Source organism: Amblyomma mixtum, chromosome 3 (genome assembly GCF_055824585.1).
Source record: "Amblyomma mixtum isolate Tamu chromosome 3, ASM5582458v1, whole genome shotgun sequence".
Classification (NCBI taxonomy): Eukaryota; Metazoa; Arthropoda; class Arachnida; order Ixodida; family Ixodidae; genus Amblyomma; species Amblyomma mixtum.
Genome location: NC_143014.1, coordinates 204,998,119 through 205,069,850, shown reverse-complemented (window position 1 = coordinate 205,069,850; position 71,732 = coordinate 204,998,119). Strand labels below are relative to the sequence as shown.

Here is a 71,732-nt window from a genome sequence, read left to right as displayed (position 1 = left end):
TGTACTTGAAGTGTTAATGAAGCATGCATTCTTTTGTAGGCTTTGTCGGTTAAAATGTGCCACTGGGTTATTAATGTGAAAGCATTATATCGTCATGTTGACGCTGGAAGTTGGTCCCCTGTGATGTCACTAGGTATGTGGCGTCATTGGTCATATGGCATCATGAGACATAGTATGTGGTGATGAAGAATGATGCCGCCACATTGTTATACTGCTAATTAACATAATTAGCACTAATTGATGTTAAATTACTGCTCACTAACATAATTAGTGCTAATTGATGTCACACCAAAATCATGTGAGAGGATGGCGCAAAATTTAGACAGTGTTGACAACACACCCGAGCTGAGTCACAATCGCTGCCACGTGCAGACAGCAGAAATCATGGAAAGATACGCGCGGCGCTAAACCGCATCAGCTGAAGCGATGACGCTGGTTTGAGCGACAGATATTGCATGTGCAGACGAAATCCTAGTGATGTCATCACTGGTTCCTAGAACTGAAACTAACATTCCTTGACGATGGCCATTTATGCTGGATGTTTTTGCCTAGAAGCAAGAAAGCTTTGTTACCTTTCGGTTCTGCACACTCTAAGATTGTGAAGAGAGGGATTGTGATGAACTGTTTCCACAATGCACTCTAAAAAAGCTCTCACCACGCTATCAAAAGCAGCTTCGACAATCAATGCAAAGGTTTGGAAGCCGCGGGGTTCCCTAAACCCCTTTTGAAGGCAGTGGCTGAATCGCTGCTTCAGAACCTTAAGAAAGGACGCACGAAGCGGGCTGACGTTGGGGCAACTGAAGGCAAGAAATTCGAGGTCATGCCCTACGTGCATAAAGTGAGCCATAACATCAAAAAAGTTGCGGCCGAGCAGGGAGTGAGTGTGGTGTTTTCTGCTCCTTGCAAGCTGTCGGGACTGTGCTCGTGCATTTCTTGAGGCAGGGAAAGGAGCCACGTTTGCACAGGTGGTGTACAAGTTCCCCCTCACATGCGAGAGAGTATACATAAGCCAAACTGGTCGGTGTATTAATGACCGGCTGCGTGAGCACCACTCCTCCCTGGGGTCCGATGGCGGTGCAAACTTGCCTCGCCATTGCAATGAATGTGGCTGTTATCCTTTGTTCAGCAATGTCACGATTCTTGGTAGAGGCAAGGGAAAACAAGAGCGAGAAATCTTGGAAGCGTATCATATGGGCTTGTCAGGCCATGGTTGTATTAGCACAAGCTCAGTGCGCTTACTCTAAAAAGAATTTGCTTTTTTAGGTCGATCACGTTAGATGAGATTTCTTGTCTCTTTCGCTCTGTGATTTGTGATGCTGCTTTTGCGCATGCTCTGCTGCCCAAGCTGGGACTATGTATTTTCTTATAAACTTCAGTTGTTAGTCCAGTCATTGTGGCGTGTACACTCCTCTTGTCCCTCGTCTTTTGTGACTGGTTTTTCTTTTAGAGCGCAGCTCTTTGGCGTCCATTCCTGGGTTTCGCGTCGTCGTCGGCGTCGGCCTCGTAACCAGCTCCGCCCCCAATGTCGCACTTTTCAATTGGTCGAAATGCTCGTGACGTCACAGTGCGCGAATTTCAAATGGGGCCAATTGTACTTTGGCTAGTAACCATGCAACCAATCAAAGGGATCGTATAGTGATGCTGCAACTAAGTTGGACTGAGTTTAGTTAATTGCTTAATTAATCAATTAGCCTAATTAATATAGAGGAGAATGAAGAGGTCAGAAGAAAAGAAAAGAAAGAAAGACGCGCGCCGCAGCGACAACAGCGTCCGCGGAAGGAGACGCTGCTGAAAAAAACAGATAAGTACGAGGCCGCGTTCCCTCCACCACCACGCACTTCCCCACTCAGTAAGACGTTGCTCGTTTCATATACGTTGTGTCGAACATCCTAGACAGTTCCAACAATTGACAGGTTAATGACAGAACACGATGGATAGAAATACAATAATATAAATATGAAATAGTCTAATTAACCTTTCTAGTTAGACCGCATAAATCAATAAAACCGAGAACGAAATTGGTCGAGTTGGGGAATCGAACCAGGGTCTCCGGAGTGCGATACGAGCACGCTAGCCACTCCGTAATGCCAGCTGAATGGTTTGGAATGAACAAAGGCGCGTCTAGCTAATACGGCGTCTTCGTTCACTCCCATCTTCCCCCTTTCCCTTACGGCGAGGTGCAGGTGTCCACCCAGATATGCGAGAGAGATACATTTCCTTTCCTCAAAAAATAAATTTACCGTCCAGCAAGGCGTACAGCCGAATTGGCGATGGCGTTCTGTGGACTCCCTGGCAGCGTTGCAAGACGCTGTCGCGTTCCACTCTTACAGGCGAAGCTTAACATGTTAACCACACATCAGTAACACACGCAGACAGCCAATGGACGCGTCATTCGCTGGCAGCACTTGATTCATCATTCACAACCACATTCGTGACAGAATGCTGTACTAAGGCTTTCGCCTTGCACCACTTTAGTCGCCAAAGTGACTCCTAATTTTAGAGCGCAGCTCTTTGGCGTCCGTTCCTGGGTTTCGCGTCGTTGTCGGCGTCGGCCTCGTAACCAGCTCCGCCCCCCTTTCATCCCCCCAGCGCTAGCAGCGACCGACTGATAACGACCGACTGATACCGCTGGATGCCGCTGACGCCGCTAGAGAGTCAAGATAACGTGACTGCATAGAACACCGTCGCCGCCATGCAGAAAGAGGAGGAAAGGGTCCCCCCCCCCCCTGTTCTTGTGTGGCGGATAGGGTGCTCTTCAGTTGCCGACGCGCCGGTTATTTCACGTAGGCCCCGGCACGTCGACGAATACGTGACCACCTTCCCACGGCTAGACCTGGTTCTTAGCGCTGCGGAAGCGAGGGTATCATATTGTTTGTGTCGGCATCGGCGGCGTTGTCCCTGAAACCAACTCCGCAGCTGGGGTTGACTCACTATCGAAAAGGTGAAACAGCTTATTTGCTACGCTCAAATTTCGCATTAGGAAGTAACGTAATCGTCGGTAATTTTTTCTTTCATTTACAACAGGAGCTGGGATGTCCCCTCTTTCGTTCGCTTCACGTTTGCGATGTGCTTGTTGGTAGTGATGTGTTGCGTTACATGGCATCGCTTCTCACTTGATACTGAAGTTTCGCACGCTCTGCAGAAAAGCACAGTTCTGTCAGTTGAAAAAACATCTCCAAACTGTGAAACCCACTGCCTGCAATGAGCACCTCTCGATGCCTTTTCTTTCGGCATGTCAATACGAAATGAAATGGAAAGCGCTGACGAAGATTGCGAGCCCGCTCAAGTCGCGTGTTCTGGAAGCGGCAGGCAAAGAAGTGGCCATTCTCTGCGGAGGGGTAGGCTGCCGAGAGTAGACTGAGCGAGCAGTGAGCGCGCGAGTGTGCGAGTCTTGCGCAGATTGAAGCGACGGTCCCCGGCTAGACTGAGCGCGTTGAGGCGATGGTCCCCGTCTGGACGGTGCCGGTGCGGGTATCAGGTTACACTTGAGGAGGTTGTATAACCTCATTGGTTGCGCCAGTTACACTTGGAGAAGAACGCTTGGTGAGACCCGCGCGTATTGTGAGTGCATCGGCGCACGCCTTTCACCTTACTTAGATGTCTCAACTTTGAAAAATGGCTCCGAGGACCGAAATGCCGGCTTCAGGCATTTATAGGCAACAGTTGCGGTTAAATAGGTAGTATTTCCTGAAAAACGACAGAAAGGCAGGCAAGTGCAAAATTCCCCCGTTTAGGCATTTATATCCAGCCCCTAGTCATGAGGCATAGTACGTGATGATGAAGAATGATGACGTCATGTCGATATAATGCTAAGTAACATAATTAGTACTAATTAATGTTAAATTACTGCTCACTAACATAATTAGTGCTAATTGATGTCACACCAAAATCATGTGAGAGGATGGCGCAAAATTTAGACAGTGTTGACAACACACCCGAGCTGAGTCACAATCGCTGCCACGTGCAGACAGCAGAAATCATGGAAAGAGACGCGCAGCGCAAAACCGCATCAGCTGAAGCGATGTCGCTGGTTTGAGCGACAGATATTGCATGTGCAGACGAAATCCCAGTGATGTCATCACTGGTTGACCGCAATGTGGTGGCAGTATTCCCGAATCCATTCACCAAAATTTTGAGCAACCGTTTGTCGTACAGCATTCCGAGTGGTGTCATAGCATTTCTCTTTGCATATAGCTTATACGTTTTAGTCCAGTTGGAGGCTAGCTTGTGACAGGGGTTCGGACCGATAGCATATGTACCTTCAGTTGCATGCTTTAAGGCGTGGTGTATGTGTCCACTGAGATGTGAAGGTTTGAGAGCTACTGAGCCCTTTCCTTTCCTCAAGAACCTTTCCTGTCCTCAAAACACATGCTTTCGCATTTCCCGACGTTAGCAGACTTAAGTTCCCTCAGAATTTTTCTAGTACAGCTGAAGTAATCCTAGTGGCACATTTAAACAAGCTGCCAGTAGTGTGATGTGGTTTGTAACCAGATTCAAAGGTAAATGCGGAATGTCTCACGTCATCACTGCCCGTTTATTGATGCATGCAGGATATGGTTAAATGTCGCATGTAAACATAGTGTACTGGCTGTGACCGTAATTATTATGTCAAGAAGTTTGCCTTCTGGCACATTTGCCTGGGATATAGCATCTGCAATCATGCCTGCAAAAATGGTGCTTGTTCCACACAAATTAGTTATGTATGCAAATGACAGAACATTTAATTTGCTGCTTCATGGCATTTTCTAAAAGTATTTGGGCCTTTATGCAGAAAGGCAGCATCTTAGTTTTGCTGTCACTTTAGAAGTAGAACTTACATCTGCCATGTCATCATAAGTGTGCACAAGAAAAAGGAAATTTGGCTTCTAGCCAATATGGCAGTGAGCTTCAAATTTACCAACTACGATGTGCTTACAGTGTGATTTATTGATGTACTTTTTATCCTGTTGTACCCTTTCAAGTATTCTATTATGAATTCATAATATTAAAGGGGCCACGACAGGGTCGTTTTCATATTGCAGTTTTGTACTTCAGCCATGAATACAAGAACCTCTGATTCAGTTTCCAAATTTGGGTGCACAGGGCGCACCGTATGTTCGAAAAATTACGATCGAAATTGAGACCAGGAAACTCCTCCTACTGGCAGCGACCGCCATATTGAATGCTCTCGTGACGTCACTAGGGCATACACGGAGCAATGTCGTCTGCTATCGTTGCTGCTATGCGCGTAGCGAGCTCTCTTGTCCCGTGTACTTTTGCGGGCAATTGCAGTAGCAGCCATCCCTCATATATGAGTGACTAGTGCCGCAAAAGCGATGACAGTAATGTAGTTTTCCGGTAAAGTCCAGTCACACTAGGCCGATGTGACGTCGATCGACGGTTGCTGGGCTTGTCGGTATGCAGATGCTGTCGCTGACGCACCGGTATGTCATGCTGGAACCGACAACGACGCCAGCACAACCAACGGCTGCGTATCGTATTAGTGTAAACAGTGAGCTTCGGTGAACTTGTGCCAGGTTCTTAAATTTCGATGGATGGCAGACCGCCAGCCCCTTGCCCCTTTTGTGACGAGGCCTAGCGAGTCCGCAGGATTCGTGTGCGATTTCAGCGATTGCGGAGAGTGAATTCACAGCTCTTAGCGCATACAAATATAGCCTTCGAGCGTATTTTTGGCTACAGTGACTTCAAAGCGACGATTGCCCACAGCGCAGGACGCCCGTATACAGTAAGGGTGAAGTGCCAATGTGACCCGGTCTGCAGAGCATGTGTGTTGAAGGTCGGCAGCAGGCAGCAGTCGTCGGCGTTGACTGTGGACAACAAATTTGGCTGTTTTCATTAATGCCAGTGATGCCCAAACGTATTTTCAGGTAAAGCGATTTAAAATCAAGTATTGGTGACATCGGAGGAAGCAGATACAATTAGCAAGAGGCGCTGTACGTGCGCGAAGCGTTTTCCAAGCAGGCGATAGCAGCATCGGGTCTTAATGCAGTGTTATCATAGTGCGTAAACGAGTCAAACTACATTTTCTAAGCAAGAGCCGATAATATTTAAGATATGGAGAGCCCACCTTGCGTCATGCCAAGCAAACGATCAGTACTGCTTGAGCACAGCTATGTAAGCAACCTCAGCGCGGGGCTGCAGATAGTAGTAATCGTCGCATTCCTGGCGGACTTAGTGCACACAGAGTAAAAGCTGAATTATGCACTATTATCTTGAAGCACTCATTTAGTGGCGGCGACTATTCGTCGGTGCGGGCAATGAAACATTAGAGTCGTGTTGGCTTCTGCTATCGGCTTGGTTCTGCAAAAGAGTTCTACGAGCAGAAATAAATGTATGTTCGACTTAAACACACACACATGCAGCGGGGAGGCAGTTTCATTCGGCACTTTTCTCGGCTCCTTTCGTGCCGCAAGCTTACTCTAGTGCCACCTTATGATAATTTGAATTTATTTATCGAGCCAACTAACTGCGGGCAAGAACAGCCAGCAACAGATCGCTACGCCGTGCACGGCGCACATTGGTGAAGGCATGCATGGCACGTGCCGTTTTTCACATACGGGAGCACTTCACTGCTTCTAAGTGTAAATAATAAAGCAGGGGTGCACCGATTTGTTTCCTCAGTAATCAGAAAACAGGCTCCACGAGCAAGCTTCCGCTTTCCCAAGGATCACTAAGCTTGCGTACTAGCTGAAGGCTTCCGAAAAGAAAATACGGAGAATGCATTTTATTTCGCTAAGCTAAAAGAAAAAAAAAATTGCCGGGGGCTTAGCTTTGGTTAAGCCTGGTAGGTTGCAAAAGCAAAAGCGCAGCACCTCCAACTGAAGGAACGCAGTGCGCCGCGTCTATAGGTCACGCGTGGCTACTGGCCACCGCTGCGCGACGACTCAACGCGTCTTCGGTGATTTTTTAAGCATGAAATGCTTTTAGCCCCCGTTGTCGACAGTGTGGTGACGTCACGCCGAGACCGAGAGCCATCATCCGGGCACTGAAATCCACTCATCCGGGCACTGAAATCCACTCATCCGGGCACTGAAATCCACTCATCCGGGCACTGAATTCCAGTCATCCGGGCACTGAATTCCAGTCATCCGGGCTCTGAAACGAGAACATCCGGGCACCGTACGAGACTTAACGAGATTTAACGAGACTCTCTAAGCCGTCCTACGCGACCGGCATGCAAGCGCCGGTTGGTCTCCAAAGGAGTCACAAAAAATAACTGCTGCCAGTGCCTTCTCAATGTTTATCAAGATATCAGTCGCTGTGCGTTTGATAATGCACGGAATTATAATTTCCGATTTCTAATAACGCGTGCAAAAAGCACATAAATGCCACGATACACTTCGTTGTCATACGTGATCTCTTATGGGCTTCGCGCATCGAAGCAAAGCCGCTCAGGCGCACAGGGGCCCGGGGGAGAAGCGCTGCGTTCAAAGGGCAAGGCATCGCGCCGAACGGGTGGTGGCGTTCCTTCCTTCCTGTAAGGTGCGGTTCGGGTGTCCACCGAGATGACATTAGGCCCGTAAACATTTCATGCTTACTCTACTCTCGGTTACGGGAGAGGCAGAGAATTTTTATATTGTTTTTTATGTTGTTGTGACTAAGAGAAAGAAAACATAATCTACAGCTGGTATGACGTCACAGCGACAGTAGCGCCACAGGTGCGCAGCGCGCCAAACACACACCGTAACTGCAGCCGGGCTCTCTGAAGGAGCGAGTTGGTCGCCCATAATCTACAGCTGGTATGACGTCACAGTGGCAGTAGCGCCACAGGTGCGCGGTGCAGTGTAACTGCAGCCGGGCTATCTGAAGGAGCGAGTTGGTCACCCATATTCACTCCGCTAAAGGTAAAATGCAACTGCGGCCGGGTCACGCGAAGGCTTGAAAGTGCAAGTAGTATTGCTTTCGCAATAAAAACTTTTTGAGCAACCGCCATCCACGGTGTGCGAGCAAGCACCTTAACGCAGCGAACAGCGCGCAGCAGACGACGCGCGGCGGGTATGCCCTTGTGACATCAGCAATCAGAGGCTGCCAGACCAGCGAGGAGCTCGCAAGAGAAACGAAAAAAAATTCGTTTTAAAAATATCTACCGCACAGAATCAACTGACACTTCGGATAATTGTAGTTTAACGCGTTGGGAATTATATGCAATAAGCAGGGTATGTGCTTAAATAGACTGTTGTGGCCCCTTTAAGGTGCTCCAGGCAAAAAAAAAAAAAAATGGACGAAAGAAGGCTGTAGTGGACAGTGCCACGTCAATAAATTTCAAGCTGTAATGAATTTTATTCATCAGCCTTTGGGAGCCAAATGTCATTTTTATATTTGAGATGTTATCTTAAAACTAATTTTGCACCCCCAACATGTATCTGTGGAAGTCTACATGTGTGACCACTGAAATTTTATAAATGCAAATTTGTTCCAGCTATGATAACTATGGTAAAATTCCAGCCCTTCAACAAATACTTGATATGTACTAACAAAATAACCTGATCTGTTTTTTATATGGCTTTGTGAAGTCATGTGACCAGTTGCCCTACATTTGATCTGAAGAAAAACAAAGGTTGTTGAATTGTCTGTGTTGCTCATTGCAGCTGTGAGACTTGTGATTTCGGTGCAAGGAATAAGACCATTTGTACCATTTTCATGTAGATGCTCTGAATGCAGCAATAAAAATGGGTTTTTCTGGGATCCACACTGTTGTGATGCAGTTTCCACTACCTGGGCATGTTCAGTGGTGCACTAATTGTTCAGGTGCACAACTAGAAAGCCTGACACCCTTAGATATGCAACTTAAATGTACGTGTGATGTGGTAAAAGTTTAGATATTGAGTGTAAAACAGAGCTGGGATGTAACAATTGAACTCTATTCTACAAAGTCTGCGCACAGATGTGTAACTCTTGTAGCCAGCTGAGGCAAAGCTTTCTCTGCTCCTTCTAGAGTCCCGGCAAGTAGCCTTGTGAGGTCATCCTCAACTTCATTAGCTGTCAGCTAACAATCTGTGGCAGAGTCCGTATCATCTTACACTGCTCCTAGTCGAGAACAAACATGGGAAGGTTTCGATCGTCGAAAAGGCAGTTCCCCTGATGTTTTCAGCAGAATGTGCAGTTACAAAGGCATTGAAGTTCATGCCTGACAGTACCATGCCAAAGCTAGCCGAGCTGTTTTACTGGCATCTAATGCAAGTTTGTACAGTTCCCTTGAAAACATTCTGCCAAGGTTTCTGATTATTTGGGGCAGTCATTCGGAGGTAGTCAACCTCAAGAAAATCTTGGGGCACCTGCGCTCGTTTTGGCAAACAATGTGAACCCGTGGGTATAGCAGTATTTCTAACCAGCTAGAAACATGGAATGGCTGGAACATCGTGAAATGATGCACAGCTTAGCATAAAATCTGCAGTGCGTAAGTAGCTTTGCAATCATATTCTAATACTTGTGCTATAATGTTGCTGAGGCTGTAATAATGCACCAAGTATATGCAGAAAATATTTTTAGGTCTGTAATCTTTTTTGTCTTCAGATATAATTTTCTTCAAGCTGCAGACTTTCATTAAAATGCTGCGAGTGCAGCGCACTCATGTTTCAGCTTAGTTTTTGCAGCTGGACCTTGCCAGCAGATTCCGCCCTTTTCACACCGCTGCTCCGTGCATGCGTGCTGCTTCAGTTCTTGCAGTGCATGCACAGTTCGTTTTAGGGACAGGTGCATGCGACAGATGGCGGCACCTGTCAAGCACACACACTTGCCACTTCGCAGGCGCAGCTGGCTCTTTGTGGAACTGGATCACGCCTGCATCTGTTGCGTGCTTTTGTTTTCAACCCGTAGCAGATGAATTTTCGCCACTCACCAGAGGGCGCCACTTCTTGAGAAAAAGGCGGCTTGCATAAATGCACAAGTAAAAGGTTACTGTAGCTGTATTCATACTATATACCTTTGGAAGAAAATTCGTTGTACAAGTTGGCATATACGTGAACAAACTAACATGGCTACATTAAAGCACAAGTGTCTCAATGTTCTATTAAATGCTAGATGTAGAAGTACTTCGGTCTTTTTTTTTTTCACTCTGATAAAAGCAGGCAAAAGGCAGTAGAACATGGAGACAGATGCATTAAAGATCAAGCAAAATAAATGGCATCGACCGTAAGAAAGATGAAATGACAGTATTTATTTTTTGTCATGTACCATCCTGACCACACGGGCTTATGTCAAACTCCCGACTTCAAACGCATTCAAAGAGTTTGCAACTATTAAAAATAATTTATGCTCTGAGAAGCTGTTCACAAAACAGCATTTTCAGTTCAGTTGGTATGCTCAGCCCTACATGTGTGACTGAGCTGCATATCATAGACGACTACTTCAGCTAATCCACCACGTGGAAGTTAGTCTTTATATCCCTTTTAGGCACAGCGTCATGTATGGACGCGACCTGAATACTATCAAATGTCGTCTACACAAGGCGCAATTTCTCGTATGTGGACGAAAAAAATGCGCCGAGGTCTGAACAACCTTGTGTACAAAGATATCGAGTGAAGCATATACAGGAATTCGTTTTAATGGATGGGTATGGCTGCAGTTTTCGTTTCCTTTTTTTTTTTTTTTCAAGTATAAATGCTGTAAAGTGCCTAAAATGAGTTTTGTTTACATAACTTATTGTGAAAGGAATGAGAAGTATAATTGAGACCTTGAAGATAGTCAGTCATGAAATGGATATACGAGGACATGAGGACATGACAGAATTAGCATAATTAATCAGTGGGGAAGGTTTATTTATTTATTTTTTTTGCTATCTTCACATGCTGCTAACAGAAATCTGAAAATGTGATAATATTTTCCCAACCGCATCTTAATTTGTGCCAGAAGAGGATACCAAATGGAATGTCTAGCAAGCTACTCTCTTCAAGTTACCCAACTACATCAGTTAAAATTCCCAGACCACTGGCACAGCTCTTTCTGAGGAATGACGCCTCAAATCTTCCCAAACACAATGTTCTGCCTTAAGGGACCAGTTGCTAAACCTGCTAAGCTCTTGTGTGTTGCTTTCACCGTACTGCAAGCCCCAGTGGTAAATGGCCTATAAGTGCTCTCGCATTTCAAGGGGAATCAGTGCAACAATTTTGGCATCAGTTTTTGTTTCAGCACCAATAGAGCCCGACTGATTTGAGTGCTTGCATTTGGTAGTTTCTTGCATATGTTTGTGCTGCTTTATTGGTTTACAAGAATGGTGATATCCGATGGCATTGCACATTCTTTCACAAGAGCAAGAGACAATTTCAATTTGAGAAACATCCAGGAAATTCCCTAAATGACACACACTCCACATGCATATAGGGAGGGGTGTCATACACTATAGTACTCACTGTACTGCCAGTACCTTCAGGCTTTCAACAAAGCACCCTTTAAGAAGAGGGCTGACATGAGCTGATTGGTTCATTTCAGTGAAAAGCACTTTTTTCCCCTCCTTTTCACTGATGCCACCCTTTATTCACTCGGTTGCCCCTTGACAGCACCACCAATGTGGGATAAGCACAAGGCGATTTTCAGAAAAAGTAGCAGCTTTTTGTGACCTTGGCATCGTAGCTCAAACCACAGAGCAACTAGCCTGTATTAGTTAGTTTCTGCATGGCCTATGAGATCGATGCGGCCAGAGAGCAAGCTTTCCAGAGTGACTGATGCCATGGTAGGGCAGTGTGTTGCTTTGCACGAGGAAACCGAAAGTGCAGAAATTCTACGTGCTGCTGGTTCCAGTTCATTGTGGAAAACTCTTTTGAATGTAGCTATGTATAATGAAGAAAAGCGGCAAGTAGTATACGTAGTGCTCACTACGTGGCCAGTGAGAAGAGAGCTAAAATGGATACGCAGCGCCTTAAATGTGTTCGAAACAAAAAGATGTCATACTGCAGTGACCAGACCATATGTTAGGCTCTCGCAGTTCTGTTGCAATTCTTGGCAGACCGGAGTGTTAATTTGAGTCAGTCAAATTCTCTTGCTAAATAAAGTTTTTTCATCTATCCATTATTGTACCCAAATTTCCCACTTGCATCAAGTTGATGGTATACACCACGTCAGTGCACAATCTGTACCTTTTTTTTTTATGTGTTTTTCCCACTTTTTCTTCATACTGCCACAGCTTTGCTATGCAGTCATGCAGATGTCAGTGGATTTTCCCTTTATTACCCCCCCTCCCACACACACACACACACACACACACGAGCACTCTGTGGTCTGGACATAAGACTGAACAGAGAACACCTTGCTTTTTTTTTTTTTTCTCATGGTTTATTGGCACACAACCACACAAATTTGTGCATTCTGACAAAAGCAATTTATGCCACTGAGAGTGAAGACTTTTGAAAAATGTTGCATCTCTGCACAATTGTTTCATGAGTTCTGCTACCATTAAAAAAAAATACAGCTGCATAAGCTTCATGGCATTTGAATAATGTGATGCAGCATTTTAATACTGTCATAACAAAAATAGTGCTTCGAGTTGTTGCCTTGCAGTGATTGAATACAAAGTGGCAAAGAAAGTACCAGGGCTTGAAATGATATTACCATGTTTATCAGGCTACCACCCAGGAACTACCTTTGCATGCTGGTACTCATGAAGTTTAATATTATGTCAACAGTTAATTCTAGTTCAGTACCTTTGCAATCATTAGCTCACACCAATGGTAGCCAGTGCCACATGTAATGAATGCTTTAATTTATACATTACACTACACAACAGCTATGAGCCATTCAGCTGATTCAAGCTGTATTTCTTTTCCGGTGTGAAACAGCAAGGAAATACCCATGGTGGTCAGTGCACAAGCTATATTTATGCATCCAACGCACTCGTACATTACATTAACCTATCCGACAAAAAAAAAACAAAAAAAAACACATGACACAAAATGTTTTCAGCGTGATAGAATGCTTTTACCTCCCATTCTTTACTAATCAGGAACACACATGAAAATCTACTTTGAAATCTTCATCAAAATATACAGCAAAACATACAAATTTATCCTGAAACTTCATACCCACATAGTGGCACATGAGCATGCGTATTGTTAGCCACATTTATGGTGCCCTCCTAGTACGATTTAGAAAACTTAAAAAAATATGCAACATAAATCAATCACATAAACGCTTTGCTGCTATGTGACAGTGGAAATGGGTCTGTCACACGATTCCTTTGAATGGTATTCAGTTTCTTTAAAACATGAAAAACAAACAACATAAAGCACATTACTGCACAATTCCTGTGCTTTCCATTGCAACCTCTTGCCAACTTACTCAAGAAGTAGGAATATGGTACTCTTATAGTGTGCAAGTCATACACTGACAGTGTTGCTTCCCATTAAAGTACCAGTCCATGTCATAGCATGCTCCTAATGTGCCTCACTAAAACAGGACTTCATGAATTCGTCACGAGACCTTGGCGCATCCAGCAAGAACATAAGAGGGCTGAAAACCAAACCGTTCACTGGTGTGAGTACAACACACCACTAGGCATATCTAAAAATCTCTTTGCACACGTTTAAACATGCTAATTGCCTAATAAAAAGTAGTGCCATAAAACATGTGACAAGTGTGTGAGAATTGTCTTGCTGGCCAGGAGATGTCAACAGCACGAGAGCGACACAGTGCCATCTGTGACAGCACAGGGTGCAAAGTTTCCAGTCCTGTATGTTCCTTCTCTGTGCCCTGGTACTAGACTGGGAAGGGGTAGGGGAGGAAGGGACAGTGTAACTGGTACCTGAACACACTAGGCTGTCCTTGCATCTCATGCTGGCACCTCAGCACAGGGCGCTAAGTTTCCTGTCCTGTATGTTCCTTCTCTGTGCCCTGGTACTAGACTGGGAAGGGGTAGGGGAGGAAGGGACAGTGTAACTGGTACCTAAACACACTAGGCTGTCCTTGCATCTCATGCTGGCACCTCAGCACAGGGCGCTAAGTTTCCTGTCCTGTACTTTCCTTCTCTGTGCCCTGGTACTAGACTGGGAAGAGGTAGCGGAGGAAGGGGCAGTGTAAATGGCACCTAAACACACTAGGCTGTCCTTGCATCTCATGCCTGCACCTCAGTGCTGGGTGCTAAGTTTCCTGTCCTGTACTTTCCTTCTCTGTGCCCTGGTACTAGACTGGGAAGAGGTAGGGGAGGAGGGGACAGTGTAACTGGTACCTAAACACACTAGGCTGTCCTTGCATCTCATGCCTGCACCTCAGTGCTGGGTGCTAAATTTCCTGTCCTGTACTTTCCTTCTCTGTGCCCTGGTACTAGACTGGAAAGGGGTAGGGGAGGAAGGGACAGTGTAACTGGTACCTAAACACACTAGGCTGTCCTTGCATCTCATGCTGGCACCTCAGCACAGGGCGCTAAGTTTCCTGTCCTGTACTTTCCTTCTCTGTGCCCTGGTACTAGACTGGGAAGAGGAAGGGGCAGTGTAAATGGCACCTAAACACACTAGGCTGTCCTTGCATCTCATGCCTGCACCTCAGTGCTGGGTGCTAAGTTTCCTGTCCTGTACTTTCCTTCTCTGTTCCCTGGTACTAGACTGGAAAGGGGTAGGGGAGGAGGGGACAGTGTAAATGGCACCTAGACACACTAGGCTGTCCTTGCATCTCATGCTTGCACATCAGTGCTGGGTGCTAAGTTTCCTGTCCTGTACTTTCCTTCTCTGTTCCCTGGTACTAGACTGGAAAGGGGTAGGGGAGGAGGGGACAGTGTAAATGGCACCTAGACACACTAGGCTGTCCTTGCATCTCATGCTTGCACATCAGTGCTGGGTGCTAAGTTTCCTGTCCTGTACTTTCCTTCTCTGTTCCCTGGTACTAGACTGGAAAGGGGTAGGGGAGGAGGGGACAGTGTAAATGGCACCTAGACACACTAGGCTGTCCTTGCATCTCATGCTTGCACATCAGTGCTGGGTGCTAAGTTTCCTGTCCTGTACTTTCCTTCTTTGTGCCCTGGTACTAGACTGGAAAGGGGTAGGAGAGGAGGGGACAGTGTAAATGGCACCTAGACACACTAGGCTGTCCTTGCATCTCATGCTTGCACATCAGTGCTGGGTGCTAAGTTTCCTGTCCTGTACTTTCCTTCTCTGTGCCCTGGTACTAGACTGGAAAGGGGTAGGGGAGGAGGGGACAGTGTAAATGGCACCTAAACACACTAGGCTGTCCTTGCATCTCATGCTTGCACATCAGTGCTGGGTGCTAAGTTTCCTGTCCTGTACTTTCCTTCTCTGTGCCCTGGTACTAGACTGGAAAGGGGTAGGAGAGGAGGGGACAGTGTAAATGGCACCTAGACACACTAGGCTGTCCTTGCATCTCATGCTTGCACCTACTCCGGGAGATGAGACAGTCTGGCTAAGTTTATTGCACTGCTGACCACAGCTAAATGTAAAATGGGTGGTACAGTAACAGCAAACTTGATGCAGGCTTCTCTGCAAATGCTATAATATCTTTGCTGGACAATTCATTTAGGTTTCTGCTTGATAATACCATTAGCATGACTTCTTAGTCTGGCTAAGTTTATCGCAGTGCCGACCACAGCTAAATGTAAAATGGGTGGTGCAGTAACAGCAAACTTGATGCAGGCTTCTCTGAAAATGCTATAGTATCCTTGCTGCACAATTCATTTAGGTTTCTGCTTGAGGATACCATTAGCATGACTTCTTAGTCTGGCTAAGTTTATCGCACTGCGGACCACAGCTAAATGTAAAATGGGTGGTGCAGTAAAGCAAACTTGATGCAGGCTTCTCTGAAAATGCTATAGTATCTTTGCTGCACAATTCATTTAGGTTTCTGCTTGAGGATACCATTAGCATGACTTCTTAGTCTGGCTAAGTTTATCGCACTGCCGACCACAGCTAAATGTAAAATGGGTGGTGCAGTAACAGCAAACTTGATGCAGGCTTCTCTGCAAATGCTTAGTATCTTTGCTGCACAATTCATTTAGGTTTCTGCTTGAGGATACCATTAGCATGACTTCTTAGTCTGGCTAAGTTTATCGCACTGCCGACCACAGCTAAATGTAAAATGGGTGGTGCAGTAACAGCAAACTTGATGCAGGCTTCTCTGCAAATGCTTAGTATCTTTGCTGCACAATTCATTTAGGTTTCTGCTTGAGAATACCATTAGCATGACTTCTTAGTGATTAAGGCAAAATTTGCCTTAATCACTAAGAACTGTTTACTAAACAGCTTTAAAAATGTTCTTATACAAATGAAATTAGGCGGTTTAGCAACCAAAGGGATGCAGTTTAGTCAATACGACAAGTTCATTCTTCTCTGCACTGTGCATAGGTTTCTGCACCACTGTGAGACTAGCACGGCTCACAGAAAATTAACATCAGAAGGGTACCAAATCAATTTTTAGCCTTTCCAACAGCCGTGTCACAACAAAAATATGCCTACCCCTCATTTAGGGCAGTACCACTGATAAAACACCATGCCTAAACTGCAAAAATAAAAATGTGCATGACTGCAATGAGATTTCAATTCAATAAATATTACTCTCAACACTTGAAGCCTCTTGCACACCAACCTGACTACAAGTCAAACCGAAACGGTAATGAAAACAGAAAACACATAAGAGAAGCATGATGACAAAAAAAAAAAAAATGTTTGACTACAGCACGCAGTCAACACCTGCCTATTCACAACAGTAACACAACAGTTTGCTTGCGAAGAATGAGCACAACAGTTGGCAGTGTCTATACAGTCAATGCTGCTGCTGTAGCCATACTGCTCCATGTCTGTATGCCAGAACATCCTTGAAGTGGGATGAAAGCCTTGTGGAGACCTTATGTGAGGAGGAAGTTAAAAAGGATATAGAAGGAGAGTGCTTTCAAGGCCTGAGTATGACCACAGCCTTGAGATCTGCCCCATTCAGGACAGAATCGCTCCTTCATCATGACGTTGTTGGCCTTGGCCGTAGGATCAGTCTTCCACCCTGATGAAAAGAACCATGGGGTGCCACATGATGTGCATCAAACTTCAGCACTACAATGAAATTCCAGAGGCCTCCAGCTATGACAGGTTCAAAAGAGTGCATAGATTAGATATTCAGTGGTGGGAACGATAGAGCATTTTGGAGCAGGCTTTGTAGTCAACCAAAGGTCACTCTGTAGCAGAAGCCCAATGGTAAGAAACAGGGTAAATATGCATATTCATACTGTTCTGTGTAAATGTACCTACTAACTAGGAGCCCAGATTCCTAAACACTCCGTCCCAGCCATGGTGGCACAGTGGCTACGGCATTCTGGTGGTGAGCATGAGGTTGTGGGATCAGATCCAGGCCACCGTGGCCAAATTTCAATGGAGGTGAAATGAGAGACTTGAAAATGAAAATATAGGTGTGAGCCACAGTGAACAAAGTCCAGAATACAGCTTTACCACTTCATATCAGCTACCATGATCTGCTTCGGTGAGGCACCATCTGGTCATGAGGCACCTCACTGCGAACAGGGGGTGCACACACGGTGTTGCAACAGAGGCAAGCATATGCCCGCCACTGTGCATGGGCAGTTGGTTGTGTGCCAAATTTACAAAAAAGCTAGTTTCAGCCAAAGCTAATTTTCATTCCAGTTCTGAAAGGCACTAACAATGTGTGTGCCGTGTTATCTCAAAAAGGTGGCATATGCACCGATAAAAAACTGTGTGCTGTGTTGGGTTTTACGGCACATAGGCCACTAAGGCCATCATGCGCCCAGCTCAAGGTATAGGGAAATAGCTTTTTGCTGAATTTTATAGAAATATTAAAATCATTGGTGGTGTAGAGGGACTAAATTATTGGCTTGGATTACCTAGCGATGAGTGAGGAAAGAAATTTTGTAACTGGCTAATACCAGAGCTATATAAAGTTTATCAAATTCTCTTGGTTGGGTATCTACGGAAAATTCTCCACGCTTTTTTTTTCGTCTCTGCATTCTTGTGTATACCAAATTTTGTGATTTTGTTTTACCACTCCAGACGACTGAGGAATTGCTAGGTGTGCAGTGGTTAGAATGCAGTTGGTGATCAATTCATTTAGTTTGTCTATGCTGAGATTATCCGCAGCTATTTTATCTATGCTGGCCTTTTCTCTAAACAGTGCCCAGTCAGCTAAATGTAGCTTGTAACGCTGTGGTTTAGTTGGGATGACTTCTGGTGCAGATGTTAAGCTGATTATTACAGGGAGGTGATGGCTGCCATATGGGTTGTCGACGGCATCACATTTAAAATCGCTAAAAACAGAGGGTGAACTAAAAGACAAATCTATGCAGCTCATTTTTCCCGTGCCCAGAGTACAGTATGTGTTTTTGCCGGTATTTAGGAGGCAGACGTTACTACTTAGAAAAAAATCTAAAATACGACCTCTTGCATCAGTGTGTGCACTTCCCCAAAAACCGAAGTGGGCATTAAAATCCCCAACTACCAGGTACGGCTCTGGTAGCTGTTCTAAAAAGGTTTCTAAATCATGAAGTGTTACAACAGTGTTAGGTGTGGCTCAAGATATATGGTACATATTGTGATTGTTTTATAATGAAGGACAATGACTGCAACAGCTTCGTAATTGGCGTTGTTTGATTTCGCGGGTTGCAACATGTCTGGGTGACAATAGCAACACCTCTAGACAGTTTACTCGCTTGCTCTTGGTCACAGCGAAAGACATTATACTTGTTTGAAATGTTTTTTGTTTAGGACCTGTGTTGGCTGCCAGTAAGCAAAAAGCCACTGGGGACAGTGTATTTAAAAGCTCTTTTATGTCACTAGTTATTAGTCCTCGGCAGTTCCACAGTATAAATAATGCCATGTTGGATGATTTCCGGGAGTTTAGTTTAAAACTTAAGATACCGGTTTTGAGGGTGCCATTATTGGGATCTTCTCTTTTCTTTTTCGCTCAAGGGAGCTGTGCTGCCGCTGCAGTGGGGGCGAGTTCTGTGTTGTGTCCATCGCATCACTAGAGGCCCACGGAGACCCCGCAGGTGTATGGTTTGTAGGCCTCTCCCGACAGGGGGAAGCCTTGCGGGCGGCCGACTGAGGAGCCGGTGGGCCCTTTTTCAGAGGTGCCTTTGCTGCATCTGCCGAGGGTTGGCCTGCCTCAGTCTTTGCCTGGGCAGTGGTCGGAGCACAGTGTGGCTTCGACCTGCGCACCACACCGGCGAAATTTTTTTGCAGTGAAAGCTACACTGGCCACGAACTTGTGATTTCGCTGTGGCGGTGCTCTGAGGGGGCACAGAGACCAACCTTGAGCCGTTGCCTAGCAACCGCCGCACCATCTGGCATGACGTCACACCGAGCGCCTCGCCTCGGAGCCACCGCCGCCGCTTGGTATGACGTCACACCGCTTGCCTCGTCGTTGCACTCGCCTCGTCTTTAATGCAAAAACAACATAGCTAGAGAACCAGACCAACCTGGATTTGCAACACAGCTCGGCTGTGGCTTAGCTCGGCTGTGTTGCTGTGAACTGGAAAGTTGAGGGGAGTCACTTTCGTGCTTCTTGATGTTATGTTTTCCTTTGTCTTTATCGTTATTATTTTTCTTCTCTTCCAGGCCGAAAATGACCTCGAGTGGATGGGACGATCCCCTTCGCATTTTGCGCACAGCGGTGCAGCATTGCTGTTCTCAGATTCATGATCATTTCATGAACATTTGGCACATGTTAGGTGGCCGCGACAGCTCCGAGAGCATGGCTAAATCTTTGACACTTGAAGCATCGTCTTTTTGTTTAGCCGGTATTTCCTTATCGTATGTTCAAATTTTGATACGATGGACATTGGTGACGTTCTGGTCTTTCAGGCCCTCTAGCATCTCCTCTTCAGAAAGATTCAGGAAATCGTGTTCAGATATTACGCCTTTCACTGTGTTTAGTGACTAATGAGTAGTTACAGATACAGGAATGCCTCGAAAGGAAATTATGGTTGAGAGTTTTGAGTATTGTACTTTGTCTATGATTTGAAGAAGTAGGTCGCCACTGGCTAGCTTCACCACCTTGTAGCCAAGGCCCAGGGCATCAGTAAGAGATTTAGAAACAGTGAACAGAGTCATTTTCTCGGCTGGTTGCTCTGCATCTTCACTGTGTATGACATGGTACGGAGGGAAAAGTTCTTTTGTTTTTTTCAGGAATTCTGCTGTTACATCAGTCCGCACTTTTTTTTGAGGGTGACTATTTTGTGGGAGACGCGGAGCCATGAAATATATGCTCTTGTCTGCCATAGTGCCAGCCACCCACCAAGGAGCCCAACCAGGGAACGGGGCAAGCCCTGCCCACGCCAGCTGTACACCCCAACTATAACCAAATATGGCGCAACTCAGGGTGGTTGGCCACACAAGGTTAACCCTAGCCGCCTATGAAAAGTGAAAAAACCGAGAAGAGAGGTGGAGACAGAAGAGTTGTAAGAAAGAGATAGGAAAGTGCAAGATAGAGGGGAGGGTAGGAAAAGGCGACTGCCGATTTTCCCCAGTTGGGTCAGGCTGGAGGTGGTGTCTACGGGAAGCTGGGGCCAAAGTGGTGTGTGGCCTCCGCCGAGGGGCCTTAACCCTTTTAGGCGCCATTTTTTGTTTTGACTGAAATCTATTATTTTTTCACCTAAGTAGTATATTCAGGTCTCAAGAGAGGGAATTTCTTAGTTTTCGAACGCGGAAGACCAGCAGGTAAGTTTTTACAACAATGTGGAGAATTCCATACAAAGTGTCAGATTTGTTAGAAATAACAACATCTAAATGTTCTCGTGTGTCAGGTAAACATCCTAGGGATCGTGGAATCACTTTGTGTTTCGAAGATCCACATTACGCCCGAAACTGAGCAATAACAATTGATGTTTTCACTCGCGGCAAAATCTGTCTAGACAAAAACGGCGGACAAAGTGCTACCTAGCTCACTCTTATGTGAAATATTACTTACTGCATTCGCTACATGGCTCAGAAAAGCAACTTATTTGCAACAAGAAGGGTGCTCAATTTGACTGAAATAATGAAATCACTGTTAAGTGTTCCAGTTTCTCAGAAAAAGCTGTAAGTTTGCCGCTTACACAATTGTGTACAAAGCGCCTGAAAGGGTTAAAGGTCCAAGCGCTCGGCATCAGTTCAACCACCAGGATCCCCTTTTCCCTAGACACGGCTGAGCCACACACGGCTAAGCGCGAGTGCTCGGGTCCGTGGTGGCGCACTGTTCACCATCATCCCCCTGCGGGGATGTCCCTGCGGATGTTCAGGAACCCGTGGCGTTGCAACCCACCAACATCTGCACGCTGCAGATGCCCCTGCGGGGGAGATAAAAAAAACTGCAGTAATACATCATGCTACGCTAAAAAAACGGATTGCTGGAACTCTTAGCACTATGCCAAAATTCTCCGACCTCTAATGTCGGAAGGCAGCAGAATTCGAGAGTGGCTCATAAGAGTGGCTAGTGGAAGCTTGAACTTTGGGGAACAGGCACAACATATGGAATGAAAAGCTGCAGAAAAAATCATAATGTAAGACAAATGAGCAGCGACGGGAGGCAGCAGCTGAAATTTGGCAGGCTTCAAAGGCATGGTGGGAGTGGCATGCAGCTATAATGTCAGGGCGAGCAAGAAAACCATCACATTATGACCCTTTTGGGTGCACTCACAGCTGTCCCCCGAGAATGGATTCTGTCGGGCCCATTTTTGCCACTGACTGACTGAAACCATTGAGCCATGCCCGTTCACGAGGAAGTAGCCCCCACTGGTACAGGTGGTGGCTACTGAAACCTTATTAACACAGCACTGGCAGAAGTTCATTGAAAAAGACCCATGTGTGACAGCTCGTAGCAGATTTAATTTTTTGGCCCAATTGGCACAGCATTCCCACCACTGGATATTCAAAGTCACAGAATTTATCAGCACGCTGAAATGAAAGTGAAGGCTCTACGTTTACCCTGCACTTAAACAAGTGCAGACACCTGTGGAAATAAAGCATATATGAGGTATAATAGAGTGTTTTCTGAATTTTAGCAAGCTTGCACACTACACCCAATACTAACCAGAAGACAACCCCTGTAATTCAGTTTTAGTACCAATTGAAAAAAGATTTGACCATGAACATGCACAGAAAAGTGAATACATGGAATTCATAGCACAAATAAAGGTCCAACTGAAAGATAAATGAGAAATGCTGAACAAAGCAACTTTTTACATTAGCAGGTTGTGGGTTCAGATCCCACCGGCAGCATGTGGTTGTTTTTTGTTCTGTTTTCTATTCAATTATCCTTAAAATAATTACCCTATTAATCTCCCATTGAGGAAAACCACAAATAAAAGAACACAAACATAAAAATATCCCCTATGCTCCTTGGTTTCAGTGCCTGTTGGCTTCTGTCATGTATGTCATAACAAGCCCCTTTTTTTTTTTCCTTGTCTCCAGCAACAAGTAGTGGTGAAAAACAGTGACCACTGATAACGTGAGTTAACAAAACTCAAACATTTCCACTGCTGCAGGAAGTCCCCAAATATATTTTCCATGGTTATTCAAGATGAAGAGTACTTAGATTTCAATTCAAAAACATGTTTCAACAAGCACTTTTCTGGGTAGAAAACAAATGCATCTCATACAGGCTGCATCTGGCAGAACGAACTGCAGTAATGAGCATCTGTTTCCCCTATTCTGATACTAGCAGCAGGAGATAAGAGTGTCTGCCAAGGTAAACTGACATTGTGTATGTTACTTACATCATCACAGGACATGTTGAAGTCTGATAGGACATTTCGGACCCTTGAAACAATGCTGGAGGTGGTGCATACGAGTTAAGGAATTTAACACTACAAGTTCTTTTTCTTTCTTTCTTTCGTTATTTCAAAGTAGTTCAAAGCTTTATTTCAAAGTTCTAATGATCCTGAACACCATGAATGTCACCTGTCAGCCAGCTCACTTTTTCAATTACCTCAATACTGAAAGCGAACTTTCTCAATGTCTGTGACAAGTTTTGAACTGTTCCAAAGGTTAAATACTGTAGGCTACTCAAAACAAATTTGTTCACTGCCTTGCCTTCTTACTGTTCTCTCTAGCAAAAGTTGATGGAGGTAGGAATAAAAGAATTAAATGTGTTTAAAGAAACTTTCTTGCAGTATGGGTCCAAATTTCACGGATTATACCAGGTGCAATGAAAAACTAAAATAGTTCAGATTACTGCACTTTACATAACGATAGGGAATGTTGCACAAAAGTCCATATGGCTGTCCATATGAATAAAAACAAAATTTGAGAGCAAAAAGGATACATGGAAGGCGTGACCACTCTCTTGTGAATGCCCATCAAAAACAGGATGACTAAGATGATGCTGCTGATGGTGAAGAACATGTGATTCATCAACGACTGCACAAAGGTTGCCTGTAAAGCACGCAGTAACTGTCACAACACAAGTTGTTCGTCAGCTCTTTTGTACTGTAAAAGTTGAGTGTCTAGGCTTTGACAACCTTCTTGTATTGACAAATGCACAGTTAAGCCAAACACAGTTGCACCATGTCTGCTGCACATAAAATGGTGAAGGCAAAACCATGATGCTGTAATTTTTATTACTGCAAGCCTTAACACATGCCACTTCGCTGGCTTGCTGCCCAGTGCGCACTATTCGTTCTGCCTGATACTCGCACTGCACTGACAGTACAATTTATTAACATACATGGTGAACAAATGGGGAAGGGGGTGCAAATATCTGCGTCATGCGTTAAAATAAATAAATCAGGCTGCAGAGGTGTGCAGCTGCGCACGCTGCGTAACCGCTCAACAAGAAAAGCCGACTCCAAAGGGTGAGCAAAGTGGCACATTTCAGAGAGGCTGAGCACTTCGCAACTCGTTCACGAGCGCACTAAATGTAGATCTGCACACATGGCAATAACGCGGAGAGCTATCATCTCCTAACTATACGCAAGATTTGAAAGCGCAGCTAAACAGCGAAAAAAACAACACTGAAACGAAAACTGAACGCTCGAAACTAGAAATGCAGCGAGTGAATACCTGCGATGTGACGGGGTCCATCAACCACTGCCAAGCACCTATCGCCGTGCAGATCGAGCTTATGAAAAGAATGACTGAAAGAAAAAAAAAGCGAAATTGATCAAAATGCAAGAAATCCTACTAATCCAATGAATGACAGCGTAAACCGAAAATACACAAGGTTTTAAACGCAGCCAAGATGAAACGGCGAGAAATTACTTCTCCAGCGCTTCGTCTGCGGGTTCAAGTAGCCGATCACCTCCGTTAGTCGCCTTTCGAAAGCTTTGAGATCTGGGCACAGAGAAGAAAAAGAAGAATAACAACAGTCCAATGCGCTCCACAGCGCTCGCACATGTTCATGAACGGTAAAGTTTACAAGCTCTTCACCTTCACAGGCTGTTTGCTCAAGTGACATCTTGGTGGCGTTTGTGCGTGCGGTACAAGGTCTTGGTAACTTTTTCAGAAAAACGAAGCCACGTAAGGCTGAACGCACATGTTCACGTCTCCACAAATACTAACTACAGCAAAGCCGCCGTAGGGATATGCGACCGTGCAGCAACGCAGACTTAACGGAGGCGACGGAAGGAGGTCCGACCAAAATGACGGATACTTACAAAAGATTGTAAAAAAAAATGTTTGCTTCAGTGTTATACTTTTTAAATTGTTTTGAGATAAAAACTCCTAACAAACACTAATGTTTGTCACTGAATATTTTATTTTTAATGAAAATGAAACGCTTCGCCGCTCTATCCGGCTCCACCAAAACTGTGGCCTCAGTGGCGGTCACCCGAACTAACAGCGCTGCCGTCGAGTCTTGCTTCCGGCCTAGCGCATCGTCTGCTACACGCGGAACGTGCACTGTAGTAGCGGAACGCAGAGGCTTTCGCACACATGTATCGCGTGTTGCGTAAATCAGAGAAAATCGAACAAAAATTCTCTCGGCATAACCACACATTTGTTCGGGCTCGAATTTCGTACAGAGGTTGCATTTGGTGGTCAGTTTTGCTTTATACTACATTTAGGTGGGGTACTTGCCTCATTCGGTCAGAATTATTTGGTAATCCCCATCGTCTGCGACGACGGCCAACCAAAACCGAAAGGCTTCGCAGCAATCATGGAGGAAGGAAAGAACGTTTTCCTTCCTCGCAGCCATGGAGGAAGGAAAGAACTAAGGAGAGGCCCTGACGTCACTTTTTGTGAAGCCGCCCCGAAACCGGAAGTTGGCTCGGCTCTCCTCACTATCTTCCTTCTCCACCGAGCTACGGGGCGGGGATCGCGCGCGGCTCGCAAGCGCTTCGTAAAAGAAAGGTATAAAAAAAAAACCGCGCTGCTCGCCGCTACACTCCTACACATCCCTCCCCGCAAACACGCACCTAGACACAGACCGGCGCACAGGTGCGGTGAACCTTTTCCGACGCCAGGCGAAGAAAGACGACATTGCGCGCCGCTTACAGCTCAGCTCGCCATCCTCCTCGGGCTACCGTACACCCGCCGTGTGGCCTTCGAAACGCAGCTCAGCATCGCCGAGAGCGGCTTCATGTTTCTGTGCTGTTTGGTGAGGTGCGAAAGTTCGTTGATCAAAAGATCAAAACAATCAACGCTTCTTCGCGTGTCGAAGCGCGGTTCCGGAGTGCCACCTTTTCGCGAGATTCATTTCAATGCATCGATCGCTCCGCGTAACGACACCAAGTTTGACGAACAAAATATCAAATGAGCGGTTATTTGCTGCATTTAAAAACAACCTTATATGCGTGCGTAACGTCACGACGCCAGGCATGTAGACTTTAACACACCGTGCCGAAAGCCCGTCCACCGCCACCGAGAAACACTCGGGCCCCTAGCAACAACGGCGCTAACGACGCCGTACGCCGTTGCTAGTGGCCCGAGTTTTCTTAGCAACAACGACAACGTTGCTAGTGGCCCGACTTTTTAAGCCTAAATTTTGACGTCACTTCCGCCACATTCTTGTCAATGCATTGGGAATACGAAGGGCCTCTCCTGAGTTTTCCTTCCTCGCAGCAATAATACCCGTGGCGCCACCTCGCACCCATCGGAGACACGAGCCCTCTACCTGGGAGCGTATTTCCATTTCAGCGTACGTAGACGCATCGGCCGCTAGTTGCGCTGCTTGTCTGCAACGTCACATCCGGCGTTGTCATGACAACATTGAGACGCCCATCGCGCTTTGCTTGCAAATGGCCGTTCGCGTCGTCAGCCGTTCAGGCCACTTCGGCTACTTTGTGCTCTCTGGCTGGCACGACTGCCTCTGTGACGCGTTCCTTCGTATTTTGCTGTCTGGCTGGCACGACTGACTCAGTAACGCGTTCCTTATCGTTTACAAGGAGATAGCGGGAGTACAGCAAGCGCATTACTAACATGTTCAACGCCGTTCGCGTCGTCTGCCGCTCAGGCCACTTCGGCTACTTCGGCTGGCACAACTGCTTCTGCGACGCGTTACTTTTCGTTTACAAGGAGATAGCGGGAGCGAAGTAAGTGCATTAATAATACGTTAAACGACGAGGACCGCACGACTGTCAAGGATCGGAGTTTGCATGCTTCGTGCCACGAAGGAAGAGTGCTGTGCTGGGATCGTACAAGAAGACTTATCCATCCAAACACGTAGATAAGACCACAAGAAAAGTAAGCGCACATAATGATAAATGTCGAGTGGTCTATTATTTACTTCACTTCAACCGTCGCGAAACTGGGAAATCGTTCATTACATCTAAGGCAGTCACTGTGGATGCTGTTGTTGACTGAACATAGTTGTGCTTTTCTTGGGCTCATCGAACTTTCCATTCGTGGTGGCACTGTCCAAGTGCACGTTCGTTTGGTTCAACAGGTTTCCTGCTTTACTGAAATTCTGGCTGGTCAGCTTTATCTCTCCTCCTCCTGTGGCATCCTATTTCTCAACAGCCTTTGCCTTTACTCATTATTATCCAGGGGCGTGCCTTGGGACATGCACCAAGAGGGTTGTTACTTTGTAACTTGAACATGTGTCTGGCATACTGTGGATAAATGCGAGCTGTTGAGCAGGTTCAGGGAGCTGCCACAATTGCTACTCTTTGCACATATGTATAGTAACGTGGACTTCCCTCCTGTGTGGCACTTTACAGAGCTGAACTGTAACCAGAGAGCATGCTCCTGTGTTCAAGTTGGCAGTGAATAACCCTGTACAGTAGGTAGTTGTGTATAGGTGGGTGCACAGGAAGTGCAATTTATATTTCAATTTTCAAAGACGCTACTGTCTGGTGGGACATCAGAACTGCCAATTTTTACAGATGCACAGAAAGCCAGCCACTGCTTGTACGTGTATACATGCCTTCACGGATTCTCACACTGTCTTCCATAGAACCACCAAGTTCTTACTGGGTTACCTCCAGTGTCTATATCCAAGCATGCGTGAACCTAGAGCTTTGCTTTACTCACCTTACTTTCGGACTAGTTGCAATAACTGCTTTACAGGTTCTCACTATTAGGCCAGTCATTATTCGCTGAATCTGAGTATTCTTCTAACAGGCTCCCTCGCATCTTCATTTCCTGTATGCATACGTGTGCAGCACGAAGGGTATAAACTAAGAGGCATGGCATTTCTTGGCACCTCAAGGAAGCTTTTGTAGTTCTCCAAGGGTCAAGAAAGAATTAGAAATGTAAGACATGCATGACGTGCAAGAGCAAGATGTACACTGACACAACTTATCCAAAAACAAAACAATAAAAGAGATGTTCCAGCAGTACTGTATCTTTGAAAAGGTCTTTATTCTGGACGTTACTATTACAGACACATCAAGTAGTGATGAAATTACTCCTGAAAGGAAGTTGTCTGCTGCTTGAAATACAAGTACGTCTGGAAAAGAAAATGAACAGTACAAACAGTGAGCCACAGTCAACATTTATCCATACCTGTGAATAAGACTTCACCATGTTAGCCTTAGTGCACGTTTAATACCCTCTGGGGATAATATTTTGGTGACGATGAAAATCCGCTGTAGAACCAGAAAACATGCTTACATGTAGCAAATATCTGCACTGTCTTGGCGTCAATACTTTTGCATTTTGAGAAGGTGACATTTGGTCCCTTTTATTACACCAACAATGGGATTGCCACTCACCACTGAAACACACAATTACTTTTGCACCAAGTACAGCACTGCCATCAAAGAAGGAATGGGATGGTAGGCCTAAATATGCCCTTTCAAGCCTTAGTTGTACAGAAAGCATTTCTACAAGTTTGGAAGACAAAAGAGCACTCGGCAGGCTCACAAATGTCTGCAGAAAACCTGTCACCAACTGTTCTTTGCACTTAAAGCAGTTCAGCAGCATGTGGGAATTTTTAAATGAGTAGGGACTGGAAATTTTGGCCCATCTGTTCACATTTTGAAATAAAGAAATTATAGTTCAATTGGTTATCCCATGCTGCTTCTGTTTCAGCATCTGCAGGAGTTGAGATAATGCTAAAAACTAAATCAAATGCTACTTTGCGAGCTTCTTTTGTTCCAACTCTTGCCTGCATGCCCACAAAAGTGGCGAGACAACAAATGAAGAGGCAGCACATCACTTTTCTAACCTTCTTGTAGTATTAAGTCTCAACCAATCTCGGTAACCATAGCCAACAGGCGGCCCGTGAAACCAAAATGTGAGCTGGCTGTGAACTGTGAACCTGGCTGAGGCGAATTCCCTGTCGCAATCTGTGTTTGCTGATAACCTGTACACTCTAGAGAGCTAGCAGCCAACTGAGGCTTTGAATACAGTTGAGCCTACTTATAACGAACCTGACAGTCACAAGGATTGCGTTCATTGTATCTGAAATCTGTACTAAGTGAACTTACCTTATTACAGTCAAAAGACAATGTCAGATAAAAGTAGCGTTTAATTTTTTGAAAAGTGCACTGTGCACGTTTGTTCCCTCAAAGTAGACCCTATCAAGCCAATTTTCTAAGCTCTCAAGCTTGGTCATATGCTTCTGGCCGAGACCCTTCTGGCTGTGGACAAGCCGCTTTAGGGATGCGATAAGTGTTTGAGGTGTTCACAGCCAGTAGCGGAGGGTCTAGAGCTTCGCCTTCAAACCTTGACTAAGACATAAGGGCCTAGCAACGAAGCTACTACAGTGTACCTTTCTTTTATTGGGAAAGGAACACCTCTTGTGCCAAAAACGTGCTCTCAGCCTGTGCGGTAACCCTCTTCTGCAGAGGAGGTTGTGCTTCAGAGGATCTGGGTTGGGGTTGCCCTCACTCCAGCTGTGACTCAGAAATGGCCTCAGTTTCGAGATCTCCTCCCTCGACTTGGGTGTCCAATATGTCAATGCAAAGATATTGAAGCCAACACTCATCACCTGCTGTGGGACTGCCCAGCACGGACGCCTAGAAGAATCTGGCTCTTAACAGCATAGGTCGGCACACTCACTCATGAGTGCACTCATATCGCCTCACACCTACATCAGTGAGTATGAGTGCGAGTGAGTGGATGCGAGTGTAGGTGGTCATGAGTGTGAGTGAGTGGTTGTGAGTGCGAGTGAATGGATGTGTGGGTGGTCATGAGTGTGAGTGCGAGTGAGTGGATGTAAGTGGGAGAGAGACGAGTGGTGATAGGACATGGGTGAGTGGCTGTGAGTGGCGGCAAACTTCAGGCGACAGCGAAGTTTGACGCATGTGCTAAGCTATTTTCATGTTCACAGTTGAGGGAAGTAAATATTCACGGGCCCTCGAGGCAGCATAAGGCATCATGCCAGTGTCTATTTACAACCGAAGCAGAGGATTACAACGTCACACGAATAGCAACCTTTCGTTGCTGTTCGCCTTACTAGTTCACCGTTGGTATGGGTGCAGGCCAAATTCGTGGGTGCAGTTTTGTCAGCTCCCTTTATCGAATTTCACATTGCCACTGTTGCAAAGGCAGATGTCTCTTTACATGCCTCCTACACGGCTCGAGCTCATATACACCCATGGATGTGGAACCCATGGCTGCAGGATCAAATACAAAAATTTTCAATGCACATAATTTCCGCAGGTCAGCATGGCAACTCATAATGTCAGCTCTTCCTCCTTTTCTACCAAGTTCTCAGAAGCTTAGAAGAGTGCTTCGAGTCACCGTTCTGTTTAAACTCTTATCTAAAGCCCAGAATATTGTGTGCCTATGAAACCATAATCTTTCCAACAATAAACTATTAGATCTTTTTGTTCATTACACCTTGAATTTGTTCAAGGAGGCCTACTGTACAAAAGGAGAATCAGCCTGTGGCAGTGCCGTTGCCGCCTCCATGATTTAATGATAAAATTTGATGATGAGGTTCATATAAAGTGCATCTGGCCTAAGTATACAACAAATCCTATCATTTCCACATGACAAGAACTTCGATTACTCTAAAAAAAGCACTGTATTACATTCGACACCTATCCACGCCAGGTGTTCATTAGCCTATATCATACTGTAAGCCCGATTCTTTTTGCACGCGTGTAGGTATGAAGCTGCGCTCCAGTCGTTTAGCTTAGCACATGGCACATGACATTTCACAGTTCATACGACCATTTTAGATCCTGGTACGAGAAAAAAAAACTTTGTAAAAGTTGAAAGCATAGAGTCGAGAGTTTTCTTGGCTCATGCGAACAATTTCTTTTTCAACAACTTACTCTGTTGATTTGGCCTCTTCCGATGAAGACCAAAAAACCAAACCTCCTCTGAATCTATATCCATTCAAAACTTGAAAAGCCGTCAACTCCGTTACTCTGAAAACCACTCAGAGATGACAATCCCAGAGTTGCGGCCAGGGATAATTACCATTTGAGCAGTCGTGGCAACTCTTAACGTCTAGGCCATTTCTTACAAACATGTGCAGTGGTCCATGTTCCCACACACCACATCACTTGAAAGTGGCAGCAAGTTAATGATTTAGAACATAGGAAAAGTTAATGAAATGGAAACAGCCCATGAAAGGACAAACATAAAAAAGGAACTGAAACGAGACAGTGCACCATGCAACTCCTGCTTGATGAAAAGGACATTACTGCATCAAACTGTACTCAGAAATAGCAAATAGGTAGCTTGTTTTCATGATATTCTGAATTTATAAAAAAAAAATGGAAATAAATTTTTGTTCACTAATGTATATCCACCTATCAAAAATTATACGAGGTCTGTTAGAAAAGTATCCGACTTTATTTTTTTGTGCGAACACCTGATGGATATGAAACAAGCGCGCTTACAGCAGCCGACCTTGAACCCTCGTGCGCATGCACGAATTTTTTCCCGCCTGCCGATAGCGTCAGTCACTGGAAAGTAGTGTTTGAGTGAGGGAGTGCGCAGTGCTCTCGTCGGTTTTTTGTTGCAAGGAAAATGGCGGAGCGAGAGGAGCAGCGCTACTACCTCAAATTTTGCCAGAAACTTGGCGATAGCCAAGTGGAAATTATTCGAAATGTTCAGACGGCTTTCGGTGATGATGGTACGAGCAGCACACAGATTAAGCAGTGGTGCAACTGGTTTAAAGACGGCCGCACATCCGTGGAGAGAGAGCCACACTCCGGTCGGCCACCAACATGCCGAAGTGACCAGGTAATTGCCGAAGTGAACGCTGTGGTGATGCGGGACTGTTGTGTGACTATCCGAGAAATTGCGGAAGAGGTGGACATCAGCAATTTTTCTGCACATTCCATTATCACCGAACATTTGGCCATGGAGAGAGTTGCGGCGAAATTCGTGCCGAAGCTGCTGACGGTGGAGAAAAAGCAGCTTCGTGTTGAAGTCTCACAGGAGATGCTGGATTCCACAAACAGTTACCCCGATTTCATCAACACCATAATCACTAGTGACGAGTCTTGGGTGTACGGGTACGACCCGGAAACCAAATCCCAGTCGTCACAGAGGACGCATTCCACGTCACCAAGATCAAAGAAGGCCCGCCAAGTGCGCAGCAATGTCAAAGTGATGCTGACTGCTTTTTTGACTCCCTCTGTGTGGCACACCACGAGTACGCACCCCACAGGGTCAAAGAATGACTAAACAGTACTACAGGGATGTCCTCCATCGCCTACGTGGTGCTGTGCGGCGCAAGAGACCGGAATTGAGGTCAACAAGAAATTGGCGCATCCCTTGCGGCATTGCTCCTGCACATTCCTCGCATTTGATTCAGACTTTTCTGGCGAAAAACCAGACTCCTGTAGTTCAACAGGCTCCTTACTCTCCTGATATGTCCCCCTACGACTTCTGGCTGTTTCCTAAAATCAAGAGGTCATTGAAAGGAGCGCGATTTCAGAAAAGAAAGGACATTATGGCTGCAACGACAGCAGAGCTAAATTCCATTCCGAAAAGGGCCTTTTCGGAATACTTCCAACAATGGCAGCACCGCTGGGAGATGTATATGGAGCCCCAAGGAGACTACTTTGAAGGTTATTAAGTTTCTAACGCTCCAGTTATGCCAGTTTTTTTTCTTCGGCCAAAGGTCGATACTTTTCTAACAGACCTCGTAAGCACTAATAGTGGTGACCAACAAGCAATAATTTGCATTAATATGCATTAATTACATTAATTTAGAGTTCATTTAATTTTGCGGCTCTTGCCGTAAATTCGGCTTTTTGCCGCGGACAATAAAGTGTGCAAAGTAAGAACATCTCGCATTTAAAAAATTTTTGCTTTTTTTATTTTATATATTGATGTGCCAGAAAAAAGTACATAGCATAGCAAGCTTGGTTGATTAAAACTCATCTACATTCTATATTTTTTTTATCCTGAACCCGTCTGAACCGGTTCAGTACAGTCCGAACCATTTTGAACCGGAATGGAATGTCGCTCTGGAGCCGAACCCGGACCTGAACCCAAAAAGTGTAAACCTGAACCTGAACCGAACCCGAAAAAATTCCAGTTCGACACCGTGTTGAAAACTGCACCTCATAGTATTTAAAAAAGCATTTTGGTTACATGTTGTTTTCCATCATCTTTTTGTGGACATGTATTTTTTTTTTATAACATAGATGTTCAAGTTCTGTACTTTTTTATCAGTTTCAATTGAAAGTTTTATCATAAGGAATGCTTTTGTAGAGCACTGAAGCCTAGTCATCACAGGTTTTTGTTGTGATCACTTTGCTTCATCACAGTGACAGTGCCTACATAGTAAATGAGGAGGAGGAAGTTTCACAGCAACAAGCCGGATTGTCGAATTGTTGGTTTTGCAAAAATAGGTCTCCTACCACAAAAACAGCCTGCCAACTGCTGTTCTACAAGCAGCTAGGCCAGTGTTTGTGGCTTTATCACTGCCAGGTCATCTAAGAAAGTGACTCCACGGCAGGACACTCAAAACCACCGAATAAATGAATCAGCTGATTTGATACCGCTGTCCTAAAACAACATTTCTTGGGACTGACAGGTTGAAGACTGCAACTTGCAGTGATGTAATATATCTATGGTGATGATACAGCAGAAAGTGCAAGTTTTAAATACACATAGCATCCAATCAAGTGTAAGCCGAGAAGTTTGTCTCAACCGGCTTGTCAAGCAGCGTGTTGCCTTGCTGCTGCCAAGGAGCTTGTTGCTGAGTTCTGAAGTTCCTCTGAGAGCAAGAAACGTCAGAGAGAATAAACATGAAGGCTTCGGAGGAGATGCCAATAAAGTCAACAAGTGCATGTATTCTGCTGGTGCATTCTCAACTGCTGTAGTATATGTGAAAACATAAAATTGCGTTTTTCTCAAAATCACCCTTTTGAAAATTTTTGATCCTTTTCTCAATAACTGACTACCTGACCGACTAAACTGAAATTTTCTCGGATTGTAATTAACTCCCTTGCAAATAGTTTGAAGGAAATAGCAAATACTGGAACTGTGCATATGACATTAGTAAACATGGGTAATAGGATGGAAATCGCCAGCACTCAATAAATAATTTTTAATCGATTTTCTTTTGTCCTGCAGCTTCCGTTCCAGGCTGCTGAACGAAGGTTCTGTCGCCATAGGTGTATATGAAATTGAATGACGTATGCAAAAGCTACAATATCTAATATGCTAATATGCTAATCTGCTTCAGAAGCCAGGATGACAGCAACTGGATAAGGAGCTAATATAGAGCAGTTTTTGTGGGCCTCACGTGATCTTATACTCACTTGTGACGTTGCAACCATTGTTCGGCAACCTGGAACCAATACAGGAACTGTGTGGCAAGAGAAATTCAATTAGAAATTATTTACTGAGCGTAGGCAAATTTCGTGCAGTGATTCATGTTTACTAATGCCCTACACAAATCCAAAGCACAAATACACTAAGAAAAATTGATGTGTCTACACCTATAAGGTATCAAGGCCATCCACAAATAAATCACTCAAGACATGAGTCGGAATTTTTATGACGACCAGGTTAGGAACAAATGCTTTCATATAGCATTGGTTCAGCACTGAGCACAAGAAAACTTTTCGTCAAATAAAGTAGTAAACCATCTCGCACTGAAAATAGCACCAGGGCTGTTTTTCACTTGGAGGACTGAATGGTTACACCTGCCTCAATTTGAATTAACCTCTTTGAGCACTTTGTCGGAATTGCTGGGAGCATGACATGGAAAGTGAAAATTTTCAATCCTTCTTTTTAATGTGAGAGGCCTTTCATTCACAATGGCATCGAGACAGAGGAGCCATTGTAGTGTTCACTTGCCACATTTAAACAACGCAGGAAATGAGCTTCTTGAACAGCCTCAGTACTATCACTGATGTCATTCAACGCCAATGCTCTAGCTGAACGCAGCCAGTGTTGGCCAAGACGCACACAGCTTTGCGCGAACACCTTACTCGGTTGGGCCTTTCTCTGCTTTGAATGCCACATTTTACTGTAACATTAGTATAGTTGTTCGGCATCGGGAAGTCCGGCTTCACAGCGGGAAATGATCGGTAACCTGCTACTTGTGCTCACCTCAACTAGTAAATGACACCAGCGTCCTCATTGACTGCTTCACAGTGTAAATAAAGTCGGCAATGTGCGCTCGGACTTTAGGCTGGTTTTTCTAGCATTGTCGGGCTGGCCCCAGTAACCTGCCTAGTCTAGACTGCAGGCCTGTTAATACTGCTTGGCAGCATGTTTCTGAGCTGTATGCAAATAAAAAAAAACGCATACAAATACACGGCAATGCAGGTCTCTCGAGCCCCTCAAAGACTTCCTTTCGCACGAACAGGCGTATTACAATTACCAGCTTCACGGGGGCTTCTTGTACCCGGTCTGCAGAGAGGAGATTAGCTGTTCTTTTCAAGTAACGAAAATCATTACCTTGCATATCTTATCGTCAACATCACCGGCTAGAAAACGCGCTGCACAAGTTCACCGCAATCCGGCCATTCGTTGCCACAGGCTCCTCTTGCATCTGCTCGTCAAAAGGTTCGCTGTAACTGAATGCAGGCACGATTGTCAATTCGAGAAACCGAAGCGATGCGGACTGCAGGACTCGAAACGCTAAAGCAGCCGAAAGCAAACACCGCCGAAAGAAGTCGCACGCTTTCCTGTGAAAAGTTCGACGAATCTAACGAATCTACGACGAATTTTAAAACTTCAAGCAACGTTAGCGCAGGCCGCAGTAACGCCATCTGGTGTTGAAATGTGAAAATATTTTATGCGCTGTGATTAGCACTTAGCAAAGCAAAGCTAGTACCATGGCTAATTCAGTCCAGCCAGGGCCTATTTTTTAGGTAACTTAACCGAGCAACGTTTTTAATAACATCATGTGGAGTTATTTCGCACCTTTCTGCCAACCACTGAAACGGCTACATTTGACTATGACTGCCTTAGCTTGAAAATCCATATCAAGCCGATCCACAGTCGGCGGAGTCTTGTTTGACATGGTTGTTTGAGTTAAAATCGAAAATAGAGGAAGTTTATCCCTCATTCGTTCTGCTTTTGGCGCGAGGAGGCAAAGCGAATATCACGCGTGTTATTTAAAGGCAAAGAATATGCCTAAAAACCCAATAACACTGACGAATTCTCACCGAAGCGGATGACTTGGGCGCCGCCATCTTGACAAAGCTATTTTCCTAGCGCACGCGCGCTAAATTCGAAAGAGAGCGTACGTAACGCGAACGTACATACGTAAAATCTAAATTCAGGCGTATACAAAGCAAACTTACAACGTCACAAATTTCATAAACGAAACCAAAACATGACCTCGCTCGTTTCTTTTTTTTTAATCCAAAAAGTTTAAACACGATTGAACACGATCCGAAATCAAAACAGCCGTGTGCTGCTGTTGCATTTATAAATATACCGGGAGTTTCAGCGAACACTTTCAAAAAATTTTATAGATAGACTTTTTGGGGGAAATATGGATTTTACGGCACAGTATTACCAGTGTTGGCGAACACCAGAAAACTGGTGAATCGTCGTGAGTAGTAAGCCAGTTCACGAATTTTTAATAATTAACTTCTTAACTAGCTCACCTAGACGCCTAATTGCAGTTAGAGATTTGTAGCTGGTCTTTAGTAACAGCCACATCAGTTTTTAGAAATCAGAAAACGCGATTACTCTTGGCACTGTGGCTGAACAAAATTTGGCTTTTTCGACTAGTTACATGCACTGTAGCAGTTGCTTTACCTCCATGCTTTCGAAAGCCCGTGGTATTTTCGCACGATGCAGCCAGATTTTGCCAAGTCACGACAGCGAGGGTAACCTCGATTTCGAAACTCTAAAAACTGATATAGCTATTACTGACGACCAGCTACAAATCTCTAATTGCAACTAGGTGCCTAACTCTACTAGTTACAGATGTAATTATTAAAAATTAGTTAACCAGCTCACGACTTCAGACAGAACACCACTTTTCTGGTGTCTGCCAACACTGGTAACACTGTGCCGCAAAAGCCATATTTTTACCCCAAAAAGCCTATTTATAAAAATTTTCGAAAGTTTCCGCTGAAACACCCGGTATGTTTCAACATGAAAAAGAAAACAAAGCGAAGAAGTATACAAAGCAAACTCATGTACAAATCTCATAAACGACACCGAAACACTACTTCGCATGATTTTATTTCCTGCGCTCTTCTGAGCTTGGTCTAGTCTCCAATGCTATATGTCCGCGCTGGCAGTTCACGGACTTGCTGCCTGCGGTGGTTGATGACACAGCTCTTCACAGTGCTGAATTGTAGCTCTCCTCGTGGAAAGCAATGGCGGAGGCGGCTACCTCAGATTGTGTAGAAGACCTCGAGTCTGATGTGAAAGTGTTCTGCTCCAACTTGCAACATGCCGCAGATGCTGACCACTGGATGCAGTTGTACAGCGCTCAAATCAACACTTGTTGAATCACTGAAAATGTGTGCACAAACAGCATACCGTAAGACTGTATTTTGCATTTGTGCACTTGGTTCTTTCACAAGTGAGAAACTGCGTAAAGTGAGCGCACTAACCTAGCCTATAGCTTTGTTTCACCTATTTGCCAATGTGATAAACAGTGATCACAGAACAACAAAATCTGCAGCCTCAAACGGGGGTTGGCTTGGATACAAATGCCCCTGAAGACCCTCCAGAGGATAATGAAAGATTACTTCGAGGCGAATTGTGATTGAGCCAATTTTTGTGTGCGTGTGAAACATAACGATAAATGTTTGATCTTTTTGTTTCATTTCTTTTGAGACTTGTGTAATTAGTGACCATAACAATCACGCCACGATCATTTAGTCGCATGATAGGCTGCTTATTGCCATCGGTTAATTCTGTCTAGAGTACACCTTACTGACATGCCAAACTGCTTTTTTAGGGTAGAAGTGGTTATAGCAACGTAATAGTTACAATGAAGAAATTCTGATTCCCCTGTAATGATGAGGTTTGATTGTATGAGTATATGAGAGAAATTCTGCCAAGTCGAGCACTCAAGCATTAAGAAGTGCAGTAAAAAGAGTTTGGAACATTTAAACACCATCACCCAGTTGTTGGTGCATTGACTTCCTTAAGCTGAGAATGACAATGCAAGGCGGATGGAAAGAAATCAATGTTACACATTTACTCAGCTGTTATTTCATTCCCACCAGGAATGAAAGCATAGCCTCTACCTCTCAGCGAAGTATAATGGGTGCTCATGGCAATACAGCTTCTCATGTGATAATGCCGTTCCTGAATACTTGTGCGTGCCTGCTGTTTTTAAGGTTTGAAGATGTTTTGAAATTTGAGTCTGGTTACAACTCAGATAATGCCATTCCTGAATGTTTGTGCATGCCTGCTGTTTTTAACGGTTTGAAGATATGTTTTCAAATCTAAGTTTGGTTACAACTTAGATTTTGTGCACTTTGTTCGGTTTACGGTTGATTATGTCACATGTTGATGCTGCATGAATTCGTACATTAACACTCAGTATGACCTGCAAATCTCTAATGGTAAGCCTATGATGGTTCACAGCTTCTAGCAACACAGCATGCTACTACTTATGGCCTCAATTATCCTGGTTGGCAGGTGAACGACAGGTGCAACCAATGTGGCAACATAGACCACAATGACATACTTCCTCTGGCATCACATCATCTCCATGCAGATATCTGCACACAAAAACGAAATTTTTGGTTTATTGTCCCTAGTCCATGAATGCTTTAACGTCTTCTGTGTGCTCCATCATTTGTATAGTCTTCACACTTAAACATTTTAGAGAGCACTGATATTTATATTTACCACAAAGCACGGTGAACCATTCTGTGCTGCCCCACATGCTGAATGATTACCGGCGTTTTCTGAAATAGGCACACACGGCGGAGCCCGTTCCAATGTGAGGTCAATCGTAAACTTCTGACTCCCAAGAATGAACGATGCAACAACCTACAACTTCGGGCTGCAAAGAAAACAAAGCACACGGAAGACCAAAATTCTCATAGTAGCAAAGATCAAGACAAGAGTACTTGTCAAGGAGAGGCTACGATACAGGCGTGTGACTAAATCTGCCTTGAGCTAAAATAGGAGAAGGGAAACTTCGTCTGCTCAGGCTAGTCGGCCAGGCGGAAGGAAGGAAAACCTCAAAGACGGCATGAAACAAGAGAAACATGAGGAAATTATATGATCATGGCAGGTGTCATTTCACTATTATACCTGTTTTCGAAAATTTATCTCTGCCTGTGTGTTCCAGGGATGACAACACATTACCTCGGCGTAACACATTTTTGACCAGAGGGTAGTCAAAGGCTCTTTAAAGTGATGCAAAGGATTGTGGAAAAGCAACGTGCAACAAGCTAAATACAGATGTTTCAGTTAGAGTGAAACAGGGCCAAGAGTCAAACTCCCCAGGTCAGAAATCAGCTTTTCATGTAATTATGTTTGCAACAACCCCTTCTGATCAGTATGAGATTGCAATACATGGCAGTGAAGCTCTTTCAAAATTGTGAAATTCAGTGAAACAAGTTTACTGTAAATGTCCAAAACTGAACTGCTATAGCCGACAATTATCATGCACTGAATGGTACCGAAGCATTAGTCAGTGTCATCAAAAATGTAAGAAGCCATGGGTGTGATGCAAAAAGAATGCAGTGCCTTACTCAGGTAGGCTGTTGATACCTTTGCCGACTAACTGATGCTGAAATACTTCAGCACTGCAAATACAAAGCAATGCAGAGAGCTTTTAAGACGTGTTATGCACCACTTTTTAACAAAAGTATAGCTGGAGATGACTGAATTGAATGAAGAAACTCAAGTGAAATTATTACAGCCATCAGTGCACACACCATCAGCAGCTGCCTTGATTATCATGTCCAGAACAGGTAGAGAAGCTTTTTTCTCTAGTAGCAGTGACAATCAAACTTTCATCAAATGTAACAAAGCACTGGAAGTCAAATGCAAATAAGAATAAAAAAATAGTGGCTAATGCTTGAAAAGTTGGGAAAATGTGCTGCCAGAGGAGAAAAAAGGTTATAACAGCGCTGGCGTCAGAACCATATTTGCTAGAAATTTATTCCAGAAGGAGCTTGATGGAGAGATATTCTAATAATGACTTGTAGCACTGACAATCAAGATGTTTCACAAAACGATTAACACCTATAATAAGACTGATAACACCTGAACGAAGACTTTGTGAAAGATGTGCCACCAACTCCAGAAAAGTACTTGACCTGGAGACATTTACTTTCCCTACCTGAAGCAGATGCCTTCAGACACTGTATGCACAAAAGATGAAATGGCAACAGAAAGTGGTGACCTCCTAGGAACCACAAGAACTCCCAGCTCACTCTCTCCTTTTCTAGTCTACTTTTCCGATAAATGCCCCTCCCTTCAAGCACCTCACAAGTCCTCAGCTGTGGTCTCTTCCCAAGATGCTGAAACCTTTTTCACTGGAGGCTCATTGGAGTTAGTTTCGCACTTTACATAATTATCATTGGCTCTGCCTTGTGCAGGTCATACTGAGGAGAATACACACGTCCTTCCTTTCATTCTGTTTTGATGTGTGGTATGCCTACCTTCATACCACATCTCTACTTTCTATACTGAAATACATTTGAGTTTTAATTTTTTTTGCAGAGGAGGAGTCACTAAGTTACTATAAAAATTCTATTTGCCCTGTGCTGGTTTTCTTGTGCACAGTGGTGTAAAATTAACTGTTACATGCCTGATGTTTAAGTGTATGCGTTGACATTCTTTGGTATGTATGTACTGGTATGGATTTGGTACACTACCACATCTTTTACCACTACTGCAAGTGAATGTCATCATGGCATGCACATTTGAGCTATCATACAAAACAAATGACATCTATATTAGCACATCACCAAACAAGAATGGCCTGCAAATAACTGTAAATAAAGATAAGCAAACATTCCAAAGCACCAAAAGCCTTGCTATATGCTGAGTCCGAGTAGCAGCTCTACAGCAGCCCAACAGATCCAAAATGTAGTGGTCATGCCTGGCCACCTATGAACGCTCTCTGCCAGGTCTGGCACTGGATACATGCGGCCCCTCCACAGGAGCTAGAATCGGATAACTATTGGGGTTGTGCCTCAAAATGCTCAATGACAACATTCCTTTAATCTCAATTATTTACGCTATTGTTGCATGCACTTTATGACAAGTACAGCTTGGCATGTGTAAGGCTGTGCATGACTAGGGTAGCCTAAGTGTCAACACCTAGGTGGGGGTTTATTCGGGGTTTATCGAAAAACATGTCCAGGAAATACACTAGGTAAAGTGCATTGTGGCCATATCAGTTTCTCACACACATAAAAATCGAATTCCTTAGAAAGGAGACTATCAAACATTCTAAATACAAAAGTAAAAATAGCCAAAGCAGGCAATCTTTGGTTACAATAAGTGTTACAGCTGCCAAACTGCCACAAACGACTGAAGTGGATCAAGAAAATTAGCAAAACAAAAAAATGACCCGGCAGCAGTAATATTTATTGCATATGGCTGTTCTTATACTCAGCAACAATGGCCTAAATGAATAGAAATGGTTTGAAAGGCTTTGCAGGCATCTAAGGTTCATGAAATGATAAGTCTTGAAATCACCTCTTCTCAACCCAGTACTTGTGTTGCCGCAATCTGAAGTGTCATTTCCTGCAAGTAAAAAAAAAACAAGCTGAGTGCAGTTACTCGGTATCCATAGCATTTACAACTGAGGCAATGTAGTACTGCGAGAGCAGACATCGCAGAGAAACAAGCCACAGGCAGAGGAGAGGACACCTTGAGAGTAACCTGCAGCACATTTCATTCTTTTAACAGAGCTACTCAAGGCTCACAGGTCACCTGTCTATCAATGAAATAATTTGTCTGTGTACCCAACTTGCTCCTCGCATAGAATCACTCCAAAGAAAGGCAAAACATTTATCTAAGCTGCACTTTTCTGCAGCAATTTAAACAAGCAGCATCTGTTAGCACATGGACAATGTTAGTACCATGAATGGTTGGTGCTTACCACCTTGTAACCAATGCACTCATTTTGTGAGTCCACACATAATGTACACAAACTGGGCCAGTCAGTTGTGCTGTTTTCTGGCAGGTAAGCACTTAAGTCTGCTTACATGGAGCAATGTGAAAGCATGTGTTTTGAGTAAAGGAAAAGTTTTTGAGAAAAGGACACAGTAGCTCTCAGATCTCCACACCTCGGTGAACACCTCAACCGCATCTTACGTGAAAATGTAGCCTCAGGAAGCGTGCAGTTGAAGGTGCATATGTCATTGGCCCGAACCCCTGTCACAAGCTAGCCACCAACCCGACTAAAACACTAAAATTAAAGCCACAGTTGTGTATATACAAGACGTCTTACTTGCCTATAGGTGACATCTACTTAAACGAATGCAATTTGAAATAAATTAATGGAATTAGCATATCATATAACAAAATCTGCTGTGGGCTACCACTGAGTATGAATATCTCCAGATGGTTAAGAGCAGTACCATCAAATAACCTTGTGCACAAATGTAAACCACCTGCCATATGCAATAGACAGCATGTATTTATACATCTGCACATGCAATAACCAGCGTGTGTTTATTTGCAGCTAATGTACAAAATTATTTTTTTTCCGCATGCAGACATGTCTAGGCTAAATTGCTTACATTCTCCCCTCCCTACAAACACTTTCTTTTTCTAGCCAGCTGGGAAAAATGTATTGGGTCCAAATGAATGACTTGATGAATGACTCAATGGTAGTTTTTTTTATGGGGGGAGGCCGGTAGCTATGTTCAGACTTCCACAGCTACGATCGTACACACCCTCCTGTGATAAGTACTGCTAAAGCCACCTTATCCATAATCCATTGTATTATTTCTTAACACAAGAATAGCTCACTAAACAGAAACGTGTTGCTTCTAGCACGAGCGGTAATCTGTCGTTACCCCTGCCAGTTTTATTTAGGGCAAATGCACTGCTCTCCTCCTTGCATCGGATCAGAAGTTAACCGCGATACAAAGTATGAAGTTGCAACCAACCTTTCGCAACAAACGGTTGTCACTCAACCGCAGAATAGTAGACGAGCCACATCGCTCTTCGCAGCAGCCTGTGAAACGGCATCTCCCTCGCCTGTCCCATTTCTCCGCTTCTGGAGGCACGCCGAAGTGGAGGGCTTCAGAACAGAAGTTATTTTTTGCCAAAACGAGATTGCAGGGCAAACTGGCTCTGTGCACAAAAAGGGTAAGCAAAGCGAAGGTAGCGAAGGCGCCGAGTGGCCCGATCGACTGCGAGCACACGAGCAGCGGCGTTCCAATGTTGTCATGACAACGCCGGATGTGACGTTGCAGACAAGCAGCGCAACTAGCGGCCGATGCGTCTACGTACGCTGAAATGGAAATACGCTACCTGGGAAGGCGGGAGGAAGGATTTGGACTCGCATAGCCAGGTCACGGCCATGGCCTTCTCTTGATCGCTGTACGACCGCATTTTCAGTTATGTCCTGCGCTGCTTCGCAGCAGACAGCACCAAGCAAAGAGAATTTGCTCACCAACTTAGCACAGCTGGGTTTCTCCGGTGGTTGCGAGATGGCGCTACGGGTACCATTGCTGCGAAGTTTTTCGGTTTTGCTTCGCCGTCACCGCAGATGACGGGAATTTCCAAATAATTCTCACCGAATCAGGCAAGAACCCCACTTAAATGTAATATAAAGCAAAACAAAACTGACCACCAAATGCAACCTCTGTACGAAATCTGAGCCCGAACAAAAGTGCGGTTAGGCCGAGAGAGAGAATTTTTTTCGATTTTCTCTGATTTACGCAACAGTCGGTATATGCGATCTTAGGAACGAACTGTTCTTTGAAACGAAGCAGGCAAGTCACACCTGCTTGTTCATGTTGTGCGACACGATAATAATGTGCTGAGATTAACAGAAGTGCCGCGAAAGTCCTACAATGTACTCTTTTATGTGTGCATTCTCTCGCGAACAACTTGAAGGTGATCGCTTTCGTGACGGCCGAAGAAAAGCAATATTTTTTTTTTATTTCGAAAGCAATACTGCTCGCACTTTCAAGCCTTCGCGTGACCCGGCCGCAGTTACGTTTGACCTTTAACGGAGTGAATATGGGCGACCAGCTCGCTCCTTCAGATAGCCCGGCTGCAGTTACGCCGCGCCGCGCACCTGTGGCGCGCCGCGCAGTGGCGCTACTGCCGCTGTGACGTCATACCAGCTGTAGATTATGGGCGACCAACTCGCTCCTTCAGAGAGCCCGGCTGCAGTTACGGTGTGTGTTTGCCGCGCTGCGCACCTGTGGCGCTACTGCCGCTGTGACGTCATACCAGCTGTTATGTTTTCTTTCTCTCAGTCGCAACAACATCAAAAACAAAATATAAAAAAATTACCGTTGACGCTTTGAGTCGTCGCGCAGCGGCGGCCGGTAGCCACGCGTGACCTGTAGACGCAGCGCACTGCGTTCCAAGACGCTGTCAGTCGTCACGCAGCGGCGGCCGGTAGCCACGCGTGACCTGTAGACGCGGCGCACTGCGTTCCTTCAGTTGGAGGCGCTGCAATTTTGCTTTCGCAACCTACCAGGCTTAACCAAAGCTAAGCCCCCGCCAATTTTTTTTCTGGTCACACAATTCGTTATTCTCCTTAAAAAGTGGAGTTTAAGGATAAAAGGATGAAAGAGCGAAATAATCTCATGAGCTTCGTTTGGTCGTTTTTCACTTATAACTGCTGCGGCAGAGCACTTTATCCGAGTAGGCTTGCCCTAAACTGACTTCCCTCATTAATTTTGATTGCACATACCTTTCCGGCGCTTGCGAGCATTTACATGACAAATTTTCTTCCTTGTGAATGTCTGGGCTAGAGGAAGAGTGTGTGGACATGCGATTTGGGAGGAGGTACTGCATCCACAGAGCTGGCTGTAAGGTGTGCTGGCGCTCATGCATTGCATGCCGGCACAGCGAGGTAACAAGGTTTTCGAGGCCGGCTGGGTCCCTCCGCCCTGTCCCTACGGTCGAGGTGCGAAGAGCGAATGTTGGTGAGAAAGCAGTATATATTCGGCAGTGGCGTAGCCAGAAATTTTGTTCGGGGGGAAGGGGGGGGGGGGGGGGGGGGTCACGTTGCAGCGCGGCCTCCTCGTAAAATTTGTGGAGGGATCAAACGCAAGAATAATAACTGTATTATTACCATTAACAATGAATTCGACTCGACGTTTCGATCGGAAGACCGATCTTCTTCAGGAGTGAAGAAGATCGGTCTTCCGATCGAAACGTCGAGTCGAATAAATATGTTTCCTTTAACGAAGCGTATACTTCGCTATATATATATATATATATATATATATATATATATATATATATATATATTGAAGCTTCTTAATAAGCCCTTCAAGCCCTTCAGTTGCGAATAAGCGCTGTGTTCCCCCTTTTTGTCTGTGTTTGTAGCGCTTGCGTTATTCACAATGAATACAATGGCTCAAGAAAACAGCACGCACAGAATACAGGTGAAGGATGGATATGGCAGCCACATGGCGACACACTGCAAAAGTTTCAAATGTTATCCTGCTTTCTATGAAACCAAACCAGGTTCATCGCTCGGTCAAAAGATAAGCTGGAAAGAGAAATAGTTGATGCATACTTGATTAAGTAGCGGAGCTGCGTGTGTGCGAGTAATGCCTTTCTGTGCGGTTCTATGCCAGTTTATTTTATCTGTTTCTCCTCTCCCACGCCGTCTGTTTCTTTCTGCATATTTTTGTGCTTGTCTTGCGGTTATAAGCTGTTCTTTCGAGATAATAAAATCAGACGGTAATGGCGCTTGTCCCGTCTTTTGCGTGTTCTGGTCCTCGTTTTCTTGCGCCATTTTATTCCTTTTACGATGTGTTTCTAGGGTTGTCAAGTTATTCGAAAGGCAACTCTTCAGATGCGGAAACACTTCTAAATGGCGTGCGTCCGTCGCCTTCGTAGTAACTCTCGTCAGTGCGTGCCGCGAGCTCCGCCTTGATGACAGAAGGTTGTCGAGAAGTTGGCTTTTTCTCGCAGCTCACGAGCATAGTGGGTGAGCTCGTTGTGGGTATCTCGAGAAATAGATTATAACTTTATATCTTTTCGCAGACAACTGTTCCTGCTTCAGATCGCGAGGTGCGGGGCACGGCAGTAGTATTGTTTTCGATAAGGGCCAGTATCGCGACTCTTGCTGTAGAAATGCGTGAGTGCGTTATTGCCAAAGTCCCAGCGCTCGATACTTGAGCGGATGGGGGAGCAAGCATGTCAAGGCATCTGCGGGAGTTCGTTCGTTGCCACATTCTACCTTCAAAGAGAACACACAATTAAATTATTCCCGTTTCAATCATTCTATCATTCATACTGACGCCCACAAACACAACGTCAGACACAATAAAAAGAGAGTGTGTCTGCAGCACAAAACTGGCCGAAAAAAGTTAAAATCCGTGATTTCTGCTGTAGAACTAGGGGCCTTAGTGATAATAAAGAAAATTTCAGCTGCACATGGTGGCAGTGCTGCATTTATTCTTTTCGCCACTGTAGATTCCTTAAGCGCATTTTTCCTTTACTACCTTCTCTTCGTACACGATACCAAGCAGAGGCAGAAAAGAGGAAAGTGAATAAACAAAGCGTTCGCTCCGTTGAGCTCGAAGACTCCAAGCCCGACAGTGACGATATGAAGCGCGAGAGGGCGCTTTGGTGGCAATGCATGCGGTTAACGGCGTCAGTATCGTTCGTGACAAAGAGGCGCTGCGGGACGCTCCAGAGGCCCGAAACTGATGCGTCAGAAGCCTGAGCTAGCAGCCAAAGCACCGCGGCAAGGGCGTAAGGCTCCGAAAGAAGGGCGAAGCGCAGTGGTAGCAGCGAACGCGTCAAAGGCGGCGGAGTGTAAGAGCGGCCCGCAAGGAGGCCGCACGGTGAGAGCGTCGTCTGAAAAAAACGCAAGCCAGGAGCACGAGGCTGAGTAAGAAACGAGAATTCGAGACAAAACAAGGCAGGAGCAGAAACTTCACACACTCCAAAGGCTGGTGCCTCGCGGCGTACTCGGAGGTGAGAAGAGCACCGTGAACAGTAATGATATTATAATGAGGAAAGGGAAGGCGCAGTAACTGTCTCACTTCTTGGTGGACACCTGAACTGCGCCGTGTGTGAAGGACTGAAACCTCGAGAGAGTGAAAGAAATAAGAGATAGAGAGACGCCGTCGTGAAGTGCTCCGGATTAATCTCGACCACCTAGGCTTTTTTTTAACGCCCACTGACATTGCTCAGCACATGCATTTCACCTCCATAGAAGCGCGGCCACCGCTGCTGGGATTTGATCCTTGGGATCAGCAGCCGAACGTCTTAACCGCTGAAGGCTGTTTCACATGGAAGCGACAGAGCGAACTGAGCGATAGAGCGGCGCGTAGCGGTGAAAAATTTCCTCGTCCCTGCTCGAATCGCCGCGACCGCTCGAAACAGGTTTTCATGTCGCGGCGGCAGAAATACTAATGTCCTGCCTTTAGGCCTCCTCGAGTCTGCCGTTGCCTCATTCAGCATGTATAATGTGAAACAACAAGCTTTGCAGAAATGGTGCTTCGTGCGATGATGTCTCAAGTTTGCAGCATGCTTGCAAAAAGGTATATATCAGGTCACCTTCATTGGCTTTAATAATGACACATCACTCAGCATGGGTGCCGCAAGGTGGTCAAACAACTTCTTCAGCTTCTCCGAGTCCAGCAGGTTGGGGCTTGGATACAGGTTCTCACAGTGGAGCATCTGCAAAAAAGGTAGCAGTACATGCCAAAAGAAAAAAAAAAAGTCAGTTGATCTGTTTCGTGGAAATTCCGGAAAACGGCACAGGTAGTTCTGCTATGAATCAACTGATGGTGATTTCGAAAAGTTTCACTTTTGAAATACAGAAATTGGAAAACCTGGCTCAAGCACACAGGCTGCTCATCATCAAACCGGCACAAAATCTAATAACTGTGCCACACGAGCATTTTGAAGGCTTTCAAACCGCTAGTCTATCAACTCAATGGCACTTGACTGCTGCTAAGTGGGCAGCTCCAATAGCCACCGAGCCCCTGGAGCAGTGTGGAACTCTATCGAGATTTCGAAGGCCTTCGAGGGGTAGAAAATTGCACTCTCAGACATGGAGCACTCGTGACTACACATTAAGGGATAAAATCAAAACAATTTAATCGCTTAAAGTTTACGCAACCTCAAATGTACAACTTATTTCGCTGACAAAAAGACGGGCCGGCCACAAAACACTACAGCCAGCAAATTATCATTGTTGCCAGTTACAAAAACCCAACCGATACCACTTTTTCAAAAGTTCATGAGTGCTACTGCAGCTTCTCGGCAATATTATCGCCTGTGACAGTGACGCCACAACAGCTTGGTGTGAGACGATGACTGAACCTCTCTACGGCGATCGAGTGTGCTGTGTAGCAGTGGCATAACTCCCGAGTTTTAATCGCGAATCACGAAGGTAAACCTCCCGTCTTAACTGTTATCTTTATATACATATTTAAATTCATATAATTTTAACTAATGTAGGCAGCACTCTACGCATCACAGTTATATGGGTCTTGTCTGCCACAGCCTTGAAAACTGCCATTGTAAGGTAGGGAACTAGATAGCACAACTACAGCACAACATTGGCTATCTAAACAGATACAGCACGTGCATTCAGCACGTATATGTCCGCGTTCAACTTCTGAGAGTTCTTGTACAAAATGCCACGTGACCGCGGACAACTCTCAGTTCTCGTACAAATTTGCGTTTTTTTTTTTCAGTAGGGTATAGACGTAGAAAAACTGGATATGAGTAGGAATGGGTCTGCAATTTTCAAACGTCCGAAAAATGAAATACATAGAGAAAATAACTTCGCTTTTCCTCCGAAGTGAGCAGTGGTTGATAATGTTTTCAATCGTCTGCGCGCGGCGCGACCACTGATTTGACCAACTCTGGACCAATTGGCACATCTCGTGCGCTCAGAGAGCACTGCGTTCGCTTTCATGAGCTCGGAATTCCGAAGGATATCGTCGGCACGTCGTCGACGAGTGCATTCGACAAAAGTCTAACACGCCACGGCTAGATACGCTAATATAAGGCTAATATAAATATATGCGCTAATAAGAGGCAAATGTAAGAATATGATGAAAGATAAGAAAGCAGTCGAACCGCCAAATGCCAGAGGCCAACGCTTCGTTGACGTTCGTTGTTAGGCTTTGATGTTTTTTTAGAGCTGAAAACCAGCCTATAAACCGGCGATACGTTTTAGCTTGGCACTCATCGAGGGCTCTCATAAGAAACGAAAAGCCAGTTATTGAGGTGTCGCGATCAAAAATTTTGGATTAGGAAGCTTTTCGCCGCATATTCGCGCTCTTCGCTACCAAGAACACGGTCATTTTCCTCAGCTCACAACCTCGCTGTATTCGGATACTATACTCAAGAACAAAACAGCTTAAAGGAGGCCCTCCAGCAAATGGCGTCGAAAGGGTTTTCACGATATCGCGGTCAGTCCTGTGATTAATCCTCTGTCGTGCTAGAGTTAGTACCGCGGATTAAGCACGGATTAACCGCGAAGTCATGAAAATCTGAAAGCTCAGAGCGCGAATATTAGTTTGGCAGTAGTGTTAGTTGATGAAGAAGACGATGTGCATTGCGCAACGCGAGCGTGTGCTGCAGTTTAACGCGAGGCGTGATCGGCTGCGGCGATAGCCTATACAGTGCTTTTGTGCGGTGGCCAGCGAAGCTGACCTGTTCGCGCCGCCGCGGGTTCGAATCAGAGTTGCTGCAATATTTGTTTTTATTTATACATTTATTTATTGCTTGTCAAAGGTCACCCTCAAGGCCAAACATCACACAAACTGGAGAGCCGGTTTGATCTTGTGAAACCGCGAAACGCACTCACACCGCGGACTAACAGCAGGCTATAAAATACGCGTGAGTGAAATAACTTTCAATTTCATCGGTCGCCTGTTTTATCGCATATCGAGTGAATATACCAATCAAACGTTAGCATAAGGCTGTAGCCACCGCCTTCTGGCATTCGCAGAATCACAGTGGCTCCTATACTTGTTGTTAGAACCGAACTTTTGCACACCACTGGATAAATTTTATTCAATCCCTTACAAAAATGACTTTTGAGCTTCAGTTGACGCCTTGTTGAGCTCCTGTTGAATCAACTGGAAACCAACATGAACTCAATGTATGTTGAGCCTACTCAACACCTGCTACACGGAATTTTTGTTGAGCGCAGTCAAGAGATTTACTGTTGAGCAATTTCTGTTGGATTTAAGTTGAATCATCTCAAGGCAGCCGTTTCTAAGCCTAACTAAATGAAATCATTTCGACATGCATCGTGTACACAGAACCTGATCACATTACACATATTAAGAACACATGCCGCACCCGTTAAAACTCTCATAAACCGCTCACAGTCATTTTCTTGCACAGAAAAAAGTGCTAGTAGTGCAATATGCTCCTTCAGGCATGCCTACTTTGGAGGATTCGTATGTGCTCTCATACAAAAGGGCGCTAAATTAAGGCTTTATTTATGTTGTTTATGAATGAATCAAGGTCGTCAAATAATAGACCGTTGCATATGAACTTGATTACTTCTACTACACATAAAATAAATAAATATTAATAGTAATAACTGAGATAACTTTGCTGATCGGCAGGCCACAACCTGCGCAGGTCCGGACACCCCTGAGTAGGACTATATATGGGCGAAGCCGAGCTTACACTTCAGATCGTAAGATGAACTATTAGTCAGTTCATTCATAGCCTCGTGTGCAGTACTGTCCCATGCTCTCTATCTGATGGAGGTGTAGGGCTAGAGTGTATGTATATATATTTATATATATACGTGTTTGTGCGTATATGTAGAGCACTACGTCACAGGGGATGACGGCTTCACGTTAACGAGAAATTGCAGCAATAAATATCAATATACCGCCGGAAAGTGCATTGGTAGTCGCTCCATCTGGCGCAATTCCCAGGATTTTTTTGCTTTTTTACCCCAGCCAAGATTCAGAATAGCGTTTTGATTCACTCCCGTAATTCCAACATGAATTCAACATGAACGCAAAGCAGAAATTTCATTGAGAAGGCTCAACTCTAGCACAGTGGCCACTTTTCCAATGAGTTTCAACTCGGCCTCAATAATTCACCAACACTAGCCCATCCTGGTCACAACAAAAATTCAACATGGCGTGTTGAGTCTGCTCATGAGAACTTCAACACTGTCTCAAGAAGCATTTTTGTAAGGACGTAACAGCAAGCAGCAGTTTTAACCCGATGGCGCTGTTTGGCGCAGTATTCTCAACGCTGCGTAACATGTCGAAAGCGGTGTCAATAATGGCGCCGCAGTCATCACATTGAGCGCGCGTGTCAACGAAAATGTGTTGCCCCGTTGTGACTTGACCCGTAAGATATAATATGGCCGCCTATCGCGCCGAAATCCGCTGTTCTCACTCTGTCGTCCTGAAAAAAAAGAGTTGAGTCTTAACCTTCTCCAGTTCTCTGCGACGCCACCCGACAGCACGAGACGGTCCGGGGGTGGTAGCTACTCCACGCTTGCATTACCAGGAATTCGAGACAACGCCCAGCCAACGCCGCTAAGCCTGCAGCGGCCTATAGCATTTCAACGAGAGACTCTCGGCCATCCTCTCTCTTCATTACGTCACGGATGATGTGAATGCGCTATTTTTAATTGTCAGTTATGCGCCACGTGGTGGCAGCCAAGGGAGCTAGAAGCGCTGGTTCCGAATTCCTGGTAATGATGGTCTCAGATTCGCATATGGAAAAACCGTTTTCAACAAGACCCGCGCACTCCGGACTCATCACGAACAATAAGGGTGAGAAATTTTAGATAGAAAAACCATTCTGAGCTCCATTTTCTTCGCTAAGAAAAGCTGAAATACATGGCTCAAATAATACGCCCCCCCCCCCCCCCCCCCCTCTTCAGCCCAACCGTCTCCCCTAGGAATGACCCATAAATCCTCACCTGGTCCAGCTTGAATTACAGGACCTCTGGCGGTACAATATCTATCCTAGCGCAGCCGTTAGGATTACTGGGCTCTCGGCACTTAGGGCTACATGAGAACAATTCGCTTTTGCTTTTTTCACGGCCTCTGATTCTACCGACACTGTTTCTTTGGGCGGAAGCCGGGAGGAGTACCAGAATAACCCGGCGTCTGCCAATGATTGGCTACGTAGTGCAGCTTGCTGCTTGAGAGTAGCTGTTAACACCGCCGCACCACCTGCAGCATTGGAAGGCTCCCCAGTGCCGCGGAGATATTAGGCGGAGGCGGAGAATATGTGAAGCTAGTTCTCTTAATGCTGGCTGTTAGTGCGACGTCTCTGCGAAACACGGCGTCCAACCCGACGCCTTCGAACTCGTACGCTCCGATAAACTACGCATACGCGAAAAGAAAAAAATTGCTACGGTTACGCTATGCCGTGTAAGCTGCGCCACTCAGTGAAAGCAGGCGTAATCACTTTTTTATTTTATAGCGCAGCTCTCTGGCGCCCATTCCTGCGTTTCGCGGCGTCGCCGTTGTCCCTCGTAACCAGCTCTGCAGCCGGGGCAGCATAGAGAAACATACTATGAGGCAGCGCGCTGCTCTAGCTGCGCGCGCTCCTGGCTCCATCTCCCGCACGCCCAAGCCGAAAAGCGCACCAACCGCACTGCCAAACGGTGTGGAGCGACCGTTTGGCAGTGCGTTTGGTGCGCTTGACTGTATCGACGTCCCGCTAGTTTCACAAGGCCTAGGTGAGCGACATCAGTGGAAAGCGAAAGCGCAAAACGATTTCCGTTGACCAAACGGCGGTCATGATCAAAGCATTGATAGTAGGGCTGTGCGAATACTGTTTTTTTCAAAACGATCGAATAACTTTGTCTCCGAATCGAATACGAATAGTGTGGCTAAAAACCGAATCGAATACGAATCGAATATTATGAATATTCGCTACTTGAGCGAATATTCGTTCGAAACGAGTGATCTTACGAAAGCAATGAAGCGCTAGCGGTGGCACTGCGGTGCAGCGCTATAATTTATGGAGTTATAGCTACAGCTGTCAAAAGACGCATCATTGTCCTTAGAAGCACGAAGCTCTAGTATATTAACTCTGCAAGCTATACGTGTAGGAAAATTACATTTTGTTACTGACGACAAAACAGAAAAAAATAGTGCCACATCTCAGAACATGAGACTGGCGAGAGCTACTATATATAGCTACGTCCTCCGAGATCGCGTATAAAGGCCGAGTTTGCTGAACTTGACTGAGCCCTATGGCGCCGTCCAACCTCCGATGACATGCTTGAACATTATGAATGCCGGGACACGAATGGCACGATGCTGAATGAACCATCCATCCCGTGAGAACCGGCAGCACGGCACGCGGCGTCGGTGTGGGCCCTGTTTTTGTAACAGTCGAAGAAAAATTCACGAACCATTTTGAACTTCGTGTCAAATATTCGAACACTACTGGTAAACATAAAAATATATTATATTCGGTTCGGATAGTATTGGGCATGCACTATTTGTTTCCTTCACGAATCGCATAGGAAGACATTCGATTCGCTATACGAAGTTTTAGTATATTCACATAGCCCTAATCGATAGCCTGGTGTATCAATTCTCCGTAACAAGACACTACTGTCATGCAGTGAAGCCATATAGTGGCTCTGTTGTGACCAGAGTGTTTCTGGGTTATGCGGAGAAGCCAACCACAACGTGTATTCGTGAACTGCTATCGTGCGCCCACTTTCAGCCTGGTCCGTATCGGTTTCGAAGCCAAGAAGACTTGGCTTAATATTTGAAAGAGGTCTCTCACTGTCCACTACAACATTATTCCTCTGAGACCCGTTCACAAGGCGCTAAAGCTTATGAGGGCCGCGGAAGAAACAGGGTGCGCGTTGAAGGAGGTGGCATATTCGGTGTATGTACCTGTATTTGACCCTATCGGAATGGTCGGTGCGTGTGTCCGAGGCTTCCTTGATGGGATAATGTTGAAGAGGAAAGGAAAATGTCTAATCAGTCTTTAGATCGGTCTTTTAAGCTCTGAGCTCGATATAGGCCGCGGTATAAGCGGGCGTGCGGCAGCCGTTCCGTCGCGAGCACTCGTGTTGGTGGCTATGAAGAGAGCGCCCGTTTTGGACGTAAATACAAGTACCTGGCTCTAACTCCGCCAGTACATATAGGTGGTAGATTAACTGCGATCTGGGTTGTCCTCAGGCTGTACGGTGGCAGGTAAACGTGTTTGCAATATTCGGCAGTTGCACACAAGGTCACCTAAGGCTATAACGAAACAATGGCTACAACGAAGAAATGGCGGATGCCCCCTTGACGTTGTTATAATGAAGCTGGACTTACAGCCTATAGAGCGCTCGAAAGGCGTTTCGAAGCGTTTGGCGGCGTCTTACGACTGCGCGCCTATCAGATCACAACGAAAGCCGTACGAGGCGCCAGGCAAGGGCTGCGAGCATGGGGTGGTAGGTCACCTGATCGCCAGGAAGAGCTGCGCGTGAACGACGAGAGCTACGCGTGATCAGCGGCGGGAGGTGCCCCACACGTACACAGCTCACGCTGTGAAAGGTTCCTCAGCTCCTCTCTCGTCGCCGCCGCGTTATCGCTCCTTCTTTGTCACAGCCGCGAGCATGAACTTCTTCTGATTGCTCTCTGTTGGAAAGACGCGCTCTCGTCTCTTCCGCGCCGGCAACGCGGCAGCAAGTGTGCTGCGCTTGCGGCTTGGGGTCCAGGCGCGCCGATCACTCAAGATATGCCAAGTCCACGCAAGAAGTGACGTGGCGGTACGAGAACGTAGGCAGGTCTCCGACCGACACGCACGGGAACCGGCGACCCGTATGAGACAAACTCGTGATGAGCTCCGCGAACTACGTGCGTCAAGAGAACGTGAGCGCCGACCTTAGGCATTACATTGCATGGATCAAAATAAAGATCGCCCTCGTACTAAACGCCGAATAATGCGAAAACAATGCGTAAAACACTTCTCAGTAAAGCAAGAGCATCCATGAAGTCTCAGCATATCATCTCTCAAATACTCCTCTGCAAACCGCCTCTCAACCGCATATCTCAACCCTTCAGCAGCCTCTGTCCTAACCGTACGTCGGGGCACAGTTCCGTTGTCATTCAGAGCACACTTTAGGTGATCATCCTCGGTATTTTTTTTTGTTATTTCTGCGCACCAGGTAGCATAGCTGTTCTCAGACGAGTTTTCGCGCTTTAATCAACATTCCAGAGTTCGCGCTTCGCCCTTTTCTTAGCCGTGCGGATACCTGTACAGCACAAGCTGAAATGAAAGATAATTCACTACGGTGGCGTTTCGGGCTAGTCGGTGTAACTTAGGTGCTTAGCACTTTGGGACAGTTTGCTTTCAAAATTGTGCAAGACGCTTGACATGGCTGCGTTTTCCGGCGTGTTAAAATGGCGAATCTTTTCATGACGTTATCCTGCTCAAGAGCTAGCCGATTTGCATTGTAACATGCAGAAAGTGAAGGCCGCCGAGGCTTCTTTCTGGCAGGCCATTTGCCATAAAGCGTTTGCCAAGATGCGAGAGCCAGTGGCAACTCTTAAACTTACTAAGATAGAGTCGGTTTTGACCCAAATGATGTTGCTGAAGCCGTTTCGTTTCTTTCCTTCTTTCTTTCTTTCTTTCTTTCTTTCTTTCTTTCTTTCTTTCTTTCTTTCTTTCTTTCTTTCTTTCTTTCTTTCTTTCTTCATTTCTTTCTTTCCTTCTTTCTTTCTTTCCTTCTTTCTTTCTTTCTTTCTTTCTTTCTCTCTTTCTGTCTTCCTTTCTTTCTTTCCTTCTTTCTTCCTTTCCTTCCTTCTTTCTTTCTTTCTTTCTTCCTTTCGTACTTTATTTGCTTCTTTCAGTCTTCCCTTCTTTCTTTCTTTCCTTCCTTCTTTATTTCTTCCTCTCTCTCTCTCTCTTTCTCTCTTTCTTCCCTTCTTTGTTTCTTTCATTGCTTCTTTCCTTTCTGTCTTTCTTTCTTTCTATCTTTCTTTCCTTCTTTCTTTCTTCCTTCCTTCCTTTCTTTCTTTCTTTCTTTCTTTCTCTCTCTTTCTTCCTTTCCTTCTTTCTTTCTTTGCTTCTCTTCTTCTTCCCTTCTTTTCTTCCTTCTTTCTATCTTTCTTTCCTTCTTCCTTTCGTACTGTCCTTGCTTCTTTCCTTCTTCCCTTCTTTCTTTGCTTCTTTTCTTCTTTCCATCTTTCCTTCCTTCCTTCCTTCCTTCCTTCCTTCCTTCCTTCCTTCCTTCCTTCCTTCCTTCCTTCCTTCCTTCCTTCTTCCTTTCTTTCTCTCTTTCTTCCTTTCTTTCTCTCTCTCTTTCTTTTCTTCCTTCCTTCTTTCTTTCTTTCCTGCTTTCCTTCTTCCTTTCGTACTTTCTTTGCTTCTTTCCTTCTTCCCTTCTTCCTTTTTTCTTCCTTCCTTCCTCTTCCTTTGCTTCTTTTCTTCTTTCTTTCCTTCCTTCCTTCTTTCTTTCTTTCCGTCTTGCTTTCGTACTTTCTTTCCTTCTTTCCTTCCTCCTTTCTTTCTTTCTTCCTTTCTTTCTTTCCTTCTTCTTTTCGTACTTTCTTTGCTTCTTTCCTTCTTCCCTTCTTCCTTTCGTACTTTCTTTGCTTCTTTCCTTCTTCCCTTCTTCCTTTCGTACTTTCTTTGCTTCTTTCCTTCTTACCTTCTTTCTTTCTTTGCTTCTTTTCTTCTTTCCTTCCTTCCCTTCTTCCTTCCTTCTTTTCTTTCTTCCTTTCTTTCTTTCTTTTTTTCTTTCTTTCTTTCTTTCTCTCTTTCTTTCTTCCTTTCGTACTTCTTTCTTTGCTTCTTTTCTTCGTTCCTTCTTTTTTTCCTTCCTTCCTTCCTTCCTTCCTTCCTTCCTTCTTTCCTTCTTTCCTTCCTTCTTTCTTTCTTTACTGTTTCCTTAGAGATAGTCTAAGAGGGGGCCGAGACTAAAGGCGAAAGCACACCTGACAACGGGCTCTGACTCCCTTACACAATATACGCACAAAAAAATAGCATAACAAAGTTCGGCCAAGCAGCCATTTCAGGTTTCGGCACTAATACAAAAACTAACAAAAAGGGACTAGTCACTGTCAGAATAACATGTCATAACAAACAATTTCACCGGCTGTACATTAGAATGACAGGTACAAAATACAACAGCAATACAATGGTACATCGGGAACAAGACGTCTGCAACGATAGACCAATATACAACAGACCAGTGCCGAATCAGTAGTTTCTACACCATCAGGCACAAGCACGATACTCATCGTGTTACCATAACACCAGCACAATTTCACAACAGTAGATCACAATTACAGGAAATGACAGGAGCATAGCAAGAGAGAAGATCGACAAACACTGGGGTAGATACATATTAACAACTGTTGTCGCCTGCAACAGCTGTTAGCATGTATCTTCTGCTGTGGTTGTCGATATGTTTTCTTTTGTTGGTTGTGCCTCTCGTGTATATTTCCGCGGGCCAGGCAATAAACTTCAGTTGTAAGTCAGCGCTCCTCCATGTGTGTCTTCCTTCGTCCCTGTTTCATATCGCGCTGTATTACTCAGTGTATTACCAACTCGCCCAAGCTTCAGTTTTATCCTCTTTCCAGCTCTTGCACTTTATTTAGGGTGCACCCCAATGCGTGAAGGTGAAGACGCTTCAGAAATGAGATCAGGCACGTTCGTACGGCTTGTTTAAAGCGGGGTTTTATGTGTATATCGTGTGGTCTTTCACGCCGGCTAAATTCTCTGTATTTCATTAGTCTCTCTCTCTCTCTGTGGTAGCTTATGAATGTATGCTAATAAGTATGCGTTTGATTAGAGAGACACTAATTAAGCGAGTAGGGATTAAGCGAGTAGCAGAGTGCATGTCGGTGAGGGGTGAGTGTGCGCGAACGAATGTATGCACGTGTCACGTGACATTGGTGTGTTATGTGATCTGGTAACATTGGTAGATCACGTAACCACGTGATCGGGAAGCGCAGCCACACGGCTGCGCTTGGGTTCATTCTAAATGCAGCAAATACTGAAAAGTCCATACAAAATACAAAAAAAGAATGTTTGGAGTAAGATCACAATTTAAACTTAGAAAAAAATTTAAAAAGGCAAATTTCAAGCAATCGGAAAAATTCAAACACAATTAAAAGTACCAAGGACAATAAAAAAGAAGAAAAATCGAAAAGGCAGAAGAATTCTTAGAGAAGGTATAAAGAAAAATAACCCGCAAAAAGTATATATGAACGGTGCCCAGAGACGTCGCGTTGGGATATAAGCGCGCAACATTGGATGAAATTTAACGCCGTGAACTTCGGCGGCAATTTGTGACGTTAGGGCGTTCCATTCAACTATGGTTCGGGATATACTGTATTTTTCGGACTATAGTCCGCAGGGGCAAATATTGGCCTAAAATACAATAATTTTTGCTCAGATAGTCCGCACAAGGTGTTTAGTCCGCGGGAACGCATTTCGGTTGAAAATAATTTTTTTTCCATTGTCCGCTGAGGTTTCAGACAAGCAGCGCAGATTTTCTTCAGGTCTTTCAGGGGAGCAGCCCACACCTGTGCACTTTCTTCATCGGCGTCAAATTATTTCTCCCCTGCATTGTGCGACTTTACTGCTCACGCACGCTCCACTGCACTGAGCTTGAAATCTGCCGGGAAAGTTGTTCGTCTTTTTGTAGCCACCGGAATCGTTCTCCAAGAAGGAATACGACTCCCTAGCGTTATTCATCGAGGTTTTTCGCATGTTCTGACAAATACAACCACCTGAAAGCAACCGCACTGAGTACCACCAGCAGCATTTGCTTGCATATCTTATTTGCTTGCATATGTTATTTAGCGCTTCAAAATGTTGCCGCTGCAGTCGGGTCCCATTTTTTTTTTTTACTTCGACAGCCAAGATAGTATTCTTGGGCTATGACAAAAGATCTGAAAAAAATTCAGTCATGTATATCCGCGACCTTAGACAGCCCGCACCACGCGAAATTTCCGCTCTTAAACTTGCATAGCCCGCGGACTATAGTCCGGAAAATACGGTAAATGATTGCGCACAAAAAGCTGAGAGGCATGCTAGGCATTTGACTTTGTAAGGGTAATCTCAACGAGGAAATATGATCGAGGTTTATTGAAAGAAGTTGCGCGAATTATCGTGATGATAAAATGTATGAAAATGTGAAAGGCGTCCATCATAGTGACAAGAAATCCAACTTGGCACGATTTTTTAAAGCTGTAGTACTGGAGTAAAGAGAATAGCAGGAAAAAAAAAATAGAATGAGCAGCACGGCTTTGCAGGGATTCAATGTTGCGTACAATGTATTCTTGGCTAAAAATGGCGCATGCATTTCGATTTTGGGTCTGATTAATGGGGTGTACGCGAGCTTCTTTAGGCGCTTGTTTTAGTCTGTGTTTGATTATTCCGAATGAGCGGTTAGCAGATGCAAGAATAACGTTACTGGAATGATGCCATGTCAGATCCGACCGAAGATTGGCTCCTAGATATTTACATGCGGCAGTGAGCTCAATAACATTGTTATCTGTAAAATATGAGGTGGGAATGCGACTGGAGGACATGCACTTACTTTTAGTAGTATTTAGAGTAATTTGACAGCCTGAAAACCATAAATTTAATGCATTTTGGCCTGACTTCATTGCTTGACGGTGAGAGTCAGCGAAAATTTTGCTTAAATGACGCAGTTATCGGCAAATAGCCACATTCGGTATCAGAATGTATCAGAATATGTAACATTAATTTTGGCCATTTGAGATCTATAGCTGCTCCCCCTTTAAATTTCCCACATTCTTGCCGTCGTCGTATAATGCGTAGTTCGTTTACTTTAACGCAATGCTCTGTAATCGGCAAGCACATGCTCTCGTCTTGTTTTGCAGCTTTATTCGCTTTAGCAACTGACCCCCTGTTCCTTGTTGTCTCCGCTGCTGTGCCCTTTTACATGTGTTATGTTCCTTTATTTTTATTAGCCTGGGATTTAGTTCTTGCATTAATTGGACTGTTATTTCGGCTTCCAAAAACTTACAGTATCAACAGTTTATTAGTTAAACTTTGTTGTATAAGTTTGGTTTATTTCTTTCTGGGGAAGTCAATAATTTCGCCAATTACGATCGCTTCGTCGCCAAAATCAGTGGCGTATACTGGTCATCTGCATTTAATTTCTTACTTACGCCCGGCCTGTTCACGCTGTGCTGCAAATAAAATTCCCCTCTTCCTCCTACTAGGGCACTAATCCTTGGCAGAGTGCTCAGAAGGTGTTTCGTTTTACATCATTCTCACTTGCATAGCCACTGCATAGCTTCGAAGGTGGTCACGCGAACGCTGGCCAAACGGTGTGCCTCAGTTTTTTTTTCTTTTTTTTACCAAATAGCAACAGACTGATCTAGCCGATGGGGTCACTAATAAACCGGCACTAAACACGCGACCTTTCTTTCCTCTTCCTTTCTCGCATGAGGGATGCATTGGTTGGGAGACTTGCTGATGCTGATTTCTTAGGGCTGTTCTCATTCGTGCTTGGGCTGTCCGTGGGAATACATCATTCAGTTATGCGCCACGGCCTCTGCACTCTTCTCTGCAGGGTTCATGCAGCAGTTGTACATTTTTGGCTAGGTCACTGGATGTATGTTTCAATAGTATTTAAGCTAGTTAAGTCTCGCAAACCTGGCTGCTGTGAAATGGACAATTGAACCCGAGCAGGAGGCAAAAAAAGAAATAAAGAACAACATTTCTGTGTTCACCGTAGGGCTGAAAACTTTATAAAAAGGGAAGGGGAGCTGCATAGAATCAGAAGGAAAAATTTCGTTCATTTGCACGGCTGCGAAATCGATGCACTGTGGCCAAGGTATGGTGTTGCAGGCTAGCCCCGTAGGTAACTGTGCATGTGTTTGAAAAAAAAAAAAAAAGAACGTGTTTTGTATAGTTTGAAATGCGCCAGCTGTTCATGAGGGGGAGGTCTGCAGCGAATATAGAAGAACCTGGGCTGCTACAACTCGGAGAGATATGACGCTGATAACATCAGAGCGTAGGCTCCCAAAGTGATTTTGTCAATATTCATCTGAAATTTCGTTTATCATAAATTGCCCACTTCTCCACCAGGCAAACACAAATCTGCTAAAATTGTTGAAATTCTGCTCACCTAGCATGCAGATAACGTCTCGTCGGTTTCGCAGCTTCCCTTGCTTAGCGATCAGCCTACATATATCAGTGCCATCTTCCACGCCTCGGAAAAGAAAAAAATATAACCATGTATGATAATTATAAAAAATATTAACGAAGCACGCACTCGATTTTGTAACCGGTTCTTGGTGTATTTTCTGCAGCGGTCCACAAAAACCAATTGGCAACTTTTAAACAAAATGCAGAAACTTGCCTAGGCTCACGTGCTCACACTTACTTTAACCGAAAACTTAAGGTCACCATGGTTCATCAATACTCTATCCCGTCGACATGGAAGAAAAAAAAAAAGATTATTTCGTGAGGAGAAAGGGTCTTGCAGCCCAAGGGCATGGAAAATATATCACCCTGCAGAAAAAGAAATATTTGAACTCTTGGCAAGCAAGCAAACAAACAAACAAACAAACAAACAAACAAACAAACAAACAAACAAACAAACAAACAAACAAACAAACAAACAAACAAACAAACAAACAAACAAACGAAGCGGTTATTTTATCCACTTAGCTTCTCTTTCATGCTACGTAATAACCTAAACACTTTTTTGAAAATTGTTAACTGTACTCAGTACAAGCCCTTGTCAGTGCTCGACCCAAATGGTGCCACTGTTCCAGACCACGACTTTGCCTGAGTATTAAATTCGACTTTTGTTCTGTGTTCTCTTGAGAGCACAATACCATCATACCAGATTTTTCTTGCTTTGATCACCCTTGAATTCCTGACCAAACATTCGAAACGTATACAGAATCATGAAACTTATTGAATCACTGACACTTACTTTACCTGCTGGTGTGGAATTAATTCCCAAGTCTTAATGAACACTAAGCACGACTCAAGTATTATTTTATCGCATATTTTCAAACGGCCTCTTTTCATCGTCATCACCACCACCCCCACCGCCCTCATCATCATCATCATAACTTATTTTCCCCTAAGGACCCCTAGGCGGTGCATTGCACAAGGGGGGGAGCAAAAAGCAATAGCACAAGCAATACGAACATTTCTGCAAGACATCAAGCTAGCAAGGCTCCTGCAGTGCCGAAAAGATTCAATTTATAGACATCCCGTAACTATCTCCCCATATAACTCATTTGCGTTTACTCTAAATTTTTTATTGATTTGTAGTATCATTTATCTCAACCAGCATGGAATTCTTAAAGGTCACTCTTGTGACATTAAATTAGCATTATTAATGAACTCTAGTCTTGGTGTTAGCATTCCCGTTAAAGCTCTATTGACATCGAATAATGTCTTGACAAGGTCTCCCACAAAAAGCTATCTTTAAAACTTTGACGTCTTAATCTTCATCCTCAAATGTCTGACTTGATTTGCGATTTCTTGACTAACCAACCGTAACTTGTGTATATTAACTTCCTGGTCGTCCACAGTTTCAGGTGTGCCACAGGGCACTGTCTTCGGTACCTTACTTTTTCTAAAATATATATAGATCACATCACTGCCAAAATTTCCTCTGACATTCGCGTATTTCCTGTCGATTATATTATTTATCGCTCAATTAAAAATAATGGCGACGTTTGTGCTCTTCAGTCTCCTTTTTCGCATATGCATCTTGCTGCGAAACGCGGCTAATGTCTCTGAAGCAAAAAACTTCGCAAATTTCTTTTCATCGTCGACATCTTATACCACGCCTGTGCACTGTGTGGTGCCGTTATTTCGCCAACATTAGCATGCAAATGTCTGAGAATTAACATATCGCATGATCTTTCTTGGCTCCCCCAAATTACAGCCATTATTACCGAAGCTAATCGTGTCCTGTATTACTTACGGCGTAATTTGCCATTAGCTTCTTCTCTAAGTATCTCGCCTACGTAACGTTAGCTGTGTTCAAAGCTAGAATATGCATGCACAGCATGGAACCCTCACATTTCTCACCTTCAATATAACACTTGAATTAGACCAATATCGTGCGCTTAAATTAATCAAATTAGATTACTCTTACCGTCCTAATGTCACTGCTATGAAATCAAAAAGCTATCATGCCTGACCTTGAGATACGGCGCATATCTGCAGTCTGCGCCTCTCACAAATTTTATCACTTATCCCTCGCTGTTGTTAAACCCGATCATCACGTTTCCCTTCGCATCGTTCATGCTAAAGCAGTTTATCCTCCTCTCTCATCTACTACTGCACACCTGCATTATTTCTTTGTCCAGGCGGCAGTAGACTGGAATGGCCTACGTGTCGATGTAGCACTCTACACCAGCTTGAACTGTTTGAAAAACTCAATTGAAGATATTGTGCTTCAGCCCATTTTCATTCATTTCTAATTCATCTTTTGTGTTGTGTAGTGACTTCCCTCATGAAGTGCCCTAAATAAATAAACAAATAAATAACTTGCGGGAGTGTATTTGCACTAAACACCCAAAAACTGTTGTTCTTGATTTTGCTTTCAACTCAAGCAGACATAACATTTTATTCCTCCATACGTTGCAGCCTGTACCTGCTATACCCATACCCTCAGCCTGTAAATGGTAGGAAATTACAGCAGCAACGAAAGGGGCCAACTCGAAAAGACCAGAGCTTCTATGCTTGAGTCATTAAAAAAAATGTGCTCAGTATATAGAGTTAGCATTGCGTCAAGTTCTAACGTTACAAACGTTGAACCGCGCTGGCGCGATCATCTTCGAAGCGACTGTGACTTTGCAATTCTACTGGTCGTCCGGCTGAACAGATAAACATAAGAACGATTGCGCAGACAGCCGCAGTGAAAGGGGTTCACCGTTTAGCACGGGCTTTGATGTCAAGTTTTCGCTGCCGGCGGCACAATCTGCGCCGTTGGCCAGCGTGAAATGACTGCCACCAGGGCGACATGGCGCACTGTATTTAAGGAAGGCTGCATTCCGCGATCCGATGAGACTTGGTGAACACCGCGCGCGCGGACTGCTCAGGGCTGGCAGCGATGGCACCTCATTATGAACCCGAGCTGGTCGCCGTTTCGGCCCAAGCGGCTGCCGTGCGGCGTCTGCTGGCGTGAGCTCGGGCACGGGTGCATTTCGCTTCCTCGGTGGGAGGACATTGAAGTTTCCCACCTGCGCAAGAGCAAAGCCGCCTGGAACGCCGAGGAGCAACTCGACCCAGAGCCCTGCCCGCGAAAGTAAGCACCGTTCCTTTCTATCCAGCGACTGTGTTCGCGAAGCTTAGGAGTGTCAGTTTAAGGACGCAGTAAGCTCGTTGGGGGTGTTTCCCCGAACAGTGCGTTTTGAAGCAGTTTGACGCGACAAGTCCCGTCGCATCGCTATAGCGTAGTTGCGGGAAGTATTTGCGGCTGGTAGCTTCCATACGTCTGAGAGCAGCTTCAATTTGCCACAAAAAATAGAGCTGGGAAGTGGGGCCGCGGTGGTTCATTTCCTTTTCGTAGTCGCTAAATCCCGAACAGACGGGACTGAACCAGTCCGTGTCGTGCCTAACGCATGATACTTGCAAGGATCATGACGTCACTTTGTTGCTACGAAAAGTTACCACTGTAGCATGCTCCCTGTTCGCCAGCGCTGCGTTTCCGCCGTGTGCGCAAAGAACGTTCCATTTCTCCAGTTGCTGATACTCTCAGTGTACCTTTATTCTGTCACTGTGCAAATATTTGATCTGCGCATTGCTTTCCGCTAGGCAATAAGTCGTGTCAGACGAGGTTGCTAATCGGTGCAACGGCCTGTTTGCGCGTCCCCCTGCGATCACGCGTGCGGCAGCTGACGTAATGGGAAAAACGGTGACGATGAACCCATCCGTGCGTGTGTACTCAAAGGAACCGCGCGACTCTTGGCAGCGTCGTGCTGCACCTTTGGTAGCAGCAGCTGGCCTCCGTCAGGAAATAACCCTAAGCTTTCTCGGCGCCTGCGCAGTCGCCGGAAAACTGCGAATGGAATATCACGATTCTACAAAAGCTCTAAAATTTGAAAGTAACGTAAGATTCTAGGCTTCTTCAGAAACATCAAAAGCGCTTCACTGTGCAAAACTACTCCGAAAATACTGCAGTGGCATTCAGCGTAATCGGTAATCGGGTCATAAGCCACTGGAAAGAGCTCATGAAAGCCTTGCATGTATGTTATGTACTGTCTGCTTAACAATGCTCAAGGCGGCGGAGTCGACCCAAACTTCCAAGATGGAGAGCAAACAGGACTGTAGTATATGTGCCCAGACACGTAACTGCCAACTGCTTAAATGTCTGAGCGCTGTACGGCGCTTGTGCAGTTGATTCCAGAAGATGTTCTATGATTAAATGCAAACTGTTTCAGTGACAAGGCTAAAGACCTTGCAAAGCAGTGTAACCAACCAGTTCGACAACGGCTTTCGATTACAAGCACCTGAACTAAATGCTATACAGTATACAGAGCACCGCCTGGCGCTCCGCTCGCAAATATCTCCGAAAAACTTTTCGTTCTTGCGAGCTTTGTAGTTGCGTGCATTCAAAGGGCCCCGTTAGCGGCGAGATGACCCCGTAGCAACGGGTCAGCCAAAGGGACGGTTCCTGAATTTAAACCGTAAAGAGAAACTGGATTTTGCTAACCGGTCTTCGTGTGTGGCAAACGCAGATATTTCGAAGCTGCTGTCGTGGAAGACTCGAGGTCGGGCATTTGTGCCGGCGCTGCTTCGCTTTTGGCGTTCACTGGGGAAGCGCGATTGCCGCCATGCTGCAGATAACGATCAGGAGGTCGATAAGGATAAGCCGGAGTTGCTCTTGGAAATGTACGTGCAATGCGGAGGGCACTGACGACTTAGTGCTTTGAATGCAAATGAGTTATTTTTCTCTTCCTTTCTAATACCACCTACTCATTAGCATACATGTTCGTAAGACAACGCATATACACGGTTCGGAAGGAATTTTCTTTTTCTTTGATAACACGGTGGCGTCATTTGGTATTTTTGGGACCACTGCTTCTGGTCAACGCCGACGCCGGTCTTCGTTCCCGATGAGCCATATAACTTTCGAATTAAAAGTTATCAGCCTGATATACAGACGCCACGCAATGGCTCACGCCTGATGGGTTCGCTGCATTCGGCTTGGGAAAGCTCGATCTCTTTACGGGCCATGGGTTGGTTGCGTTTCTAAACGTGGGACTGAGTTGCACCAGGCGCATAAGCTCTTTCAAGGGTGTAACGTATAGGCATACCCTGTTCCGATTTTTCAGTAACATTAGCAACGTCATACGAGCGTCGATTGTTCGTTTGAACAGCGCCCCATGACGGAGTGAACGGCGCAGTCGCCTCCAGTTGCCGCATGAGCACGAAGCGCAGGGCTGGCCGACTGGCATCCTTGGATGTTCTTAAAGATGAGCGGCCTTGATTTTTTTTTTTTCCCCCTTTGGGATGTTCAGGACAAGCACATGGCATTAACTGCTAACGGCCTGCTCAGTGTCTAAAGCGAATCTGGCAATCAACGTTTCGTTTCTTCTTACTTTGTTCCCAGATGCTTGTGCGAAAGGGTTTGGCCCGCGGTTTTCATTACCCAAAGATAAAACCGCAAATAACAATGCACAGATGATCATATCGGATCCTTCAAACCTGCGTTACGGATATCTGTTGTAAATTTCACTTTTACATTGATCGCTTTCCCATTACGTCTTCACTTCATGCCACCGTTGCTTTTAGAGCGTTAGCTCTAATACTCTCATTACTCAAGGTCGCGTTAGTATGACACAAGGTTATTCAAGTGGGACCAGTTGGTGGTACCATTGGTACACAGATTGTGTACCACCTAATTGGCGTTGGATGTTCGAAGTGGTATCAAACGGTTCAGCGCGTTACGGAGCATAAGATTACTAGTCGAATCAAAGCGTAGCTTATCACAGGGATTCGCGTGACGACCTTTGGTTCCCCAAACCATGACTTGAAACTCCATTAATTGCGTTAGGACATTTGAAGTGCTGTCCAACGATTTGTCTTCTTGCGTTGTGCACGTCGCATCAAAAAAGTAGATATCCAGATCTAATGACGTAATATTCGTTCGATATTGCTCCCGCTCGATACTCGTACGCTGCCTCGGCGTTTTGCTCTTTTTCGTTCTGCTGCTGCGCTGTCTTCTGATGGGTGGAGGTCAGCGAACAGGTGACATGAGTAGAGTCGCAGCTGGGAGATACGTTTTTACCGGTGGGTGCTTCCTCCAGAGTGTGGAGGCTGGGCATGCACACGCTCGCAGGGACAATTGGCCAATAGGATAATATTGCTCGTGCAGTAAAATAATTAAAATCAAACATGCCTTCGGCGATCTGCTCTCGGCGGCGTGTGTGCCAAACAGTGCAATAAGCGAAGGAAGGTATCGGGGGAGGGGAGGCTGCTGCGTTTATCTCGAGTCACTCCAAAAAAACAAAAGAAAAGATAGTCAGTGCAGCAGTTACTGACTTCGTTTTACTACTTTTTAAGAACATATTTACCATTTTCAAGGTATACTTACTAAAATTAGCCCTTGCTACCTATTTACTATGTTCGCTAGTTAGTAACCGTTCCTTTCACCTTAAGTCGATGACTGTAACTGACACAGACTGTTGTGTGCATAGATTGGTTTTGTAATTCAATATGTATGCAGGGGGCGTGCGCTTCGATAAACTACGTCGTTTCTGCAATCTCAACTTCATAATTAGCGCTGGTAGCTTTGTTGAACAGGTACGATCCACTAGCCCATAAATGAGTCAGATGTGTGGAGAATATGACTGAGTAAGATTTACCTGTGAACGCGCAGTGCACGTGTGACGCGTGTGACCCTTCCTGGTTAGGGCTTTTCATGCATTCTGGACGTTTGTGTGTGCCCGGTAAGGTTTTCATGCCACCACCTGACATAATTTGTACATGTAATGCGCAGTCAGCCCAAACATGTGATTTACAGCCAGCACGCTCTGATAGCTTTGACTGGTTTCGGGAATCAAATTGATCATGTAGCATTCTTATTCTCCCAGTATGCACAAATCTAACCAGCCATACCAGCACACCGTACGAAGAACCTAGCAACATATGCGAAAAGATTTTACCCATTTCCTTGGTAAATACTACCATCTTTCTGTTTGAGACTGTATAGTGCTCTTAACTAGCTTCTTGAGGTAGCAACCTTAATTCTACTTTTATTACCTCCGGATACTAACAAGGTAGCGATGTGTGTGGCAAGTAGCTGGTTAGTAGCTACTTAGGGCGTTCTTAGACTTTTTTTATTCAGAGTGTAATATATGCTTTCCATTATTAACTGTATCTAGTGGCTAGGTAGCAGCTATTACTAACCTCCCCGTTACTAACTGTGGGTCGCACATGTTATTCGCCTTCCCGTTACTAATAACAAAAATGATGTACTAACTTTGGGGTAGTAACATATGTGACAACCAGTTACTGTCCCTAAACTTAGTCACTACTACTTTTTTTTTTTTAAGTGCATGGCCCGCGCATGTCTTATACTCGTCTTATGACCGTGGGGACAGGGTGTTTACTTGTCGGCACCGGCGCATCGACCTCGGGTACGCGGTACTCTACTTGTCCGAACATTGCCTCACCCACGGCGCGCTTCTCTTGTCTTTGCTTCCCTACACAGTGGAGAAGACCGAAAAGGGTGATAGGACCGGGTGCTGAGGGCGAAGAGAGAAGACTCGTATTGCAGAAAAAATTGGCAGGAATTCGCCGTTGAGCGGTGCAGCTTGAGGTCTGTTATCCTGATAATTCCTACCTGGGCTCTGTCGTCCCTTCTCCGGGTTGCACGTCGGTTGCAGCGTTCATCGATATTGAACAGGGTGGCGCCCCGCTCCTGAACTCGGATTTCGGAGAGGTTTCACAGAGGGTCCGTTTAGACAACTACACGACGAATGGGAGCGGCTTTGCCTCGTGGGGTTCGCTGCGCAGTTTTTCTTTTTTTCGGTTGTTCGTCCCAGCGGTTTCCGGTACTTCGGGCCTGCCCAGTCCAGGTCCCATGACCTCGGATAATACCGAGCCTGCGAAGATTGCTGCTGTGACAGCCCTGTTTCAGGGAATATGCACACCACTTGCCCTCCCGATAATTCGAGATTTCACTTACATAGAAATGTGTCATCAATACGCCATGCACGCATGCGAGGCTTGTTTTGCACAATTCACGGTAACGTGCCTGATTATACACATGTTTTCCCCTAGTTAATAATTAGTTCATACTACCCACGATAAAAGAAGAGTTTTCGAAGTTCTTTCCGGCATCACGCATTTCTACTGGCCCGCTAACGAGCTTCGGATTTTTTTTTCTTTCTGCTGTCCTTGTGTCGTCTGCTCCGATTTGGTTCTTTACAAGGAGTTTTATGTTTGCTTTTCAAATGCGAATACTCCAGCGCCGACACAGTCGAATGCCCCGCTGTACACGCTTACGTATATCTTTGGTTGCACGAACTTCGAACGAGTGCTTTTTACCTCGGCCAGCAGCGTCTCGGATCCACTGGCGCCCAGACCACTGACAAGTACAAGAAACAGGCACGCAGTCCAGATGAGCAGTATCCACTGAATCAGATTGCGATGGTTTCCTGTGTCATTCCTTCTCCAATATCGATCGTCAGCTCCGGAGGGTTTTCTACGCATTGCTCCACTTCCTTATGGCGCCACACTTTCGTCACGAGTTGTAACCCTGTCTCACAAGCGTCCTTGTTGCTGCCCTCCATGATTTCCTCACCCCCTTTCCTTGTGCGGGATAGCTGAGCGCGACCGCCTTCAGGTTAACCTCTTCGCATTCCTTCATCCTCTATGCAGCCAGATCGCTCATCTCTTCCCCAGACACTCCCACTGCTGCTCAGAATTCCGCGCGACGTGCGTGCAAGTCCACGTCGGTGACCGGAGCCGGGGCAAGTTATCCGTTGAAGTGTGCAGATCGGGCTTCGTACTGCCCGTCATGCTATGCCGCTGCCCCTCGGACACATATTCATGGAATTTTCAAATGATGCGCAAGAAAATAGTTTGGTCGTTTATTTATTTGCGCTTGGCTGTGCGTACGAGGGTCGCCGTGGGAGCTCCTCACTGAGTAATTAAAATTTCGATCGGGCTTAGTGAACCGGCTTGGTGTCAAGCAGGGCCAGGATGTCGATCTGCATCAGGATTGCAAGCGCTCGTTTTACATTGTTGGGTTTTCCCACCTCGCTGTTGTCACCTCGCAGTTTCAGCAAGATTCGCGGCTTGCATGATGTTCAAAACTACACGGGAAACTCTTTACACTCAAGACACTATTCCGCTCCTTTTAATAGCCACATCTTCAGTCTTCGGACGCCCATGACTGGAGCAATCAGGGAATCTTCCTTAAACCATGCCTTATATGAATCCGGACTGGCGACGCAACGTCACGAGATCAATGCATGGTATTCCCTAGCAGTCGCGGTAGAACAGGGTACTTCAAAAACCGTTCACCTGTTTCTGCGCAGCATAGGTAGTCAGCGTGACTGAGCGGCATGGATCAAGGGATCACAAGCTGCCTTTTCTCATAGTATCCGCCGTGCTGCACGTAGCGAAACAGGCGAAGCCAGTGTTTCGCGGCGGGCGAACACTCCTTTGGATCTATGCGCGATGATGTCACCCACACCCGAGCTCGCGTCGTGCACTCTGCGGTGCAAGCCTCCAGCTACGCCCACGCATTATCGGCCGCGTTGCCGATAACCGGGTGCAATCTGTCCTTGATTGTCTCCTTGATTGCGTCGGCGATCACTCCATCCCAGCTCTGGCCAATCGCAGGTCTGCTTTTCTTTTTGCTACCACTCGATAAGGTAACAAGGGGGCGATAGCAAAAACAAACGCCCATGTTGCAAGGTGTTCACGCGTGCCACTGACGTGTCCATGCCGAGAGCCCTGCGTGCACCCTGTCTCCCTCTCTGCTGATGCGATCCTTTCTCCCAGACTATCTCCCCCCCCCACACACACACACACACACACTTTTTTTTTTTTTCGCCCGATAGTTCCACTGTTTGCTGTGAGTATAGGAAGCTAAACGTCCTTCATGCGCGCTGTTTTGCTATCGTTATCATGCACTGGAATGACCTCGTTTCTCTCTCGGTGGCATTCGTACAGTATCAACCGCGATCTGCATTCACATGAGCCTAATCTCATTAAGACCAGTAGCCTAATGACCGTATAAGCAGCAATATCTGCACTGTATGCCGTCGACGTGTGGCCAGTGTCGGCGTACCTTGTACAACGATTGGGGGTCCCTTCGAAAGACGATGCGCCCGTTCACATCGGACGCATTCTCAAGGCGTGTTCACCCTTGACAGTCGCGGAGGTCACGCGACAGGTTTAAATAAATCTGTAACGCTCCCTCCAAGCTTTCCTGGGGATTCGAAACCATAACTAGTTGATCAAAAATCCGTCGCGCGACATTTGTGACTCACCAGTCTGAACCCGCCTTCACTCTGCGCAGCCAGAGCTAAATTCAAATCGTTAAGCTTGCTAACGTTATTGAAGTTCTTTCGACTATAGTGCTTCTGAAGCCGAAACTTTTTTTTTTCGTTTCCCCGCTTGAAACGAAATGGACATGTGCTGACATTTACGGAAACCCCGACTGGCTGGTCAATATTTTTTCCTCTAGCTTGCCAGGTGTTTTTGACTGCGTTACTCCGCGGTCAAGTCCATGGACCGCCGCCGCGGTGGCTCAGCGGTTATGGTGCTCGGCTGCTGACCCGAAAGACGCGGGTTCGATCCCGGCCGCGGCGGCTGGAATTTCTTTGGAGGAGAAATTCTAGAGGCCCGTGTACTGTGCGATGTCAGTGCACGTTAAAGAACCCCAGGTGGTCGAAATTTCCGGAGCCCTCCACTACGGCGTCTCTCATAGCCTTAGTCGCTTTGGGACGTTAAACCCCATAAACCAAACCAAACCAAGTCCATGGACCGCCTTTC

At 45.3% G+C, this 71,732-nt stretch overlaps 2 protein-coding genes and 2 long non-coding RNA genes across 8 annotated transcripts in view; 1 reads left to right on the top strand and 3 right to left on the bottom strand.

Moving 5' to 3' along the window:
• Window positions 1-22,323, top strand: part of LOC149353384 (mediator of RNA polymerase II transcription subunit 10-like) — a 26,138-nt gene extending 3,815 nt beyond the window's left edge. Inside the window, exons 5-6 of one of the 4 annotated variants that reach the window (XR_016290967.1) lie at window positions 18,861-19,286; window positions 19,509-21,955. The gene's annotated coding sequence lies outside the window, so the exon portion shown is untranslated. Of the gene's footprint in view, window positions 8,686-18,860 lie in introns of those variants that run through there. The other 3 variants (XM_089582523.1, XM_089582524.1, XM_089582522.1) reach the window with 3 other exon arrangements.
• On the bottom strand, window positions 16,560-24,666 carry LOC149353383 (nuclear envelope phosphatase-regulatory subunit 1-like). 2 transcript variants are annotated; one of them, XM_089582521.1, is made up of 6 exons: window positions 24,297-24,612; window positions 24,129-24,200; window positions 23,931-24,004; window positions 23,194-23,303; window positions 22,646-22,700; window positions 16,560-16,926 (listed from the first exon to the last, which is right to left on the bottom strand). In XM_089582521.1, exons 1-6 carry the CDS (start codon window positions 24,322-24,324, stop codon window positions 16,885-16,887), a joined length of 381 nt encoding a protein of 126 aa, XP_089438647.1. In that variant the 5' UTR covers window positions 24,325-24,612; the 3' UTR covers window positions 16,560-16,884. The 2 variants fall into 2 exon arrangements, with proteins under 2 accessions (XP_089438647.1, XP_089438646.1); XM_089582520.1 differs by lacking the exon at window positions 16,560-16,926 and adding an exon at window positions 16,943-21,217 and having other exon boundaries at window positions 24,297-24,666.
• Window positions 24,667-27,647: 2,981 nt separating this feature from the next.
• Window positions 27,648-35,922, bottom strand: LOC149353382 (uncharacterized). Its single transcript, XR_016290966.1, has 2 exons — window positions 35,139-35,922; window positions 27,648-27,756 (listed from the first exon to the last, which is right to left on the bottom strand). It is a non-coding gene; the product is annotated as an uncharacterized LOC149353382 (long non-coding RNA).
• A 943-nt stretch (window positions 35,923-36,865) lies between these two features.
• On the bottom strand, window positions 36,866-43,122 carry LOC149353381 (uncharacterized). Its single transcript, XR_016290965.1, has 3 exons — window positions 42,749-43,122; window positions 41,328-41,375; window positions 36,866-37,160 (listed from the first exon to the last, which is right to left on the bottom strand). It is a non-coding gene; the product is annotated as an uncharacterized LOC149353381 (long non-coding RNA).
• Window positions 43,123-71,732: the final 28,610 nt, after the last annotated feature.

Coding starts and splice junctions, on each gene's coding strand:
- LOC149353383 (XM_089582520.1), bottom strand. CDS start 24,324: ATGTCACTTGAGCAAACAGCCTGTGAAG. Junction 23,304..23,930: donor TGGACCCCGTCACATCGCAG/GTATTCACTCGC, acceptor CGTGCTTTACAG/GCAACCTTTGTGCAGTCGTT. Junction 22,701..23,193: donor AGAGTGGTCACGCCTTCCAT/GTATCCTTTTTG, acceptor CACCACCTCCAG/CATTGTTTCAAGGGTCCGAA.